The 72,089-nt window shown below is 31.0% G+C and overlaps 3 protein-coding genes across 3 annotated transcripts; all 3 read left to right on the forward strand.

Moving 5' to 3' along the window:
• The first annotated feature begins 14,928 nt into the window (after positions 1-14,928).
• Positions 14,929-23,388, forward strand: LOC117926993 (pinin). The gene is made up of 10 exons (XM_034846344.1): positions 14,929-15,038; positions 15,131-15,241; positions 15,336-15,401; positions 16,087-16,269; positions 16,430-16,543; positions 21,227-21,298; positions 21,724-21,807; positions 21,930-22,030; positions 22,366-22,450; positions 22,737-23,388. Exons 1-10 carry the CDS (start codon positions 14,961-14,963, stop codon positions 23,121-23,123), a joined length of 1,281 nt encoding a protein of 426 aa, XP_034702235.1. The 5' UTR covers positions 14,929-14,960; the 3' UTR covers positions 23,124-23,388.
• Positions 23,389-26,661: 3,273 nt separating this feature from the next.
• On the forward strand, positions 26,662-29,964 carry LOC117927300 (NDR1/HIN1-like protein 13). Its single transcript, XM_034846775.1, has 2 exons — positions 26,662-27,446; positions 29,384-29,964. The coding sequence occupies exons 1-2, from the start codon at positions 26,802-26,804 to the stop codon at positions 29,468-29,470; spliced, it is 732 nt and encodes a 243-aa protein (XP_034702666.1). The 5' UTR covers positions 26,662-26,801; the 3' UTR covers positions 29,471-29,964.
• Positions 29,965-37,894: 7,930 nt separating this feature from the next.
• Positions 37,895-38,665, forward strand: LOC117927111. Its single transcript, XM_034846519.1, has 3 exons — positions 37,895-38,041; positions 38,123-38,178; positions 38,265-38,665. The coding sequence occupies exons 1-3, from the start codon at positions 37,981-37,983 to the stop codon at positions 38,388-38,390; spliced, it is 243 nt and encodes an 80-aa protein (XP_034702410.1). The 5' UTR covers positions 37,895-37,980; the 3' UTR covers positions 38,391-38,665.
• The last annotated feature ends 33,424 nt before the right edge of the window (positions 38,666-72,089 follow it).

Genomic DNA, 72,089 nt, shown 5'->3' on the forward strand with positions numbered 1-72,089 from the left:
TTCTCACATCACCATATTTTGTCTCTCTACACCACCTGCTGTTTTCCAACCCCCTGGACCCGTTTCCTCCACCTTTGCATGGCTGCACATGGCCATGCATGGCCGCATTATATTCTTCATGCCATTCGTGAACCATACCCATATCAACACCCCCCTATACCCAACTTACCCATTATCTTTCCCATCACATTTTCTCTCTCTAACCACCACAACCATTTCCTACTCACATTCGTGGAACCTTGTATACCCGGCTGCCCACCATACCCAATACCCATGCACATCTCCACCCTCACATACCCAATCTCTACATTTCTCTCTCTACACCCTCTTATCCATATGCATGGGAACCATGCATACGTACCCTCCATCACCCATATCACCACATACCCATTTTCTCACCTCATGCCCACTATACTGAAGGCCAATCTCATGCACTGGCAGATATATATGCAAGGCATGGAGATGAAGTTGTTGGATGTTTTTATGAAATGCTCAATTGAGGGATAAAATCAAATGACGTTGTCTTCATGGGTTTATTTACAATATGTATTCATGCAAGGTTGGTTGGTAAGGAGTTGTTTCAATGCTATGGAAAAGAAGTTCATTCACTTGCACCTAAGGCCCCACGTGGATTGGGTCGATGGGAAAATGGGTTTGTATGAGTTTGTGGCCTTTTTTTATTATTTGTTTTTTTTTTTCTTAAGTACACGCCTGTTTGCCATGCTAAGACCATTCCTATTTTTATCATTTTCTTAGTTTTTCCAACTTTTGATGTTAAAGATTCATTTTCAAAATTTTATTTTTAATTTAATTTTTTAAAACTCCCACTAAAAAAAAAATAGTTTTCAAAACTTTGACCTCCCAAATTTTAATTATTTTATTTATTTATTTATTTTTAAAATTTCATCCTTAAAATAATTTTTCGAGTTTCCACTTTTCGAAATTTAATTTTCCGGCGTTCCATCCTTAAAATAATTTTTCGGGTTTCCAGTTTTCGAAATTTAATTTTCCAACATTCCATCTCTAAATAATTCTTCAATTTTCCAATTCCCAAGTTCACTTCCCAATTTTCACAATTATTTACCTAATCATTATTACTATTATTCCATTCGTTTATCTATTCATTTATTCATTTATTTAAAATCTCATTTCTAAATAACTCTTCAAATTTTCAATCTCCAAAAATTCCACTATTCACGTTCATTCATTTTAAACATTATTTATTTATTTATTATTATTATTATTATTATTTCATTTATTTATTTATTCATTTCTTTTAAAAATTCCAATTATTAAAGTTCAATTCTTCAAAAATCTGACTTCCGAATTTAATTTTCAATATAAAAAATTCCATTATTCACGTTCATTCATTTAAACATTATTTTTGTTATTATTATTATTATTATTATTATTATTATTATTATTCCATATTTATTTATTCCTTCTAAAAATTCAAATCATTAAGGTTCAATTCTTCAAAAATCTAACTTCCGAATTTAATTTTCGATCTCAAAAATTCCACTATTCACATCCATTCGTTTAAACATTATTTTTGTTATTATTATTATCATTCCATATTTATTTATTTCTTTCTTTTAAAAATTCAAATCATTAAAGTTCAATTCTTCAAAAATCTGACTTCCAAATATAATTTTCAATCTCAAAAATTCCACTATTCATGTTCATTCGTTTAAACATTATTTTTGTTAGTATTATTATTATTTCATATTTATTTATTTATTTATTTTAAAATTTTCAATCATTAAAGTTTAATTATTCAAAAATCTTACTTCCGAATTTAATTTTCAATCTCAAAAATTCCACTATTCACGTTCATTCATTTAAACATTATTTTTGTTATTTTCATTATTATTCCATATTTATTTATTTATTTATTTTAAAAATTCAAATCGTTAAAATTCAATTCTTGAAAAATCTGACTTCCGAATTTAATTTTCAATCTCAAATATTCCACTATTCACGTTCATTCGTTTAAATATTATTCTCATTATTATTATCATTATTCCATTCATTTGTTTTATAAATTCCAATAATTAAAGTTCAATTTTTCAAACTTCCGTTTTCCAAATTTAATTTTCAATCTCAGAAATTCCACTATTCACATTATGTTGTTTAATGATTATTTTCGTTATTATTATTATCCTGTTCATTTATTTATTCACTTATTCATATATTTAAAATCTCATCTCCAAATAATTTCTCAAAATTTCAATCTTTAAATTCAAATCTCCAATCTCTAAAATTCTATTTTTCACAATTATTTACCTAATCTTTATTATTTCATCATCACTATTATTTCATTCATTCATTTATTCACTTATTTGTTTATTAAAATTCCGTCTTTAAATAATTCTTCAAAATCCCGATTCCCAAATTTAGTTCTCTGAAATTCCAATTCATTTCAAATTTAATTTCTAAAATTCTCATTCTTATATTTAATTTCTAAAAATCCAATTTTCAAATAATCTCTAAAAGTCTAATTTTCCAATAATCTCTAAGACTTTAATTTTCAAATGAATTTCGAAAATCCAGCTTTGCCTCGAACAACTTTAATTTATATTTCGTGACGCATGCGATATGTTTACGCTCTTTATTGTACACTAACCCCATTTCTATGATAGAGCATTGCTTGTTCGTGGCCCAGGTACGCATCTACTCCCATTCTGGTCATTCTCTATGCATGTTTTGATTCTCATATGTGCATGATCGATTTGAGTATCCATTGATTTTCCTATTGATTGTCACGTCAGCTTCATTTTATTAGTAGAGACCCGACTTTAGGGACTTAGAAGGGTGTTATGGTCTTTACTATATCTTCCCGATAAGTAACCTGACCCTTGAGCCTGATCTAGTTTTTCACAGACCACCTTTTCCAAAATAAGGAGTCACACTTAGGGTTTTCTTTCTTATTTTGTTTATCCTTTTAAAACTAAAACAAAAATAAGTGGCGACTCCAAGTCATTTTTTTTAATAAATAAAATCATTTTCAAATAAAAAGATCGAGCTCGTCGTCGAGTGGAAAACGCATGAGCCAAAATGCGGGGTCCACACCTAGTTTTTTTTTTTTTTTTTGTGATTCATAGGCAGTAGTAACTTTGATGTAATTATTCAATAAAAACTAATACTCTTCACACAAATTATCAAGTATAGGTGCATTATCATATTAATTACTATTACAATCTCTACCAACATTCTTATTAGAATTAACTAAAGTAATGAAAGCAAGATAATCTTGTTGATCATACATGTGGTCTCTACGAGTTAAAGAATCTCTCATTTGAGTTTGTGTCACTCTAGGTTCCTTGCATGGACTTTTTAATATCTTTTGGACTAGGACAATTAGAACACACGTCCTAACCCATAAAAGTTAAAACACTCAATTGTTTTACCCTTAAAGGATCCCTTATATATATATTTGAAGGAATTTTAAGATCTTTTACCCTTCTTTGAAATCTCATGGTGTCTTTGATTCATTTTGACACTAAAGCAAGCTTTGCTATTCCTAAAATCTTAGAGTTTTCAATTTCTCTTTCCTTCATTCTTTGAAGGCTTAAACACAGTATCTTGAGGCTTTTGAGAATTAGGTAGGGACATCTCATAAGTCTGAAGAGGTTTAACAAGTTCATCCACTCTCATCGAATCAATGTCATTACTTTCCTCAATGGTCGTGACCTTGGGTCTTTTTTCCAAAATAAACTTGTTACTTTTCTAGTGAATAAGATTTGAATCTAAATATTATTTTGTAAACAAATTTGTAAAACTCAATTCTCTAAGTAAAAGCCTTTTTTTAATCAATAAAAGTCCATTTTCCATATAAAAGTTGTTAACATTTATTCTTAAATAAATTGAATTGGTTTAGTTTTGTAAATAAAATTATAAAAATCTATTGTTATTATTAGTAAATGAAAAAAATTCAATCGGTAAACTCATAATTTTATTCTATTATTATTATTGTTATTATCTTAGGCAAAGTTATCTCTTTAAATATTTTTTTTTTAAATATCCTTTTTAAAGGAAAATTTCCTTTTAAAAAATTTTCTTTAGTAAAGGTTTATAAAAATTCAATCTTTTAGATAAACTCATAATTTTTTTTAAGGTAAATCTATTTTTTTAAAATAAAATTCAAAAAATCTTTTTTTTTAGTTTTTTTTTTACTTTTTATTTATAAAGTTAAGCAAATATTTTTGTTAGACTAAATTCTTTTTAAAAAATCTTCATGAATCTTCTAAGCAATTTATAAGCATCTTTATTTATTTATTTACTTATTTTTACTTGCTTATCTTTAATGATAAGAAAAATCAAATTCTTTTCAAATAAAATTGTCAAAATGTAGATTTCTTTTTTTTTTTTTAAGCAAATAAATTCCTTTTAAAAGAAAACAAAAATCAAATGGAGGATGATCATTTACTTATTTGTAGCATTGTGGAAAACTTGTGGATGATCATCCATAATAATGTTTATCTCTTTGTGACTCCCTATAAAATGGAGGGACTCCTAATGAAGATCAATTCAATTTCTCTTTGTGCATTCTATTATCTCTTTCTTACTTTGTTCTTCTTCTCTCACTTTGTTTTACAACATGTTATCAACATGGATAGTCTCTACAAAATAAATAAAAATATTTTTCTCTCTTCAAAGAAATAGAAAGACATTTTTCTCTTCAGAGAAATAAAAAGACTATTTTCTCTTCTTTCTCACAAAAAAGACAAGCCATCAAATTATATCATGATTTTCTATTTTATTTATATGTATGACAAAATTACATTTTGATTTTCTCTTTTGCTTATTTTATTTGAATACATAAATATGTACAAGTATTACTTAGAGAATATGATTTCTTTCTACTAAAAAATCATGACAAAAAAAAAAAAAAAAATCATAACTAGAAGTTATGAAAAATATGTGCAATCCTTATAACCAGAAATTATGAGGTAAATTCATAACTAGAAGTTATGAAAAATATATGCAATTCTTATAACCAGAAGTTATAGGGTAAATTACAAAATTACAACTACATGACTAGAAGTTATGTATATGATCCCTAATTATTTATTTTTAATTTACGGTATAATTGGAAGTTATACCAAACAATATTATCTAGTGAGAAAATATAAAAATAAATAGTTCATACCCTGAAGCTATGTACAAATCTACATAATGAAAGTTCATAGCCTGAAGATATGCATAATATTATACAACCAAAAGCTATAAAAATAAATAGTTTATAGCTTGAAGCTATTAGAAATCTACATAATGAAAGTTCATAGCCTAAAGCTATATACAAATTTACATTAAAATAGTTCATAGCCTAAAGCTATATATTAATTTGCACATTTTTGTTATGATAAAATAATCATAGCCCAAAGCAATGAAAGATATTAGCTTTTAATTTCTTTTAATTATATTGTTTAACCGAAAGTTATATAAAACAAAATTTTATACCCAAAATCTATACAATGAATTTCATAACTTAAAGTTATGTATAAATTTATACATTTTTGTTATGATAAAATAGAATGTTTAGTACTATATAAAAAATGTTTTCATGGCCAAAAGCCATATAAGCCATACTTAAGGCATAAACTTGAAAATATTGATATTTGAATTTTGTATAGTCAAAAGCTATATAGAGATATTCTAACTATGGTATAACTAGAAGTTATACAAACTAAATTGTCAATTAATATTTTTATGAAATTTTATAGCTAGAAGCTATATAAAGAATATTTTATAGTTTGATGCTATGCAAAAAAAATTATTTTATCGTAATAAAATTATGGCTAGAAGTTTTGACAAATTTATTCTTTAGTTAATATTGCCTTGTTAGCTAGTTTCTTGAATTCATAGTAAGTATTTTACTTTATGATAATATGAAAAATATTGTTTATCATGATCAACCTATATAGATAAGAAAAGTATATATTCCTATATATTCTTATAATTAGAAGTTATATAATAATATGTATTTGGTAGCCTGAAACTACATGAAAAATAATTTGTATATTGTTATAGCCTAAAGCTATATGAATAATTAATTTGCATATTCTTATAGCCCGAAGCTATATGAAAAACTTTTATATATTCTTGTACCCCAAAGCCTGAAGCTATATAGAAATTTTTTGTATATATTTTATCTTGAAAAAAAAATTATGTAAAATATTTTCATAGCTTGAAGTTCTATGAAAGAAAATAGGTATTTCCTATAAATAAAAACTATAGAGATTATTATTTTGTATGTTATTATAGCTAAAAGCTATACAAAAAGGGTTAATATTATATAATTTCTCATAGCTAAGATCTATGTTGAATAATTAATTTTATAATCTTTCATGGCTAGAAGCGATATCGAAAATTTATAATTTGAAGTCATATATGTAAAAAAATATATATGTTATACATAAATAGAAATTATTATAAGTATTATGGCATAAACATTGTTGTTTCACTTACAGCCTAGAGTTGCAAGAATTTTATATATTTTTATAGTCTGAACTTATGAAATATGAATTTTTTTTTTTTTTAAGAATTCAATTATTGAAATCCTTAATTTTCTATGTTTTTATTTGAATGTATCATTAGTATTCTTTCTATTAGATATGAAGGTTTAAATATCTAGATCTATAATTTTCATACTTCATTTTTAAAATAGTTGTCTTGTTTCATGAAAAGGCATAGTTAAATGTTTCACATTTATAAATTTATTTAAATATTTTTAGTTTGTTATTGTAGGTAATTTCTATGCCGTTAAAATATGATAGCCCTTTAGTTCTTTAGAATAATATAAAAGAAAGTATACCCACTAAAAGACTATGATCCTCCTTTAAGTTCACTATAACTAGATGTAATTGAGAATAGTGAGTTTTTCATTCATAACCACCAATATTTTCTAATCGGATTGGAATTGTTTCCCGAAGTGAATGTAATCAATTAGGAATACGATCATAGAATAAGATATGATCTAAATCTAGTGTACAATAACTTCTTAATCCATGAGGGTCATTGTTTTCCCAAGAAGAAATTCAAACCCTACCACCAAAATTGGTGAAATGGAAAAAAAATAAAAATAAAAAAAGGTTAGGCTTGTAGAATAAACCTACCATAGTTGAACAAAAAATGATTGTTGATGCATACTAGTCATACGATCAAACATTTCATTGACTTTTACCAAAATTGGAAGAAAGAGATTAGTAAATAAAAGGTTAACATATCTAAGCTAGATTATTATAACTTTCTTTAGAAATCTTAATGATAAAATTTATTGATTGATTGGTGATGAAAATATGTTTATTCTTATGTAGGATCTTTACTTTCTTATGCTATGTCTTTTTATCTAATATAGTATATATCATATTTGCTAATACATGTTTATGTTTTATTTACACATAATATTGATTGCCTAACAAGTATATTCTAAGATGTTTGTCTCATTAATTGTACAAAATGTAATAATTGATGTCATTACCATATCAATTTATGGAAACTTGATTAAAAGCTCTTGAAGAGCTCATACTATGTCACTAGTTGATTGATGTCATTACTAAATATATCAATTTTTGAAAACATGATTGAAAGTTCCAGACAAGCTCATACTATGTCACTAGTGGCACACAAATCCATATGAATGATACTTGACATTCTATCAAATCTAGAAGAATTTGAAATTACCAACTTGGTCCCTTGGGGTGAACAATTATGTGTCAAGTCCTTTGATTACTACTCAAAAAGTGTTATTTGCTAGCTTCTAATTAATCCTTTTAAACACTTTTGAGTAGTAGTTAGTGCCTTTTAACCCAATTAGCATGTTAAGGCCCCTTTCAATCAATTCTAATCAAATTGTGTAAGTTTTGGTGTTTTTGTTAGTATTTTGATCACCAAAGCATTATGAGATTGAGGAGATTTATATGGAATCCTTGGCAAGCAAGAGGAAGCTCAGAGGCATGAAGAATCAAAGCTTTGAAGCTCTTTTGCCATAAGCAAAGTGGGAATGCAAAGGGGAAGCAAAGAGGATCCAGCCGTGGAGCTCTCTTGATGACAGTCACTACAGCCACTTTTGGAGCACTTCCTGGAGTCCAAATTATGCATACAATATGTCATTTGAAAGCTTGGGAAGTCAACAATCCAATGCCTCAAGTCGTGTGCAATTTGGAGCTGAAATGAGGAAGTTACAGCCTTTGCATGATAACTGCTCCAAGCTGAAGGAAGGAAGGCTTCAGAGTAGTGCTGCGGAATCAGCCTTATGTTGCAAGATATCTCGCAGCACTTTAGCACAGTGCTATGGACTCCCCCTGAAGCTTCTCGCCGCGATGGAAGCCAAGCACCACAAGATGGAAGTCAACTTTGTGAAGGTGATGAAGCAGCTGGCTGCTATGAAGAAATTTCGCAGCTCTTCTTATGCACCTGCGAAATTTCGCAGACCTCACTTTTCTCCTGCGAAGTGGTCCTGAGTGCTTCCCGATATTTGTAACCGACACTTGGAGATATTTTTCATTAGATTTTTGTTGCCTAAATGCCCAAATTCTCCTTGTAAGTCACCAATGATAGTTTTCCTTAGCTTTTAAGTTGGGAATTTGGCAAAATATCAGGGTAATAGCTATCATTGTGATTTTGGTATAAGGGGAGCCCGAGGAGCCTGTTCGGAGGGTGTTCTGTTGTTGAACCTTTTGTAAGTTTCAAAAGAAAGAAATACACAGAGCTTTAGCTCTTTTCTACCTTACCTTCTCTCTTTGATTGTGTTTTTACTTATTTTACTAAGTTATGCACTCATTGAGGAGTTTTCCCCAGAGAATGAGTAGCTAAGCTTTTTAGTTCCTTGGAGTTAAGGTTGCCGGGAAAGGTTCCAAGTGCATCAATCAGAAGCTTTGTGGTTTCAGCTATGAATGAAGAGTAAGTGTGTCCCGTGAATGGTTTCTAATGTTTTTAGTTAACTTAAAACACCTTGGAGTCACCTGGGCCAACACTTGGTAAGGCAAGTGATCTCTAACCATGGAGATGCACTAGTTTACCCCTTGCGAGCCTCTGGTAGGTGACTTGAAGGTAGGATTTTCTAGAATAGCCAACACTTGGTAAGCTTTTGGACTCTTAGGAGACATCCATTAGTTACCTCTTGCGAGCTTTTGACGGGTAATCCAAGGTTAAAGATCACCTTGAATGGTAAAGGCTAGTGAGAGGCTCAAACCATTGCAAGTTGCATCAGTGAGAGAATTAAAGCTGAAATCCAATTGAGGGATGCATTTGAGCAGCACCTGTTAGAGAATTGACTTTAAGTTAATTCTCTAATATGAGGAATTGAACCAACTGACCGGAGCTATGCTTTTGCATGAGGAACCTCCCCTGTATACCTGAATCTCCAAGGAATGCTTTTCTTCTTAAGTTATTTTCATCACTTGTTGTGTTGTTAATCTAAGTCCAAACCTTTTTCAACCAAAGTTTGTGTTTTATTTCTTAAGCTAATCTTGAAATGAAACAGCACCAATTCACTTTGAATTGGTATCATTTTCAATCTTGAGTACCCTTCCCAGTGGAACGATCCTAGAGCCACTATGCTATAGTAGCTTTGTATTTGCTACCCTAGTTCATGGTGTTATAGGTTAAAAATTTTGTTGATTACACCTGCCATCAAGGAGCACCAGCTGGACATACATCAGCTGAGACACCAATTAGGCATGAATCATCCTTGAAGTGTCAAATGGATATTCATTAAAGAACTAGAAGTTTCTTCAACTAGTGACTAGTATATTTGAACCTTTGAAGGATATTATTACAAGTTATGCAAATTTCTAGTTTAAAGAGACAATTTTCCCGCCATTAAGGGGAGGTAAGTTAATTCCAGAAGAATGGCAAGACATTACATGATATGTAACCTCCTTGTCTCATCTTTATCCCCATACAAGGCAGTGTGAACTAGAAGTTCAAAGGATTATTCATTTGTAAGAACTTGCAAATCAGTTACCTAATGTTTTCACAAATATAAAGAAAGTAACAAAGTCACACATGCCAATTGTGAATACCCTAACACATATTGATGTCCCTGGAGGACAATTGAAGAATGTCATAGCAAGTGAATCTAAGACACGCTTGAAGCGTGGTAGACCTATTGGCTCAAAGGATTCAGTTCCTAGGAAAAGAAAATGAATAACAAATGAAAAGCTTGGTACTCTTGAAAAGTTCACAAATATGAAATGGTCAAATGATGAAACCCAACTTAATAAATGGTTAGTCCCTGAAGAGACACAAATTGATCAAATACTAGTATCTAGAACTAAAGAGATCTCAATGAGTCACACGGGAGAAGCAAGGAACCATAGTGACATTATTATAGACAATATATTTGCATTGCAAGTGGCTATAGACATCATGAGAAACAATGAAGATCAAGAACCAAAAACTGTGGATGAATGTTAAAAAATAAATGATTGCCAAAATGGAAATAAGCAATCCAAATAGAGCTCCATTAGCAAAACGAGAGGTAGTTGGACCCATAGTTCAAACACCTGGAAACATAAAGTCTGTTGGATATAAAAGGGCCACTGTGAGAAAGCACAATGAGACTGATGAAATCGTAATATATAAAGCACGACTTGTTACTCAAGGTTTCTCTCAAAGACCTGGTATAGACTATGAGGAAACTTATTCCCCTATAATGGACACAATCACATTTTGATACTTGATAAGTTTAATAGTCTCTGAAGGACTAGATATGTGTCTCATGGATGTTGTTAAAGCCTATTTATATGGGTCTATAGATATTGACATATATGTGAAAATCTCTAAAGGATTCAAATTGCCTGAAGCAACCATATACAAACACTTCTCTCTTATATTTGATTATTGATATTTTTGCTCATATAATTTAATTTGTTTCTTGCATTTTTAATTGTTAAATTTGTAAATAAAATAAAATAAAATAAATAAAATAAAAACTCAACTTCCAATTCACCTCCTCTTTAAGTCTTAGGTGTTATGGTGATGACAATAAGACTAGTTTAGGAAGGGTCACTCTAATCCCAATGCCTCTTATTTATTTATATCTATTCCCATTTTCTGTAAAAAAAAAAACAATAATAATAAATTAAATGGGTTGGGGCGAGTCAAGTATGAGAATACTCACCCCGCCTCGCCTCGCCTCGCCCCGCCCCTTTTACTTTATTTTTTTAATTTTTAAAAATTTTAATTTTATTTAGAATAAATATAATTTATAAATAAAAATATTATAAATATTTATATTTATTTTTATGAAAAGTAATATTTTATTTATGTTAAAAAAAAAGTTTAAAATGAAAAAATAAATTAAAGTTATTTTTATTTAAAATTATATATAATTGGAGTGAGATAGAATAAAGTCATATCCGAACTTGCTTCAAATTCATCTCAGGTTTTTAAAAACTTCTTGAACCCATCTCAACTTTTTTAAAACTTTCCAAAGCCGCCCTTAACCTGTTTATATTCATCTCAAACCCTTCCCATTAGGGGTGGGGTGAAGCAGAGTGGATACTCGGAAAAACCATCCCATTGCCATCACTAGGTGATTACTTTAGATTAAATTAAAATATAAATCTAACAAATATATATATATATATATATATATATATATATATATATATATATATATATATATATATATATATATATATATATATATATATATAAAATAAAATGATAATTCTTCTAACATATAAATAACTTATTGTCTTAAAAATGATAATTTATCTCCTCGTATAAAATAAAATGTGTTAACTTTTTTAGCGGTGCAACTCTAAGGAGAGTGGCTTTTCCTTATTAGATTTTTATCTAAGAGATCTTGTATATCATTTTTTTAGTATTCCAACATTTCTTAATTCATTTGAATTGGTCTTTCCTTAATAGGGATTTGATTTGCATTAATTCTTTCTATATTTAGAAGGGAGACCTTATGTTCTTTTCTATCCCAAAAAGTAATGGGAATAGAGTAACACAATTTTTCTTCTTTTTGAATTTTGATTTTATTTATTCTATCTTGTATTTCTATTTGGAAAAGATTTTCTTCCATTCTTTGATATTGTCTTTCTTTCTCCAAGTATTTGATATGTTATTTCTTCTTTTAAATTAAATTTAACTGTTTAGTTTCTTCACTATTTTAGAGGACACTGAGTTCTTTTAATTGGACTAATAAATTCAAAACAAATTAATTGTCCATCATGTTTAGTTTTGATTCCTTCTTTGTCCACTTTAAAATTATAAAGTAGGGTAAAAAAATAGGGTTTGTAGCACAATTTCTTGTTGCATATTTTTTAGGAAGAATTGTGTTTTTGGCCCAACTTGGCCCAAAAATTGACAAAAGGTCCACATATCATGCATACTTAAGCCCAATACCCAAATTAAGTGTAAAAATTAAGTTGAATGATATTATCCTTCATTAATCCCTAAAATACTCTTAACCCTTACATAGGCACATAGTGAGTGTAAATTTCAATTTTTTTTTTTGTATTTTTTTCCCTTTTCTATCCCCAATTAAGTAGTACTCATTTCTAACTTTTTTTTTTCTTTTTAAAATATATTGAATCTTTTTACTCTTATTATAAGTAAGGATAAAAAAATTTTATATAAAATTAAATGGATAATCAATGAATGAAATTTAATTCTTTTTATTATTTTCATATAAAAAAAATAGTACTAAACAAGGTTTTCAATTTTTATTTTTAAAAATATTTTTCATTTTTTAATTAAAATTTTTTTCAAAAATAAAATATAAAAAATATAAATCATATTACCATTTTTTTAGAAAGTGTTTTTTAAAATATTTTTTGAACATAATTTTTCTTTATTTATAATTTAAAATAGAAAATAATGCTGATTTTCAATTGTTTATAAAAAAAAGTTTTGAAAAACAATGAAAAATCCAAATAGTTAAAATAGAATTATTATGGTTGTATGAATAGTGGTGCAATAAAGACCAAAAAAGCTTATGTGAAAGGTGAATGAGTATTTTATATCATTTTCATCAATTATGTAAGTTATATGGACCCAATCTTAATTTACTGGGCCCAAAACACAATTTTCCCTATTTTTTTACTAATAGGGAAAAAGTTTTGTAGCAAATATTTTGATTACATATATATGCATTTGAAATTTTGTAACTTATTTGAAGTCTTTGAAGATTTGCACCATACATTCTTTGAGTAATTTTTTCATGGTATACTATAGGAATTAATATTTATTGTATACAATTTAGATTTGCACTTGAATCTATTAATGCTACAATTTTGAGTTGAAAATCAAGTTTTATTTGAAGTGTTATTTTTACATACCATTTTTGAGTATTTATTCTAGAAATACTTTTTATAAATGAGTCGAAATTTTCTTCTTCTTTATCATTTTGACTAAGAAGTTTCTTCAATAAGAAGAATTTATTTATCTTTTATCGCTTGTTTGTTTTGATTTTGTTTCTTCAGATGAATTTGAGTTGATCAAATTCATCATCTATTTTTTGAAGAGTTTTTTCTATGTCTAAATCTTAATTATTTCTTTTATTTTACAATCAAGAGATAAATGCCCTTTTTTTTAACCACACTTGAAGCATTTTATCTCTCTCAGCGAATACTCAAAGAAGACCATATAAAAACCTCTCTTTCTAGTTAAGTTGATTAGTATATGTCCTAGTACCTTGGATAGGTATACGTCTTTGTGCCATCTAAAATCTCCTAATCTATTACATCTTAAATTTGCGAGGATTTCAAAGGTTTTTTCTTGGAGAATAGTTGGTTCTCCTCGAAGATGTTTGGTTATTGCATATGCAAGGGTGGGTATCATATTTTGATTTCCATTTTCAACAATAGTATGAAAGACTAATCTCTTTTCTTCCTCAAATAAGACATTGTCCTACCATCCTTTTAGTTGACTTGTGAAGCCAACTACTAGATGTTTTGCTATTAAATGATTGTAATTTCCTTTTGACTTGTAAGCTATAGAGGCCATGATCATCTCTTAGAGTATGTTTAGTTTTTGGTGTTCATTGTCTCCATCTGTGTTCCATTCACTATTATAATTTGATTGGATCATTTGATTTCCTTCTTCATATTGAAGATCAAGAAGAATTAGCCTAGAATAATAATTTTTAGTCTTTGGTCTTGGATTATTTTAACAAGTAATCTTATTACTTTCAAGATTATCATCATCTTTGAATATATTCTTAATTTCTTTGAGGCTAATTTTTTTTTCATCTTCTATTACATTAATAGTTTTGATATTTGAAGAAGAAGGTTGTAAATCTAATCTCTTGTATAAAAAAAATATATGTTAATATTTTTCAATTCAAAAAGTGAAATAAATGATTCTACAATATTAATTAAAAAAAATGAGACCCATCAATTTTTTTTTTTTTCCATTTTTCAAATGGTTAGCTCTTTAGTCAAATACCCTTTAGACTTCTTTTATTTTATTTTTTATTTTTTATCTTTTAATTGATTTATTGAATATATATATATATATATATATATATATATATATATATATATATATATATATATATATATATATATATATATATATATATTCAATTGTTTTTATTTTATTTTTATTTAATATTTTTTGCACCATCATATTTCTTGAAGGGTAGTGATATCATAATAATTGCTTTATTTGTTTGGAAATCTTTTTAGAAAAAAAAATAATTTTCATTTAATTAATGAGAAAATTGAAGAAAGTAAATCATGTTTTAAAAATATTATTTTATTTTTGATATTTTTATTTAATTTCATAATGTCTAATGTGTTTATATGAATTTTCAATTTCTCAAAGGGGTTTTGGGACATATCCAAAAGACTCAAAATCCACCGGTAAAACCTACCCGGAGTTTTCAAAAACGTCCATTTATTTCATCAAATTTCTGATTTGAGCCCAGGGAAGGGAAATACATAAATAAAAAGCCCCCAACCCCTTGCAAGGGTTTAGCGAGGGAAGAGCAGATGGGCAGCGCCGCAGTGGACAAGACTGAAGAAGAGCTTCGCAAGGAGATCGAAGAGCTCCATCGCCAACAATGGGAGGTCCACATCCTTGTCTCTTCCTCTTCTATTCTCTCTCATCAATAACTCTCTCTATTCATGCGTATATCTTTGTGTACATATACAATTTGTAGATTACGGAGAGGCTTAGAGACCCAAGAGGGCTACGCCGTGGAGGCTTGGCGGCCGGTAGTCCTCGCAATTTCGGCGCCAACGGAGCTCGCAATCGGGGCTTCGTTCGACCAGTAATTCTTATCTCCTCCCAAAGTTCAAATCTTATATGTGTTTTTGGTTCAAATTTGAGTTTCTCAGGTTGGGTTTTTCTTTTTTTGGTTTCAGGCGGATAGGACTGACCCTGAGGATCAGCCGCCTCCTAAAAGGCGGCTATCGTCCGCGATTGTTAAGGTAAATTCTTCTTCTTTTCTTTCTTTTTTTTTTCTTTCTTTTTTTGGGGTTTCTGTTGGGAGAATTTGTTTGTTTGATGAGGAAATCGAGAGAAGGATGAGAAAATTGAATTCCAGATCTTGTCTTTCTGTATTTTTCACCTTTTTTTTTTTGTGGGTTTTCCACAATCTGAAAGGTTTAGTATCCTTGGAGCTGAATGATGGGAGCTGTATGTTTTCTCGGGTTCCAAACCTTGAAACAAGCATTTACCATCACTTTTCTCTGCAAACATCAGACAAAGATGAGAAAAGAAATAAAATTGTTGATTTCTGGCTCCGTTTGTCGCAATGGAGCAAAAGAGATTTTTCCCTTATGACTTCAATTTGCAATCCACCCATCATTACTCCAGAAAAATCTCTTCGCAACCAAAGTTATGTTTTTCTTCGGTTGGAGCCTTTATAAGTTATGTTCTGTAGATTTCCAAAATAAACAAGACTTCACTGGGCTGAATCATCGCCACTAGGTTTGATTGAGGAAACTTTTCTTACAATCATGGAAACATGATATATCTAGGATAAGATTCAGATTTTCAATTCCTTTATGTTTTGTTCCTTCTTAGCAACCAAACACCATTGATTTATTTTCTTTTCCCACCTATTCATAGAAGCCAACTAGAACTTACACTTTTCTTGATTTGGAAATGAAGGTGGAGGATGGCGAGATCACTGAGGATGTTGAAGCAGCAAAAGACATTGAGAAAGATAATTCAATTATGGAAGACCCTGCTGGAGACATTCCAACTGCTGTTAATCAGAGTGATAGAAAACCATCCAATTTTCGGCAAACTGGTTGGTCGAGGAAAGAAGGCAATCAAAGAGCAGCCAAGATGGTAAAACTGGAAGACTTGCCATCTTATTTATGTTTATTTATTACATATTTAATGCAGATTTTGGTTTGGGAATAGAAACCTAGTTTTTTTATTGCTCCTATTCTTCATTATTGTCTTTAGTACTATTACTTAAATTATTATTATTTCATTATGTTTTTAGGATTTTGAAGCTCCAGTGACAGAGCATGTTCCAAGGGTTTTGCCAAAGAACGACGACCCGAGCTTGGTTAATAGGAACAAAAGAATGTTGGGTCAACTTATAGGGACATTAGAGGTATGTATCTATAATTACTTTATCTGCTTTTGGTTAGTTGTCAAGTTAGGGATATTAATTTCTTAGTTCACCTCATTGTGGAACTAATATCTACTACCCTCATTAAATAAATTATTTTAAATTTTATGTTTATGCATTTTCTTATGTCATCATCTAAATCATTCATATCTATGAGTGGAGTTTTTTGTCTAGAAATTGGCATCATTATACCTAGGTTTGGCAGGAAGAAAGGCAGTTAAGTGCTATTTGATAATACCTATCATGAACAAACTAAAAGACAGTTTTAGGCTGGCATGTCCTGGCATCCAGAAGCTAAGATGCAAATGAGAATAGAATGAGCATGGCTGTTTGTTTCTCCTTTTAATAGTAGTTCTCCCGTTTTCGGTTAGAGATACCCTTATTGGATGGCGGGGCTTTATCTTGGGCAAGAAGCATAGAAAGGTGTGGAAGGCAGCCCCTTTGTGCCTTTTTTGGGTGGAAAGAAATAGGATTGCCTTTGATAATGAGGATTTTTCGATTCATAGGTTGAAGAATTCTTTTGTTTGTAATCTTTGGTTGTGGACTAAGTCGGTTGTAAATGAAGGTCCTCTTACTTTACTTAGTTTTTTTGATTGGCTAGGCGCTAGATGAGGGATGGTTTTGTATCTTCTCTTCTTTTGTTTGTGCCTTAAGGTGCCTTTTGTATACTCCCTGTATGCTTTTGGGTTTACCTCAAGGTGCCATTTTCTAATATATTTCTGCTTTGCCTATCAAAAAAAAAAAAATCTTTCCAAACTACTTTAGTAATTATTACTTATCATATTAGAGAGCCTACTAGTGTGAATATCGTCCAACAATCTATGCTGTTTGAGATGTCTTGACACAAGGTTTACTCTTTCTTGTTGCTTGTAGCAACAGCCTAATTAGGTTGATGCTATTAAATGCATGTTTTACTTCAAATTTAATCAGGTATCTATTCAAGATTCCCTGTGCCAATGAATGCTCTAAGAAAACTGAGTCTTTTAGCATTCATAGAATAAAGAAACTTCATAAACCAAGTTTCATAAGCCATGTTTAAGAGCAATAGATGTATTGATACAGTGAATGTAAAGCAAACACCTCATTTTGTCATTCCCATTTCTCAAAATCTAAATCATACTACAATACCAATTATAGTCCTCTATTTCAATTCAGAATGACAAAGTTTAAAAATCAATGGTTAAAATTTCATTTCAAAATTTGAATTGAACCAGTATACTAAAATCTCTAGCTGAAAACTTTTTGTCTATTTCAATTCAGATTGAAAGAGATTTAAAAATAATGGTTGAATTTTTCATTTGAAAATTCAAAGATTTTTATTTCAAATTTTGAATAGATCAGTAGGCTAAAATCTCTAGTTAAAAACCTTTTACTTCTTTCACACTCTATGTCAATCTCTTGACTCCAAATTTCTTAACCAGTGTAACAGCCTCTCCAACTTATTTTTGGAGATTATATGATGTTGCTGTGGTGCCACATACACAAATACACACATATGTGCACATACATGCTTGTGTGTGTGTAGACTGTACAACCTTTTGCCTCACATAAAAGCATTTGGCTCAATTTGCCTAGAATTTCACTATTTTTATAAATTTCTCATCTATCCATGGACCTAAACTAGCCATGAGGTTTGCGATCATGTGTGTGTGCGTGTATGAAGAATGGGCAACCTTTGGCCTCCCACATAAACTTTGTTTTTCATTTTTCCTGGAATGTCACTATTGTTATAATTTCTTTTTTTGATTGGCAAATGGATGAGCAGGATAATATTAGAAGTTGTGTAACCAAAAAAAGGGGTTGCAACCCAAGTACACAACTATTGCTTTGAATTTCTCATCAAATAGTGACTTGAAATAATGATGAAGTTTGTAATCTCTTTTTGTAATCTCATTTATTTTTCTACAAATTTTTGCCTCAAATATGAGCATTGGTTCAATTTTGCATGGAATTCCACTATTGCTTTTAATTTCTCATCCATCAATGACCCAAACTAGCCATGAAGTTTGCAATTAAGTTTGCTTTTCTCTGCATATGTATATATTGCTACGAATTAAAGTCATCAGCTTATCCCAAAAATGAAAATTTTCTTTAAACTCCCCAATTCTCTGAGGAGCCTCACCTTCTTTGGAATATTGCTAGCACTTATAGAAACCATACCATGTATATTCTGCTTAAGCACTTCTATTTGTTACCTCCAATACATTCTTTATAGCCTTTAAGTTGTGTTGAAACAATATCAAGAGTAGCCAAGCATATATGCGCAACATAGCTTTTAGTCATTGATGGCACCCCCAAGCATCCGTAACTAATCCATCTTATTCATTGCCAAAAACCAGGTTATGGGGTGGGGGTTTCCAATTTATGTTGAATCTTCATTCTTTTCTTTAAATAGATTGGAATGTCCTCTATCCACTTCTCTGTGATAAACCAAAGTCTTATATCCCCTAAATTTATCCACCACTATTTCCAATGGGAGGACACAGTTTCAAAAGATCCCACTGTTCCAAGATCCTATTGTTCCTTTGATGATCAACCATTGCCACAAAAGCAGATTTTCTGACTTACATAATTTTTTTTTTCCGACTTAATTACATAATCACCCTTGATCAAATTGAATTAGGATCAGGAGGGGGAAAGGGCTCTTTCTCCAAAAGAGGTGGAGGTATGAACATTAGTTGTACACGCCTTTAACCATTGGGCTGATTTGGAGGAAATTTGTTGGAAAGAAAAGTGTAGGAGTTATGTCTCAATAAGCAGATAGAAATATGAAGTTCTTTCATAGGTTTCAAGATCCTGTTGTTCCTTTTATGATCAACCAATGCCACAAAAGCAGATTTTCTGACTTAATTACATAATCACCCTTGATCAAATTGAATTGGGATCAGGAGGAAGGGGGAAAGTGGCTCTTTCTCCAAAAGAGATGGAGGTATGAACATTAGTTGTAGATGCCTTTAACCATTGGGCTGATTCGGAGGAATTTCTTAGAAACAAAAGTCTAGGAGTTATGTCTTAATAAGCAAATAGAAATATGTTCTTTCATAGGTTCCAAGATCCTATTGTTCCTTTTATGATTGACCATTGCCACAAAAGCATATTTTCTGACTTAATTACATCATCACCCTTGATCAAATTGAATTGGGATCAGGAGGGGGGAAGTGGCTCTTTCTCCAAAAGAGATGAGGTATGAACATTAGTTGTAGGTGCCTTTAACTATTGGGCTGATTTGGAGGAAATTTATTGGAAACAAAAGTCTAGGAGTTATGTCTCAATGAGCAGATAGAAATATGAAGTTCTTTCATAGGATAGTGAATGTTCATTGGAGAAGAAACCTTATGGAAAGATTGAAGGTGATGGTGTTTGACTCACTAAAAATGCAGATATCAAGGATGGTGTATTGAATTTCTTGAAACTCCTCTTTGACTCTGGTGATTGGAAGCCTTTTCTGGAGCAAATTGATTGATTCTTTGGGTTTGGAGGTGCCTTTTCCTAAATGGGAGATTTATGGAGCACAGGTTAGTTTGGATGCGGATAAAGTTCCTAGTCCTAATGAGAATTATTGTGATGCAGCTCATAGTTTTTGGGACCTATTATTCTTGCTCTTTATTGTGTTATAGGTCTTACCTTATATGTTGAAAGATGCCTTGCTCAGATGGCATGGGGTTTTTTAGGGGAAAAGCGCAAAAAAATTGGAGGTTGGCCCCATTATGTTTGTTCTAGATTATTTGGCAAAATAGAAACTGGAGACCTTTTGGAGGTGTAGAGAAGTCAATTCAGTTGTTAAAGGATTCTTTTATTTAAACCTTCTTTCATTGGTCTGGATTTTTTTGGGAGTGGAATGCTCATTCGTGTATGATTTGTTGGATTGGGTGGGGTCACAGTAGTGTGTTTCCTTTTTTTCATCCTTGCCCCTTTCTGACTTATGTATACTTCTTTTGTACTTGGGTTCTGGCCCCTTTTTATTGGCATTTTTAACGAATTGTTCTTTTTCCTATCCAAAAAAGGAAAAAATAAATAAATAAAATCACCCTTGTAGTTGTGAACCATCCCATCAATCTCAAAAGTCCATGGGAGAGCATGTCTATTAATTCTGCATCCCTTAAGATGCCCATAGATGTAATGAATAAACGGTTAAGCAAAAATTCTCAGTGGAGTTTTATCAAAGAATAAATTTTGAATGGTGGAAGAGATCTTCCACAACCAATGTATCATGTGTATCCAACCTTTATTCAGTAGCAACCATTGTACAAAAGAGTGCCTAGGCACTCTATATTTTTCCAGAACCAAATCATTCGACAGCATCTTACGCATGTGACATGGATAACTTCCCAAGCACTCTAAGTAGAAAAATCTCCTCCAGTGTGAGGATTCTAAGCAATATCTACTTTTAAATGTAACTAACATGTCACTAGAAAATTTTATATACAAGTAATAATGGCTTTAGCCCACAATTTTTGTATTTATTATTTCCTACATTTTAGAGGAATAATTGTTGAAAGTCAAAACTTTTCTGAAGTTCCATTCAAGAATATGTCCCAATTTTATTTCATTAACCGAAGTGTGTTTTTCATAAGCAAATTTTTCTTCAGATTCTTATTAATACGATATTTGTGTTCTTAACTCTATTGTTGCTTGTTCTTTGTACTTCATGTGAAACTTCTCCAGAAATTCAGAAAGGAAGACATGAAACTTTCAGGAACTGAGGCATTCATGCGTCGGTCAAATTCTTTACAGAGAGTAAGTACTTGTTGGACTTACCATGAAGCTTGTATCATTGTCTAACCACAAAGCTTGTATCATTGCATCTGATCTTTTCTAATTAAATTCAAGGAATCAGGATTTACAAGAATTGTTATAATCCATGTTGCCAAGCAAAGGGTAATAATATCATTTGCCAGTTAATTCAATATGCCTATGGTTTTAATTTTTGAAACTTAAAACATTAAAATGTTGGACTTGAAATTGGAAAGATTAGACATTAAATTTCATGAGTTTTAGACATTGAAAGCGAATTTATTTAGGGAGATTTGATCATAGCTCTTGTATTTCATGCCACAGATGTGGTAATAAAAAAGCATCTTCATGTGACATTTAAAGACCTTGATGTAATATTTTGAGTTTCATGATGAATTTATTTGGCAACTAATGTCTGACTTTTTTAGGCTGAGCAAAGAGCACGTGAAGAAAGTGAAAAGCTGAGGCAACAAGAGCGTGAACAAATTGCAGAAAATCGGAGACGAGATCTGGTTTGTGTTTATTTAATTATAGTGTGCAACTCTATGGTGAAGCTTTAAATTGAATCCCTTTTTTGTGTAGAAAATAGACAATGGCTTCTTAACTTGTTTCATCACTGCCTTTTTTCTATCAGACTCTCAGAGCTCGTGTTGCTGCCAAGGCAGAAGAAAAGAAGTTGGAATTGCTGTTTCTTCGGTGGAGTGAGCACCAAAAAAGGCTTTGCAATTATCTAAGGCACATTCTTTGACTATTTATTTCCTTGTTCTGGCATTTCATTTCTCCCATCAACCTTTTTGTCTTGTACCCTCTTTGATGGTTAAGCTGTGTTTATTTCTGCAATGGCTCTTAACATGTGCTTCTTTGCCTGTGTAGGTTATTTTTAATTTTGGTCCAAAAGTGTCCATATTCACAATTTTATTGAGACGAAGATAAGTTTCTGTTCATGTGCATAGTGTTGAAGCAACTGTGACCATTTCCTGCTTCTTTGCAGGATCTTAGGTAGAACAACAAAGTTTTTTCTTGATACTTCTTTACTTATCATTGATTGGTTGTGGATGTGTTTCTTCCAGGACCAAAGCAGAGCCTCCAATATATTACTCATTCAGCAAACCATTGGAAGAAGATGCAACTGTGGTTGAGCAGCAGAGGGAACAGGTGAGTTTGAGCCTCTTTTCCCACTAATTTGGGTCTTATTGTGAGGCACTTCTAGAAAGATGGGTAGACATTAAGGCTGGATTCCTCTCCTAATTCTGCTCAAGAGGCTGAATCCTGAGAAATTCCCGACTTACTAATGTATTAATAACATAAGTCATAATAAGAAAGGAAATTGGAGCAGAGAAATGACTGGTGCAGGAGTTGGTATTTCTGAAGTTGTATTATCACTTATAGATGGACTTGAATTTTATCTTTGTCAATTTATACTCACAAATTTGCATATCAGGTATTTCTAGAATGGAAGACTGCTCGGAGAGAGGAACTGTCTGAATATCAGAAACATATTGAGGAGCAATATATTGCCAATGTTGAAAAGGAGTTAGAGAGGTGGCAAAATATGAGGAAAGCAAGGAAAGCAAACAATGATATGCAGAATTTACAGGAAACAATGGACCAAGAATTGGAAACCCATAGGCTTGAGCATGGCCCAAAAACAAGAAAAATCCCTGGCGGAAACAACGAAGATGAGGAAGATGTGGAAGACATTAATGTTGGGGAGGACGACATGATGGACGATGTGCTTGATGTTGATGAAAACAACAGGAGGGTGGAAGAAACAACAAAACTCGAAGCAGGTAATGCCAGCCCACATCATGATACAGGTGATGAGTAGTGCTGGAAACCATCCCATTCAGCATTCTACCATGTTTCTTACTAGGTCTAGAATTGCCTCTTAACAGGCAATTTTTTCTTGTTCTATTTGGTTCATCTTTTATTGTTCTTTAGATGTTACATATGTTCATGGGTTTTTCTTTATGAACCTTTTTTCTTATTTGTATTGCTGATTTTACTATATTGCTGATGTTCTGTGGAGTATGTAGGAATGCTAAATTATGATCATCTTTTGCATATAAATTATGATCATCTTTTTACAGTAAGTTTTAGATTGTTGTCATGCCTTATGTTTTTGTAGCTGCTATTGAAAATCTGAATGCATTAGAAACATTGTGCAGTTCCTGGAATTTAAAGCTAAGAGAAATTAGAAGACAAAATAAACTGGTAGATGATAAAATTAGAACTTGTGCAATTCTCTCTTGTGTGGGAATCAATGGGTTCAGCTACCTTTTTATTTGTTTTGGTTGTGGAAGGGTCTTAGGGTTGTTTGGTAATTGTTTTTTCAAAAACAATTTTTGAGAAGAGTTTTTAAAAACTGTTTTCCAATGTTTGTAAAACAAAAACCTTTTTAACCTATTTTTAATATTTTTAAATATGTTTTAATTTTTTTTATATTTAGTATTTTATTTTTAATCATTTTATATATTTGTATAATTATTTTTTAAAATAAAAAATAAAAAAAATAATTAAAAGATGTTATTGAAAATACCTTATTTTTTTATCTTAAGAATAAAAAACAGTTTTTTTTTATTGTCAAACTGTTCTTGAGAATAGAAAACTATTTTCGAAAATAATTCTTAAATAAACATTGAGACTTTGTTTAGAAATTATTTTTTAAAATAGTTTTTAATAACAATTTTTAAAAATTATTTTATGATGTTTTATAGAACAAAAGTTTATTTGAAACCTAAAATGTTTTTAATTTGTTTTTAATATTTTTAAATATGTTTTAAAAATAATTTTTATATTCACAATTTTATTTTAAAGTATTATATATATGTTTTTATAATTATTTTTTAAAATAACTCATAAAAAACAAATAAAAATAACTAAAAAAATATTATCTAAAAACACTATGTTTTCTGTTTTCTAATAATAAAAAAATAATTTTTTGGTTACGAAACATGTTTTCTAATTTTTTTTTCTTGTTTTAGAAAACATAAATTTGTTCTTAAAAACAGTTCTCAAATATGGCTTGATTGGTTTGACAGAAAACTGTTTTTAAAAATAGTTCCCAAAGGGCTTGAAAACTGTTTTGGGTTTGGTTTCTTATAGATTTGTTAAAGTTGAAAGAAGAATTATTTTCCTCACTCTAAAGGCTGTTTCTTTCTCCTCCCTTGTCTGATGTTGTTCATGGGTTTTTGATTCGATTTGTTGTTTATTGTTTGGCTGCTAAGAAAATTGAAGAAACTAGGGGTAAAAAAAAAAAAAAAAGGATAGATGAAGTTTTGCATTTAAGATAAGAAATAAGTGAAACTTAGTTGAAGACAATGGTGAATGGGTAAGTTGCTCAATCTATCAAACTTCAATTGAGTTACAAAACTAAAAATTTAATAGGCTGAATGCTTGTATTATTTAGGGGGCACAATGGATTTGATTAGAAATAATAAAGCCAAAAAGATGTTTGTGTGAAAATCTTAGATGATTGATTGGTTGATATGAATGCCAATCTAAAATTTTCAATTTTTGTAAGACCACATGGAGCAAAAGTACACATCATAATTGATTCACATGCTATGACTTAAACTCACATCAAAATTGGTCAATGATAATTTTATATCTTTTCTCATATAATTTATTACATTTTTATGAATTTTCTAGCAAGGAAAACAAATTCCAAATTAAGGATGGCTTGATTCATTCAATATGTTAATGAATTTAGGTTTGTTTTTATATTTATATATATATTTATTATTTATTAAAATGGTGTAACTTTTTAATAACAAAATATAATTTTATTTTTTTAAATATTTGTATTTATATAAAAAAACTATTGATTTTTAATTTTAAACCTGCTTTTTTTTTTTTAATAAGACTTGAATTGAATTGAATTGATATGAATATGAATAGAATTCACTGATTCTTATACAAAATTAAAATAAAAAATTAATTTTAAAATAATTGAAATTTATTTATTCAAATGAATTTTTTATTTTGTAAAAAAGATGCTTTTAAAAACAATTTACAAAACATCATTATTTTTAGAAAATAATGGAAACAATTATTTTTTATTTTTAAATTTAAAAAAAAAAATTAAAACAAGTTTGCAAAAACATGATGAAACAATCTTATTTATTTTAAAGAATTTTTTACACATGCATTTAATTTTATAAAACATGGAAGAAATGACAAGAATAATGAGCACTTCTTTAAAATGGTATATGGGAAGTAATTAAGAGCTGTATATTGGTGGTTGCTTCTAAAATTTACAAATTTGGTGGAAGGACCATCTACACAATGAGACATTTATAAGTTTAGATGAAGATCCTTTATACAACAAACTAACACTCAACTACAATATCAACACATTTCTAGGTTACCATTTCCATCAATATATATATATATATATATAAAGAAATAATAAGAGTTTGTTTAATTGTGATTTTAGAAAGCGTTTTTAATTTAAAAAGTGTTTTTGAAAAAAATTATGTGTTTGGTGCGGGTCCTTGCATTCGTTTAGATGTGAGCTTCTCTCTCATCCATATATTAGACATGCAAAGTGTTGTTTGGGCATCGCCTATATTCATTATGCAAGTGATAAATATACTGAATCGTTATGTCAGAAGTAATCATGAGTATAAATGCTTGATTTCAAGCGCAAAAGTCGTTATTCTTAAAACCAATTATTGACATTTAAAGTATTAAAAAACACATTAAACTTTACAACTCTATAGTAATAAAAACTATCAAACATCACATTCAAGTATGGAAAAAACTCTATAAAAAAGTTATTGTCTGTCTCTTCTAAAAACTAATTTAAGTTTCAAAGGGGTGTGTCTAGAAAAACGATTTGAACATACCTTATCGTAGGTACATTAGTCGTTTGTTTAGAGGAAATTAGCTAGAAAAAGCATTGTTGGTTGTGTATCAATATTTGACAAATTTTAGAAAACATTTTTAAAATTTTAAAAAATGTGTTGAAAAATCATTTATAGTGCTTTTTAAAGAAATATTTAATAAATAATTCTCTTAAAAATATTTTTAAAGAAAATACTTTTATTAAAAATACTTATCGTAAAAATGGTGTACAACGTGTTATAAGAAGAATGAGAAAAAGGAAGAAAAATCATTATAGTCATTTCATAATATATTCCTCTCTTATTAGTGTTGTTTCAAATGTGTGTAAGATCAATGCCTTTAGGGATTGTTTGGCCGTAGTTGGAAGAAGTTCCCTATGTGTATGGAATCCCAATTATTAAAAATAATGGAGGAAAAGAATGAACGTTAAAAAGGTAAACACACAACATTTTTTCTACTTTTACTTTTCATTTTGCTTTTTCCCTTGTAAATATCCACATATTTTATGTATTTGTCAAGCAAACGCACACTCTCTCTTACTTCACTCTCTCAGCTTCCCTTGAAAAGCAAGAAAACAGAAGACACCAAGGAGAGAGGGGAAGAGAGAGAAGGAGAGGAGAAGATAGGAAGGCCAAGGAAGGAGCACGTTAGATAAAATATGACGTCCAGGGCTAACGTGAACGGAGAACACAACCTACGCCCTCCCCCAAACCACCACCACCACCCTCACAGTCACCACCAAAGCCACTACCAATCGCCGTCCTATTCGCCCTCCTCGGCATCCTTCAAAGGCTGTTGCTGTTGCCTCTTCCTCCTCTTCTCCTTCCTCGCTCTCCTCGTCCTGGCCGTCGTCCTCATCATCGTCCTCGCTGTTAAGCCCAAGAAGCCCCAATTTGATCTCCAGCAGGTGGGCGTGCAGTACATGGGCATCACCGCCAACCCCTCCTCCACCGTCGCCGGTAGCCCCCCCACCCCCACTTCCGCCTCCCTCTCCCTCAACATCAAGATGCTCTTCACTGCCGTCAATCCCAACAAGGTGGGAATTAAGTACGGCGAGTCCAGGTTTACGGTGATGTATCGAGGGATCCCACTCGGAAAAGGGGTGGTCCCGGGGTTCTACCAGCCGGCGCACAGCGTCCGTCAGGTGGAGACCACCGTGGCCGTCGACCGCGCCAACCTCCTCCAGGCCGACGCCGCAGACCTCATCAAAGACGCCTCCCTCAACGACCGCGTCGAGCTCAGGATTCTGGGCGAGGTCGGTGCCAAGATCCGAGTCTTAGACTTCACTTCTCCCGGTGTCCAGGTCAGCCATTTTCTCTGCTAGATTCTTCTTTTACAAGATTTTCTGTCTTAACTTTTCAGAATTTTGGCTTTTCCCCCCCGGCATTTTGTCACACGGAGAATTTCGGCTGTTTATCCGAAAAAGGCCGAAATTCTCTCACGCCGGCGGGGGTGGGAGAGGTGGCCGATGTGGACCGCTCCGCCTCTGAGAAACCCACTACCGTCTGTCCTTTTGTTTTTCCCCGCTCCTTTTCTGCTAAAATGCACCTCATAATTGCTGACTGTGCTAACGTGCACTGTCCGGATTAGGGTCATTTGAATGGGGGTAGTGGTCCCTTGTTAGTTGTTATTCTTGTTTTGTTTGTTTTTTCTCTCTTTTAATTTTAATTTACTGTGTGTGATATTCCTGAGTGAGTGTTGCTGACCCAAAATAATAATATTAATAAAAATAAATAAATAAATAAATAAATAAATAATTGGCTTTGGTAAGTAAATTTAGTGATAAGAACTTGGGGGTGTGCAACAAAGGTGGGAATAATTTGGCTTGGTCAAATTGGGAATCCACACAATGGAATGGCATTTATTTTCATAAATATGAGTGGAATTTTTTTGAGTGGTGTAGCTTTGGGTTTTTGTTTGGATATGCTTTGGTAGGATTACCCACTTTACAGATTTAAAGTGGAGGATAAAAGTCGGAAAATTCATACTTTATTTCACCATGTTCTTCCTTAAGGGCTAAGGATCTTCTCCCATTCACTCTTTTTCTATTCTTTGCACACACTTCCTTCTCTTCTTTTCTCTTGTCCTACATTTATTTATTTATTTTTTATTATTTATAAAATATTGCTATTCTTTTCTGGTAGAAAAAGTTGTTACTTTTATATTTGAGAGAAAGACCATACTACCCTCTTTTATAATTTTTGTATTTTATTTTATTTTAAAAAATGTGCTTACATCTATGTAATAATCATTAGCCACTTCCCACCATGTGTTGATTAGATTTTTAAGAGTAATATTTCATAAGAATATTCAAGGATTCTTTTATGACCAAACCTATCAAGTCTTTAGGACTCTCATGGGACTCAAACCTCGAGCCTTTCATAGCCAAACCTTTAAAACTTTTCATGGGGATTTAAATCTCGAGGTGCCGATCATCCTACAACAATTAAGACTCGAACCTAAGATTTTGTCACTTATTGGGATTACACTTTGTAGTGTTTGTCCTTACCAATCGAGCTACTTGGTGGGTTTCCATTTCTCATAAATATTCTTGATGTTTTAGTAAAAAGATTTAAATGAAGGTTTTTTTGCTTAAAAAAATTATATTTTATATTAAAAAAATGAGGTTTATTTTGACCTTTTGATCAAAATATACTAATTTTTAATTTAAAAAGAATTGGAGGGCTTTTTCTTCAAAGAATCCACTTAATTGGGGATTGGGTTTGATCACTTTTTTCTCGTGGGCTTTTGAATTCCAATACCCAGTGGGGGAAGTGTGAATTTCAATGGGGTGTGGCCCAGTGAACTGTGTGTGAAATTAGGACCAAATATCAAAGGAATTGGACTTTTCTCATTGTTATTGCTGGCAATGGCAGCAATGGCCATGGCTGAGGCCCCCCTCTTTTCAATTTCTTTATGGCTCATCTTTTCATGTCTAGAAAACCATAAAAGGTATAATTACAAAATCATCTTCTCCTTTTTTCTGTACCTCACTATGACTTCAAATTTTTGGTATAGTCATGTACTTCTCTGCACTTAAGTACACAGAAAAATGGTTTTCTTTTCTGCTTGCTTCAAAGCAATTTAGGGTTTTTTCTTTCTGGGTACTCAAAATTGGAATTATTTTTTCAAAAAAAATAAAAAATTAGAGTTTGCTATAAATGGGTCTGTATTTATATTTATTCATGGAGAAGTGTAGTTGAAATGAGTGATTTTGAGAATGTATGGTGGTGGTGGCAGGTGTCTGTAGACTGTGCAATAGTGATAAGTCCAAGGAAGCAGTCTCTAACATACAAGCAGTGCGGATTTGATGGACTGAGCGTTTGAGCACAGCATGAAGCTGAAGTTTCTGCCTTCCAATCATTTTTCTCTCTATCCAAACAGACAGATGAGAGAAGAAAAAATGGGCAAAGAGGATCTGATGTGAGCTACCATATTAAGGAAAGGAAAGGAAAGGAAAGGAAAGGATAGGAAAAAGCCGGTAGGTGGGGGAAAAAGCCCTCTTGAGTAGCATTTGTGAAAAGTAAAAGAGAAAATTGGAAAGGGGAGAAATGGGGGTCTATATATAGGAATTTGACTTTCCACGATTTTGGAAATTTTCTATTGGTTGTAAGTTCTAACCAGCTGTAAAGTGTGAGAGCCATGTATGTTATTATTATCATAAGCCCCATTAACTAATCTCTTTGGGAAGATAAAAAGATTAGGATGTGGTGTACATGTTCGTCTCACCATTATTTCTTCTTCCTTAATGTCATGCTCATGCTTCAAACAATACATTGTGCCATCTTTAGAATCAATGATCTTCCTGGCATTTTTTTTAATTTTTTTTTTAATTTTTATTTTTGTTGAAGCAACTAACCACTGATTTCTTTTTGGGATTTTGTATTATTCACCTAATTTAATAGCTTCTTATATCATTTAAAGCTATATTTGGTTCCCATAAAATTTTTGGGAAAATGCAAGGGAAAAAAATACAAAGGAAAAATAGAAGGAAAATAAAAAATAGATTAAAAGTTGATAAATTATTTTTTTGTTACTTCAAACTCATTTTATTTATTTTAACTCATCAATATAAAGATTAAATAATTTAAAAATATATAAATTTTTAATTAGTTTTAATTATATTTGATTTTTTTTTTTTATGTTTTTCATAGGACAACTAAATATGAAAAAATTATTTTCTTTTGTATTTTTTTTTCCTTAATATTTTTCGGGAACTAAACATAACCTTAAGGATTATTGGAATATAGTAGTTGGAATATGGAGAGGAGAAGCATGGACAAAATCTTGGACATACCCTCTACAACAAACACATGGTTCATCTCATCTAAGGAGTAGGTTTCATGAAGGTATTGCTTGGATGGACCTATTGATACCATCATATCAAATAGATTCTTCGATACCCTGAAATTATAAGTTTATAATAAAATTAACTAGATGTTTGATAAATTAACTTAATAACTTAAAGTGACTTAATAATTTAATTTAAGTCACTAAATAAATTAAATATGTTTGACAAAATAATTGAATGGTATGATTTAAAGTAAAACACAATTTTAAGTAATAAGTAAAAACAATTAACTTATTCTTAAATTCACATCTTTATTTTACATTTGTTATTCTTGTTTGACTTAATTGCATTCATAATTTCTTTTGCTACTGTACAACCTCTATTGTTACTCAACCCCCTTTACCTTAATTATAATTTATGAAGATAAATATGTTAATTTGATGATTTGAAATATAATTTAAGTTAATTTTATCAAACAATCTTAATATTTAAATAATAAGTTTTAAGTTCGTAATTTAAGTATAATTTAACTTAAAATTAACTTAATTTATTAAATAATAAGTATTAAATTTTATTAAATACCTCTTAAGAATGTTACATAAAACTTAATACTTATATTATTCATATTATTTTTTTAAAAAAGGTTTTCTAAAAATTTCATTAAAAAGGTTATGTCCCCCAATTTTATCCAAGGGGTAAAATTTTTTTATTAAAAATCTTCAAAAATACCCCAAGGCCTAATAATAGAATTTTTGATAATAACTAAAGTATCCAAATCTCTTTTTGTTTGAAGCTACAAGAATATGCATATAAGAATGTTGTAAAATAGTTGATATTAAAATTAGATAAATAAACTATGCAATGAAACATCTTATAATTTTTTAAAATAATATCCATTAAATAAGAGCAGAATTCCAACAAAACCATAATCTTCTTGAAAATCCTATTGGATTAATGAAGTTATGACAATCAAATTGAAGTTTATGCAAAATATCTAATGTTTTATTGGCATTAACTTTAGTTTAAGATAAAAACAAAATATTACGAGGTAGATTTTTTGATAGCTTCTTAACTTGAGATACAAAACTAGGGCAACCAACCTCTCTAACATTCCATGTCACGACCTTCATGCGTAAGATTGGATGGTTGAAGGGGTTTTTATTGCCTTTTTTCTTTCTTGTTCTTGCTCTTTGTTTCTTTTTGTTATTTTTTATTTGTTATTTTTTATTTTATTTTAATTATTTTAATTTTTTAATTTTTTATTCTTTCCATCTCTTTTTTGGGAAGAGTTTAAGCCATCAACTTATCTTGTTTTTCCTAAAATAGGGTCCACTACCATCAATTTCCATCTTGATTACATTATTAGTAGCTTGAAAGCCTTCTACATACGTCTTTTTTTCCTTTTTGGTAGCTTCCTTACCCTCCCCACCATGCAAATATAAAGCCATAGGAGAATCATAAGGTAAAGATCTATATATGAAAATAAGGCTGGAAATAAGCACTACTTCTTCATTGGTTGGACTAAGTTTGCTAGGAATTTTCTCACCTTGTTTTTCCCACTATTGAACCTCATTATTCAAATTGTTATCATTTACCACACCATCTTTGGGGTTGCCACTAGAAATGATGGTCACTAATACCTCAACATATGAAGCATTACTTGCACCTAAGTGATCACCTTTATTTCCCTTGGCAAGAGTTTTGTCTCAATTTGGAATGACCTTTACCAAGGTTAAAACTAGTCTTTGAACTCAATTTTAGGACTTTCATCAAGCTTGTCACCAACAAGACTCTAACTAAAGCATTTCTTTAGGACTCCCTCATAATCAATTCTAGTTGATTTAATCTTGCCTTTCCTATGGCACTTAAATTCATATTTAAGTGGCTAACTCAAATCCATCTTTAGCACACCCTTAGAAACAAGTCTTTGACAATCTCATCTTTCCTTTAATCAACTTTTAAAACCACTCCAATTTGAGATATGATTTTTATTTTTACTATATTGACCCCCGTAATTCAATAGGAAGACTAATCACCAGGATCCAATGAGTGGTTGACTTAAGGTCTCACTAAATTAAATTCCTCCATTTTTGAAGAATAATAACTTGATTTTTGGAAAAAAAAAGTCTTTTTTTGCACACCTTAAAGCAATCCTTAAAAATAGAAAATTCATTGAAGAAGAAACCATTTCCTAGATCCATGAAAAAAAAGACTCGTGTGAAGTTTCCACTCTATTTTCATTTTGGAAGAAATGGATTTCAAAGGGGCTAACTCTTCCAAGACTTTCCCTATGAGGTAAAGCTTGGAGAGGCTCTCATAATAGGTCAAGTCTTCTTCATCCATTAAAAATAAGTTCTCTAGACTAGAGTATGAGGTAGGTCTAAGAATAGAAACACAAGGCATAGAATGGGCTCTAAGTTATGGGTAAGAGTAGCTTTGTAATCTATTTTATGGAAGCAGAAACCACTAGAATAAGGAGAGACCAACAAGGAAAAGCCCCAAAGTTTGGAATGAGTAAAGAACATAAGAGAGAGTTTGCCTTTTATAACCACCAAACAAAAGGATAGCCAACTGTGGAGGTTTAAGTAGCTTTTTGTTATCTTAATCCACTACTTCACTTGACAAAGAAAGAAAGAACATGCATAGTAAAAAATAAAAGCTAAAGTGTATTAAATTCTGTAGGGGAAATTACCTATTTCTTGTAAAAGTGGATCCAATCCCAAACCCACTAAAAAAGGAATAGATCTACTAAGCTTATAAAAGTAAGGTCCACCCATATGATACCCCATCTTCAAAAAAGACCCAAAGCCAAAGGTCCAAATCATCATTAAAGCCACAAATCCAACCCAAAAGGAAGCACACAAGCAAACAATCCCACCTCAAAGTCAACATTCTTAACCTAATTCCCATACCCTCCCAATCTCTTAGTCTTAACCCTCGAACTCATTATGCAAAACATGCACATGAAATTTTTTTGAATTAGATTTCTAGGAGACTTACTTGGAATTATGAAATATCCATTCCAATCTCAGATTTGAATATTTCAAAGACCCAAACTTCTAATCGTCCAAGTGGTTGAAGGTTGAATATCACTCCGACTTCTTCTCTTTTCATTCCATCTCCATAAGAATAAAACTAGCATCTATAGCCAAATATGCACACATAGAAGAAAGTATGAGAAATTAATCCTAATTTTTTTTAGAATCTACGGGTCTTAGTTCCACATGGGCACTAAAAACCTCAAACATGAAACAAATAGCCTAATGATTGTCCAATTGCAAATAAAAAAAAATAAAAATCTTTATGTAAAATAGGTAAGGAACCTAATTTTCAATGGAAACCCCATTTTCAATATAAACCTCCTTTTCAATAGATCCAACCGTAGATAAAGTGAGCCAAAACAATAAACTTGAGGATCTCGTTTCCTTTGAAACTATCGAGATGACCAAGTATTTATTGAGAAATCATGAACATCACCCTTTGAATCAACGTGGATAGTACTACTATTGGTATCAAAGTCACCATTGTAGTCGAGCTTGTCATCCTCCCTCCCTCCCTCCCTCCCTCCCCCATTCATTTTCCCTCTCTAAGTTTAGTGATTAGGATAACTTTTTAAATTGGCTAAAGGCTTGTTCAATTCTTTACCATCTTAGCCTAATCATACATGCATACAGGTTTGCCATAAATGAAGACTTTTGTTTAAAATTTATATTTCTTATAATCATAGAAAGTTCTACAGAAAGGAAAATAAAATTGAGGAATTTCAATTTTTTTTTTATATTTAATATAGGGCAGACATATATATATATAAAGAAACCCGAGTGACTTTGTCTCTATTTGGTTTGACTTTTGAGCAGTTAAAAAGCTATTTTTTAAGTTTAATAAGAGTTTTTATAATTATTTAACTAATTTTATTCGAAGAGTTTGTGATTTAAAAAAAAATTAATATGAAAATTAAGAAAATATTGCTTTTTATAGAAACTTTATTTTGACCATATAAAAAGTTTTTTCATATTTAATGAAAATTTTATAATACATATTGTAGTTTAAAAATGGTGGATTTGACTTTATTTTCGATTAAAACAGAAAATAAGAGGTTATCCAAACAAGGCCTTCGTGTTCTTCTAAATTAAGCAGCTTTAAGTAATTTGATACACTAGCCTAGTGAATTGCGCCAGTGGGCCAGCACCCAACACAGATACTGGGTAAGATGACTCAAGAGGCATAGCTCAAAATTTGTCAGGACACTGGACTTGGCCCTTAAATGGAGAAGCCCAAATGGCCCAGACCATCTTTGAGAACTCTGATACAGCCACTACTTGTACTCCAGATGGGCCAAATGGGCCCAAAGCTGTTACCAAAGACCCAAAATTGAACCCTAGCCCATATAAGAAGGGCCGTGTATGGTATTTACAGGCATGGATTCAAATGAAATGATTCTGTTTTCCAAATGCTAACAGGAAGCATCTGGACACTTAATTGCAAAAGAAACCAGTAAAACTACTCATTTTCAAATCCATGTGCTTAAAATGAAATGGAATGCTTTCATTTTCATGGAATGTGTGGACTAAAGTTAGGTTTGGTTGACAGAATATGATATATCAGGATTTGTATATCTTAAGATATCATATTATATTGAATAGGATATATTTTATAGATATAATATTTTAAAATAATATATTTGATATGTTATATTATATTTTATTTATATTTAGTTTATGAAATTAATAAAAAATAATATAAAATATATATTAACTTTTTTTTTTTTTTACGTTTAAAATTAAAATTATGTCACATTTAAATATTTCTATTTTAAAAAATGGAATTTCATTTATGTTTAACAATATTTATGATTAAAATATTTAAACTTTACAAATATTTTTTTATATTTTATATTATTTAATATATAAAAATAATTTATATATATATATATATATATATATATATATATCATATATTAATATTATTTTATAAATATATTTTTTATTTTCTTTTTTAATCAAAAATTTATTTTATATTAATTTTTTTATTTTATAAAATGAATATGTTAAAAATAAAAAATTAATAAAAAAAATAAAATTTTGATGTATGAATATATCTCATATCTTTCCATGGGATTAACATATCCCATATGAAAGGGATAAAAAATAAAGGGTGGATAATATATCCCATCACTTATCATATCTTATGCTTGGTTAAACATATAATAAAATAAGTGATATGATAACTTATCCTACCCAGTCACTAACTAAACATAGGATGGATAAGATATAATATATCTTATCCCATGTCCAATCAAACTTAGGTGGTGTTTATTTTTTTGGTTTTTTGCTGAAAATAATTTATTTTCAGAATTTAGGTTGTTTGTTTTTCTACTTTTTTATGACTTATTATAAACTTTTTATTAAATAGAAAAAATCAAAATATGTAACTTTTTTTAAATAGAAAAAATAACATATTAGTTTTTCTATACTTTTTAATACTTAATAGAAATAAAATATTACAAAAACAAACAACCTAATATTTAACACTATTAAGAATTAAGATTCTATTTAGAATTAAGTAAAAACACAAACACCACCTTGACCTAAAAACTATTATACTTGGTCAAAATTGATTGTATTTATGCTATCAACTGCAATTTAGTTCAACACACAACCTAGATATTTAGTAAAGTCATGTTCTTTCAGGGATGAGAATGTGCTCAAACCTGCAAATCCCACTGTGGGATACCTTAATGTAGGAAATATTCTTTCTATTAACTCCTTGCTAAGGATGAATCTATCTCAATTCTTCATCCTGATATTTGATAGTGCAGATGGATATCATGTGTCAAGCTCTCACCCCAGTACAGAATGAAACGCTATGGTATCGACATTTGGAATGATCCATTATACAGACAGTTCAACTTAATGTAGGCATATGGTGTCACATTCTTGGCCTCAAATAATGAAGTTATGTTAGCTAGGAAGAATAAACCCTACTTCCTGGAAGTGGGCATTCGGGGATCACCCTAAAGTTCAATACTGAAGATATGGTAGCTAGGTTCTAGTTTTGAGCACATATAGTTGAGGGAAGGTGCTGTATGAGTTCTGGTGATATGACTGCCACCTTCATATGTAACAAGTGGAGGTGGGTGAGGATGAGCTCTCACTTGCTTTCTTCTTCCGGAAGTCTTCATCAGGGATGAGTTTATTCCATCACCATGTAGTAAGCATCCAAAGTGAATAGCATGCGCCACTTTTTGAGTAGTCATTGAGTGGCCTTAAGTACCGCTGTTCTATACGGCATTAATCATCTCATTCACATGCTCTCATCACCAAATGATCATCAACTAAGTCTCTTGCCGACAGTCTTACTCAATTTTGTTTTATTCTATAAGCAAGTACTTATTCAAATGTTGTTTCCTTTGAATGGGTCATGATACTAATGTAATTTTTATTCGTTAAAAATAAGGATATTTTGTTACACGGATAGGATCTTTAGGGTTCACAAACATGGGAGATCCTAGTGGTCTTAATTTGTGTTTGAAGATTAATCAGTCTTTTCCATAAGCATATATAGCACATTGTTTTCTTTTTCTGGACACCCTTCAAACCATTAATGCAGAGGACACAGTTTTGGTAGATTCATAATTTGTTCAAACCTCTTCTTTCCCTCAAGAACACCATCATTACCGACATCCTATACCTCCCTGAGGATGATTAATTTAACCTTTTGTTTTAATAAATGATTAAAAATGGATCTGGTGTTGGGAAAGTGTAGTGTAGTCCTCCTTTTGCTAGTGCTCCACTACAGGCTCACCAAAATTCCACACACCAAATGCATTTTTTCCACCGATTTCATCTGTAGTCCACTTTCATGGTCTGTCTCCCTTTTTTGAATTTGGAAAGTTGGTGAAAGCCGATGTCTGAGGATCAAAGGCACCATGTCATAAAGGTAGTGTAAGGCACCACACAAAGAAAAAAAAAATCAGGAAATGGTTACAGCCACACCCATTATATTCAATCGTGGTTGGGATCACAAGAATTTGAGACTCAAGTTTCATAATTCTATGGTCAGTCATTTTCCAATAGACCGATTAAAGCGCCCAATAATGCGTTCCCTCAATGAACCATCCAAACAACACCAATAGAGTCCTTTTCATGGTTCTACTTTCCATTGAATCTGCCAATGGCGCATGTTAGTATTGGGGGAAGAAGAATATTATTTGAGTTGTGATGTAAAGGAAAGAAAGTCTAAAAGGCCAAGCTGAAATGAGAAGAGTTTGAGCCATGCAAGTATTGATTTGTGGCCAAATGCATACAATTGTTTTGCTTTCTTCCATAATATAATACAGTGCAGTTGACTTCCGTTTGTGGCGTTAGGCCTTCCATCATCATTCTCTATAGCTATCGTGTGGGTGGGGTGCACCATAAAAGCAGGTCTCATGGCATACATTCCCTTCAAGTGTAAGAATAAAAGCAGACATCCCCCAACCCCTCCACGCCCAAAACCACAGCTCACAATATTCCAAAAACAGTGATAATAAAGGAGATAAATTATCATGGCTCTTCAGATCAAGGCTTCTCTTCTTCTAGTCCTTCTCTTGATTCCCTTATCTTCAGGTGAGTAAGATTTTGATTTCACCTAAACCGAAAAGGGTTCGATTAGCTTACAAAGTTAATGACAACTACTCCCATTTTCAGGTGTTGTCACAGAAGGTTTCAAGGATGGGATGAACATTATCAACTCACTTGTCAAGGTATAGACTTCATTAACTATGTTGACTATGGATATTTTCGTCTTTCCTTTTGCATTAATAACCATTATCGTATGTGTTTTTTACAGAATGGAATTGCCATGAATTCAAGGAAGCTTTTGAGGCATGATCTTTCGGACTATGACTATGCAGGAGCCAACCCCAAGCATGATCCCTGCAAGAAGGGGAGATCAAACTGCCCGAGGAACCCTTGACTCTATTTATCCTGCCTCAAGGCCCAAATTAATTAAATAATATAGGCTACTCTTTCTCTATATATCGAAAGATTTTGATCATGTATGATGAATCATGTTATAGCATTATATACGTGTTTCTGTGATGTTAATATTGTAGAAGCATACCCTTATGAAGTTGGCGGGTAGGGAAAGGCCAAGAGAGATCATTCTGCATTGTTGTATTTGGGTTCATGTAGAACACCTATGGCTATTGCTATGAGAATGAATATATAGTTTTTCTATCTTATGAGAAATGTAGCTCAATGTGAAACTAGAATAACAGCAAAAATAAATGGATCTAATGCTTAAACATAGAATCTCACGATGTAATATTCCACATTGGATAAAAGAAAATTTATAATTTTATATGTATATGCTCCTCTTAATCACACACACGCACACACACACACGCACACACACACACATAATGCTTAAACATAGAATCTCACGATGTAATATTCCACATTGAATAAAAGAAAATTCCTCTTGCGCACGTGCGCGCGCGCGCGCGCACACACACACACATATATATATATATATATATATATATATATATATATGTTTTAAAACAGTGAAAGTTCATTAAAATAAGGAACAATATTTACATAGTTGAGTGTGGGTCTTTATAAAATGATATTAGAGTCAATTTTTGATCTTGATATCGAAGTTTGTTTGGCTTTAGAAAAGATGTTTGTTTATTTAACCCCACAGTTATTTGGGATACAATTAGGGATGATAATGAGGTGGGTTTTTTTGGATACCCGCCTTGCCCCGCTCCTAATGGGACGGATTTCAATTTTAATAAATGGGTTTGGGTCGGGTTTGAGATTTTTTTAAAACCCGGGGCAGGTTCGAGTATTGCCTTGTCCCATCTTGTCCCGCTCCGATTATATGTAAAGTTAATTTTTAAATTAAATTAATTTAATTTTTATTTTACTGTTTTTAAATATAGATACTAATAAAATATTTTTAATAAAATAAGTTATAAAAATATAAAAATTTAATTATTTATAAAATATATTTATTTTAATGTAATTAAAAATTTTAAAAGTATTTTTTTAAAATTTAAAATAAAAAAAAGTTAAACAGGACGGGGTGGACGGGTATGAGAATTTATCATACCTGCCTCGTCTCACCTCGTCCCGTTTACTTTTTTAAATGAGATGAGGATGAGAATTATTTTGAATAAATGGGACAAGGTTGGGATGGGGGCGGCCCATCCCGAAGCTGCCCCATTGCCATCCTTAGATACAATGAGGGTATTATACTTATATGAGGTTAGTGTAATATTTCACATGGGATAAAAAAAAAAACCAATTTTTGGCATAATACATATGTGTATACTCTTCTTAATCATGTGGAAGCACTCATCACTGTTTTAATTATTAATCTAATTGTTTGTTTTGTAGAACAGCTAGCATGCCAGAGCCCAAAAGCCATGCTGATCAGGCAATTGTAACCATCTGAGAAACAGTAAATTTAGGCATTCCTGTGATGGAACTTTAGTTGATAGAAAATCTTCAAAATTTTATCGTATGTGAGAACTAATTTATTAAGTTTCCTTGGCATCCATTGGGCCACTGCTCCATAGTTACATGTACGTATGCCAAAAGAACTAGGCATCCACATATTCCACTTCCTTCTCTAATCAAGTGCATTTCAGTCAATTGCCACACTGGTAAATCTGAGATGTATTCAAATTGGTTTTGACATTTTGTTGGACTTTTCCCCCTCCTTTCAAAACTTCTTTTTCCCAATCATCACATATTATGACCCGCGTTCTGCGGTACTACTATGTATCTGGTTTGACATGCATTTTCCAAGTCCTTTCTCACCTCCTTCCCCCAACTTCTTTCTCCTCATGATCATGCCTTGACCCGCTTGTTTTCCTTCAAAAATGGGGCACCAGAACATGAAGCTGTAAAACTTCCTTTTCTGTGCACCTTCAAAGATGCTTCGAGATATTTCTTAAATTCAATGTCTACACTGTTAGTGCATTGATGACAATGAAGATGAATGATATAAATCTATATCCATATATATAGATATAGATATAGTTATGACTTTTATCCTACCCATCAGAATTCAAAGACCAAACCACCCTTCTTCTGCATCAAACATCTTGTAAAACTAGCAGCGGTTAAACCACCGATTTTTCTAAAAGCTTTCCACATCAAGGCAGCCTTTGGAGGTCTAGTCAATTGGTTGGTTTTTGAGTAAGGTCATGCTGCATGCCCACAATCTGCAAAACCCAGTATTAATTTCTTTGAGAAGGATAAGAAGCAAGGAAGACTATACTAAATAGAAATCATGCCCTTAATAGTATGTTATCTCAACGCAGGGCAGGTGAATTAAAGGTTTCTACTGCATATTTAGGATTGATCTGAATCCATTGATGCTCCTGCAGAATAGTAAAAAAATCAGTTTCCACTTCTCTCAACTGATGCAGCTGGACTGATCGAACAGACCTAAAGATATGCTGGAGCAATAGTTTCAACGAAGCAATCCCTTTTGCCCCATTTGGTGACCTTCATGAATCTTGGTTTCTTAGAAAACATGGATTCATGTTTGATCTTTTGTATTCAACTAAGGAGTCAGTTTGTCAACCGGCTAAAAACTCTTACTACATGTTCAAAAGAGATTAGGACGTTCCTACATATTCAAAACAGTTAAAATAAAGAAAATGAGGTCTAACTATTTTGATAAAATAATTTATTGAAACCGAACGGAGCATTAGGAAGGCGTCCCTGTAGGCCGGATGCCGTCAAAGTCCAGCTTAAATTAACCGCTGTTGATTGCCTACGCTTAAGGTAGGTGAGTGTGACCTCAAGTTGCTTTCAAAGTTAAGATATTTTGTTTTTTTTGCTTTTATGTTAACTTATTACTTATTTGTTAAATGTTTGACTAAATAGAAAATGTTGAATATTTGATTTTTTTTAAATACTAAAAGTAACCCATTATTTTTTTTCATTACTTCTTCGTACTTAATAAAAATATAATATTAAAAAAATAAACAACTTAATACTTAATACTATTAAGTATTATTTAGTTTTAAGTTTTATTTAGAATCAAGACAAAAATAAAAAATAAAAAAAATAAAATAAACACTACCTAAAGTCATTAAATAAATTATATATATTTTGGTATTAAGTTAAAATAGTTAATTTATTCTTAATTTTAAAACTTTTTTTTAAAACCTATTTTACCCATGTTTGTTGAAGTTATGTTTTATAATTACAACTCTACATTCACAAGTCATCTTTTATAGTAAATATTCTTTTAATTATCTCATATTTGAACAATACTTCAAATTATGGGTGTTTAATAAATAAATGTATTAATTAAAATTGGTAAAAATATAAATAATAGTTAAAATCAATAAAGGTAAAAATGTCAATAACATTAAGACTTAAAGTAAAAAATAAATAAGTTTTAAGTCGACAAATTTAGAGCAATTTAACTTAAAGTTGACTTAATTCATTAAACTTTACCAAACAACATTAAATAAAATAAAAGACACTTGAATCTCACTTCGATTTTAAAACAAAAAAATTCTTAAACTGATAACCTGGTTATCCATTTTCCAAATTTATTGTATTAGAGATGAGTAAATTAAAAAACCAACCCATTACTATCCCAAACCTCCCTAAGCTTAATTACAAAATTATTATTGGAATATGAATCTTAAGACTATGTTTCTTCTATGATTTTAAATAGAATATTCTTCCTTTCTTTTTCCTTCTTTGACATACCCTATTATGTCCAAACTTGAGCTAGTTTTCGTCTTACACATGCTTCATCAAAATATTTCCACTATTCTCGTCCATTTTAGTAGTCTACTTGACATTCAATTGCCTAGCTTAGTAGTCATTCATCATTCCTACAATATAAGGTAATACCTTTTTCCTATGATTTTGATAGAAATATCTTCTCATATCCCTTTTCATCTAATTTTCTTGATTTTTTTTCCTTCCTTTAACCCAAAAACAGCTCGTCATTTTAGCCCATTTCTTCTGTGATTACTCTTACGATTGGTGAAGATTTCATTTTTCTTATCAAACTTTCAATCAATTGCTTCTTTCCCCATCAATGGCCATCATTATATGGGACCCTAGTTGACTTCTATCATTTTTTTCTTCTCTCTTTTAGCTATCAATCAACATCAGTGGTTGTCAATTTTAAACCGAATATAGTAATTTTTTTATTTTCATTTTTATATAATTAATTAATCAATATATGGTAAATATCATATTTATATAAGATTTGAAAATATTTCATATTAATTATTTTCCTAAAAAATTACATTGTATTTGACTATTAAAAATCCAATTAAGAAATAAAAAGTAAATTTTAGAATAATAATAACTCTACTACTAAAATAAATAGGCTTCATCATGCTTGATCCAAAAACTTGATAGCATTGAGGTTGTTCTTGAGAACTTAAGCTAGTAAAAGTCTAAGCTATTCTTGTTTACAAATAAAATGATAATGGAATAGCCAATTTACAAACCATATATTTACAATAGAGATTAGATTTCCACTGCCCAAGGAGGTCCCCCATGATGCTAGTGCATCCAAGATTTAATGAAATTTCTTAACTCAGGGGCGATTCCAAGCTAGCCTATCCCATCTCTCCTAACCATAGTTTGAGAGTGAATTCATTTGTAAATGTGTGTGTTTGTTATTGTTATTGAAGGAACTTGATTCCATTCCTTATGAACCAAACGTAGTATGTATGTAATGTGAGTCCTCTTGTGCATCATCGTGGGGCATGAGCTTACCCTTATTTCCATTGATTCAACACCAATCTACAAGGCAATTGAGGCAAGATCACCGCTCATCCCTGCTTGGGATGGATAGAAACCTTGACAATCAGCTTTTCTTCATCCTCATGTGAGCTAGACAAACACTTTGTCTATGCCTCATTTCATAAAAGCGTGTGTGAACGGTAAGATGCCACCGACATTCAAAGACCATAAGTTGATATCAATTACCAATAATAGTTTCAATTGTTATCCAAATCACTGAAAATATGTGTATAACAAATATACAAATAAAATAAAGTAGGTAGAAAATTGAAACTCACAAATAAGGTTGATTGAGGTTAGAGTTTGACTCGATGTCCTTAAGATGAATTTGTCTCGCTTAGGTGTTTACAGTTTATTGACAATCGTCTCCTAGGATACAATCATGACTTTCTTGTGACAGTAACACTTCAAATCATAAGAAATAATAAATCACTTGGTGATTTGTACTCTTTTGAATGCCAAATATTTGGTAGAAAAAAGAAATGACTAGACTTGAATCTAAAAAGGACTTGAATGTTTTAAATGAGAAGAAATGAAAAAGAATGGAGAGAAAGGATGAATAAATGAAAATGCCACAGGAAGGGGGGCTATTTATAGATTTGATGGTGACCTTTAGAAGAAATGGGTCTTTAAACTACTAAACACATCCTTTGAAAGGTTATGTCTTAAGACACCAAACATATCCTTTGGAAGAGGATGTGTCTTTTAAATACAAGACACATCCTTTCAAACAAGTTGTGTCTATTAAGAAACATGTCTTCCAAGAAAAAAAAAAAAAATCTTAATTTCCATTCACTTATATAAATTCCAACAATCCCCCACTTGAATGGATGTTGTCTTAAAAAAAAAAAAAAAAAAAATACAAATGACAAGCTAAACAATCAAGAGAGTACAACTTGGAAAATAATTGGGTTAGGATAGGTAGCTTGTGACTTTGAACCTTAGTGAAATATTATCGAATTTACTAGCTAATCAGTGAATGTGATGTTTTGAACTGTTTAGCTATTGATGTAAATCAAGGCAATAATATCCAAACAATTCCCTTTTGAATCATCATTGATTCTCATGGTTGTGTTCATTTTGGCCTTGAACAGATCTAGGTTTCATGAGTGTTATAGAGAATTTCAGCCTTAAAAATTCCCATAGACATGACCCCATTTCACACTCACATAGGTGATTCCTATTAAGAGTATCTTGCAATACCCCATTTGTTTTCCAAGCTATAGGATTCATTAAAAGTAAAGTTTAACCTAGTTCACATTGTAGAAAACACTATTTCATCATAGGAATAGTTAAGAGAGATTATCTCTTTAGTGCTTCTCTTAGTTATTCATAACTTAGTTGTCTCTTTGAACTTAGATCTTGGGATCTCCAGTCAACTAGGTTTGGTTACCATTATGAAGACTTTTTGGTCATAGGCTTTAATCCCATTCCCTTTCATAAGTAGTTAACTTGATTTCTTGGCAAACTTTCAGTAAGCATATCCGCAAGGTTGTCCTTTGATTGGATGTAATCAATGGAAATCACTCCATTTGAAAATAATTGTCTTATTGTATTGTGTCTTCGACGTATATGTCGAGACTTACCATATACATGCTATTATGTGCTCTTCCAATAGTTGATTGATTATCACAATGTATGCTTATTGTATGCACAAGTTTTTTCCAACATGGTATGTCCTTTAGAAAATTGTAAAACCATTCTTCTTCTTCTTCTTCTTTTGCTTTATTTAGAGCTATAACTTCAGATTTCATTGTAGACTAGCAATACATGTTTGTTTTGAGGACTTCCTCGATATAACTCCTCTTACTATTATGAATACATATCCACTAGTGGATTTTATATCCATTGTATCAGATATCCAGTTTGCATCATTAAACCCTTCAAGTACAATTGGATATCTTGTGTAATGCAATCCATAATTTAGAGTGTATCTTAGGTATCTAAGAACCCTGACTATCACCTTCCAATGATCTTTCCTTGGATTGTTCGTAAATCTACTCAATTTGTTAACTGCATATGCTATGTCTGGCAGTGTATAATTCATGTTATACATTAAACTACCAATTACATGAGAATACTCTAATTGAGATATGGTTTGATTGGTATTTTTAGCTAAGTGTAGGTTTACATTTATCGAAAGTCTTTACTGGACTATCTTCACATTATTAAACCTTCTAAGTATTGTCTCAATGTAGTGTGATGTAGATAATACTAGTCCATTAGATGTCTTGGAGATTTTATTTCCTAAAATGATGTTTGCTATACCCATATCTTTCATATCAAAATGCTTGGTCAACATTTTCTTGATAGCTTTAATGATATCATTATTACTTTTGAAAATTAGCATATCATCCATATACAAGCATACTATTACATAACCATTTGGTGTGCTCTTAGCATAAATGCATTTATCACATTTATTGATCTTAAAGTCATTTGACATCATAATATTGTCAAATTTCTCATGCCATATTTTGGTGCTTGCTTTAATCCATACAAAGATTTAACAAGCTTGCACACCTTTTTCTCTTATCTAGGAGCAATAAACTCTTCAGGTTGCTTCATATAAATCTCTTTTTGCAATTCACCGTTTAAAAATGTTGTCTTAACATCCATTTGATGAATTTCAAGATTATGCAATGTAGCAATTGCAATCAATCCTCTAATGGAAGTTATTTGGTGACTCGTGAATATGTATAAAAAAAGTCAAGGCCTTTTTTTTGTGTTTAAAACCTTTAGCTACCAGTCTAGTTTTATATTTCTCAATTGATCAATCGGCCTTTAATTTAATTTCCTTTTAATGATCCATTTACAAGCTAAAGGTTTATTACATGGCGGAAGATCCATTAGTTCCCATGTGTGATTTTTCATGATAGATTCTTTCCAAAACCTTTAGCTACCATGTGTGATTTCACCATTAATAGTTTCTTTCAAAAACATAGCTTCTAGAGTAAACATTGCTTCCTTAAATGTATGAGGTTCATTTTCTAACATATAAGTTAGATAATCAGGACCAAATGACTTAGATACTTTGACCCTTTTATTGTGTCTAGGTTCTTCAATATATTGATGACTACTATTAGCAGCCTCACATGTTCTTTTTTGAGAACTTTTCTCTGGTATACTCTTACAAGGACAGGTGTTCTAAAAAAATGAGGCATTTCTTGGCTCAATGATTGTATTTTTATGAATATAAGGAATGTTTGATTTATATACAAGGAACCGATATGCACTACTATTATTGGCGTAACCAATAAAAACACAGTCAACTATTTTAGAGTCTATCTTAACCTTTTTAAGATTAGGAATAACTACTTTAGCTAAACACCCCCACACTTTCAAATATTTATAAGATGGTTTATTTCTTTCCATAATTCATATGGAGTCACATCCTTTTTCTTGTGTGGTAATTTGTTCAAAATGTGGTTAGAGGAAAGAATTGCTTCCCCCCATAAATTATGAGGTAAACTAGAACTTATCAACATAGCATTCATCATATCCTTTAATGTTTGATTCTTGAGTTTAGCAATATTATTTGATTGAGGCGAATAAGGAGTAGTGGTTTGATGAATAATACTATGTTCTAAACAAAACTCATCAAAAGGTGCTTCATATTCTCCACATTTTTCACTTCTTATCATCTTTATCTTTTTGCTAAGTTGATTTTCAACCTGATTCTTATAGTGTTTAAACACTTCCAAGGCCTTGTCTTTGCTTCATAACAAATATACATAACTGTATCTTGTGCAATCATCAATGAAAGTTATGAAATATTTTCCCCTCCTTTAGTTTGTACAAACTTTAGATCATAGATATCATTATAAATTAATTATAAAGGCTCAGTGTTCCTCTCAATAGAATGAAAGGGTGCTTTAGCTAGCTTAGCTTCTACACATGTCTCGCACTTGTGATTATGATTAACATGAAAGTTTGGTAATAAATTTAAATTTCTTAATTTGTGCAAAGAATTAAAATTCACATGTCTTAATTTGTCATGCCACAAATTAAAAGACTTGAGCAAATAAACAAAAAAACTAACTGTACTATCATTGAAATCTTGTAGGCGAGTCATTACATTCATCTTAAAAAGCCCATTTGCAAGATACCTTTTGCCCACGTACACCCTATTCTTGGTGAGTACAAACTTATTGGATTCAAAAGCCATTTTGAACCCATTTTTACTTAATAATGAGCCAGACACTAGATTCTTACGGATATCGGGCACATGTAGCACATCATTGAGAGTGAGTTCTTTTCTTGAAGTCATTTTCAGTATCTCATTCCTATGCTTTCAATTATGGAAGTAATTGAATTACCCATGTATAGCTATCCCTTCCATTTATTTGTACATAAGAAGAGAACATCTTTCTATCCGAACATACATGACGAGTAGCTCCTATGTCTATCCACCATTCTTTGGGGTTATCCACCATAGTGGCTTCAAATACCACATCAGAAAGCATTAGATTTGACACATCATTTACTAGTTTTTCTTCTTCAGTCATATGTACTTGATTTTTCTTGTCATGTCCTTTAGAGCAACAACCCTTAGCTTGGTAGCTTTGTTTGTTGCACTTGTAACATTTTTCATTGAATTTTTTGAACTTGCTTTTCCCTTGATTAGGACCTTCACCAAAGTACTTTCTTTTTTTGCTAGTTTTCTGCTCTACCAAGTTTTCCTTGGATTCTATAGGAAGTTTCCCTCATTTCTTATCAAAAATTCGATTGTCTTATTCAATCCTTAATCTCACAAGTAAGTCCTCAAGTCCCATTTCCTTGTGCTTATGCTTCAAGTAATTTTTAAACTCTTTCTAAGAAGGTGGTAAATTTTCAATCATAGCTGTAACTTGGAAAGACTCGTTCAACACCATCTTTTCTACATGTATTTCGTGCAGAATGATTTGTAGTTCTTGGACTTGAATTATAACTACCTTGAAGTCTATCATTTTAAATTCTAAAAATATGCCGACTACAAATTTCTTCAAGCCAACATCCTCTATCTTGTATTTTTTCTCTAAGGACTCCTAAAGTTCCTTAGTAGTTCTCATTGGAATTTACTCACTGTATAATGTGTTGCCAAACTATTGAGAATGTAATTCTTGCATAGGAAGTCAAAATGATTCCAAGCTTCCACAACTGCTTGCACTTGTTTATCAATTTCAACCTCCTTTAACATAGGGGCATCCTCATATAGGACTCGAGTAAGACTTAAAGTTGTAAGGTAGAACAACATTTTTTGTTGCCACCTCTTGAAGTTCGTCCCAATGAACTTCTCAGGTTTTTCACCATGTGCAGCAGTAGAAGGTATGATAGAAGATGCAGAAGCCATCTCCACTAAAAATAAATAAATAAATAAATTGTAATAAAATTAGAAATAAAAGCAAAATTCATCTTAAGATTGTTATCCAAATCACTGAAAATATATGGATAATAAGTGTGTATAATAAATATACAAATAAAATAAAGTAAGTTGAAGATTGAAACTCACAAATAAAATTGATTGAGGCTAGAGTTTGACTTTATGTTCTTAAGACGAATTTTTCCCGCTCAAGTACTCACAGTTTATTGACAATCGTCTCCTAGGATATAACGATCACTTTCTTGTGACAATAGTATTTCAAATCATAAGAAACAGTGAATCACTTGGTGATTTGTACTCTCTTGAATACCAAACATTTGGTAGAAAAAAAAAACAGGACTCGAAGCTAAGGAGGAATTAAATGTTTTAAATAATAAGAAATGAGAAAGAGTGGAGAGAAAATATTAATGAATGAAAAGTTGGGAGAGGTCCTTATTTATAGATTTGATGGTGACCTTTGGAATAGATGTGTTTTTAAAATACTAGACACATCGGGAGGGGGGGAGGGGGTTCCTATTTGTGACCTTTAGAAGAGATGTGTTTTTAAAATATTAGACACATCCTTTGAAGAGTTGTGTCTTAAGATACCAAACTCATCCTTTAAAACAAGTTGTGTATATTAAGAAACAATATGTCTTCCAAGAAAAAAAATAAATCCTAATTTTCATTCACCTATATAAATTCCAATATCTATATCCAAAGGGGAATAAACCCATGTGTTAATAACTCAATGGTTACTTTATAACTCTATATAGATAATTAGCCTAAGTTTAAATTATGAGAAATCAATTACTAAGAATATTCTCTCTTCTTCTTATTCTTTTTTCCTCTACATCTTTCAGTGATAGAGTGCTAACTTTAACTTTTGAGGAGATTTTGCTAGACCAATCTAATAAGACATGAAGTCTGGCGATGCATAGAACTACTATACTTGCTAGTAGAAGTCGTATAGGAGTTATCAAGAGAACATTGTTGCAAAGATTGTTACTTCAACAAATGATGTCGTCTCTAGGAAATGACTAATAAAAAAACTATTTTTTGATGAAAATGGTTCTTGATAGAGAAGATGGAACCCAACCTTGGTAATGAGCACTACAAGGAAAAAGGGCTTTGTTGACACTATTTCACTATCAACATTGGCTTATGTTGATGATGAGGGTTAGTGTCATTGATCGAGGTGTCAACATAGGTATAAAATATGTTCATAGCATCCTGCTAACACCATAGACATATGTTGATGTTCAAAAGTTTTCTATGTAAGCTAATGTTGTTATTTCATTGTCAATGTAGATCTTCTTGTTACCATCAATATATTTATATATTGACCGATTTTATGAGTCAATATAAAATTATGTTGACTACTATTTTCTCGTCAAGGTAAGTCTTTATTGATATATTTTTTTTTTCAAAAATGCTAGCATCAAGAAATAATTTAAGCTAAAATAATATATTTATTATTTTATTTTGTTTAAAAAGTTAATTCTTTGACATAAGTGTATCTACTTAACCATTTATAAAAAAATTCTCATATCCAATAAATTATCTACATAAAATATTGCAACCTAAACTAAACTATGTATAAATAAATATGTTCAAAGAAATTATAGGTCAAACAAATTCCCATTAAATTCTTAGTAATTTGTTTTAAACATGTCAAAATAGTTTAAATACAAATATCTAACCAAACTTCCATTTGAATTTCAATCCATCAAATGAAAAAATTATCAAACTTCATATAATAAACATTGCTTTCCAACCAAAAGAATAGATTCTGAAATTAGCTCCATCACCAAGACCTATTTCAAAAATTACACAAAAGCTTGAATTTTAGTAATACAAATTAAGTTGTCAAGATCAAGTACTAATTTTAAAGAATTATCTTGCTAAACTAATACCTATCTCTATCATAAAATTAATCAAATGAAAAAAATAATCAAACTTTCATATAAGAAAACATTGCTTTCCACCAAAAAGAATCGATTATGAAATTAGCACCATCACCAAGACCTATTTCAAAAATTACACAAAACTTTGAAGTTCAGTAATACAAATTAAGTTGTCAAGATCAAGTACTAATTTTAAAGAATTTTCTTGCTACTATAAACTAGCACCTATCTCTATCATAAAATTGATCTAAGTGGGGATCTAATTAAACTTCAATTATTTTCAACATAAGATAGCGTCAAATTAACCTCAAATAATTGAGGATAATAGTATTAAGAATTCAATCAACTTCATTTTATTTTAACTATTTTAAGAAAACCAATATATGTTTCATCATAGATAGTACTACTTACCATTATCCTAATAATACTAAACTTAAGGTTATGCAATAACATAAAATATCTAAAGATATTTTTTAAAATTCTATATATGGTAGAAACTAGTATTAAATTAAGAAAATAAAATAGAAAAAAAGATATCCATGCATGTTTTCAGCTAGATAGTGTAAAGATTGAGTGTTATTTTGATAAAAAGGCTACAAAGACATGAAATTACCTTATTAGTAGGATCTAATTCTATCAATGTATTCCAACCAATAAAAGAACTTGCTTGAAGAAAAAACTACTCAAACGCTAAAAATCATGATGCATTAATGTAAAAAATCATTATAATAAATATGTATTCGATTAGAAGTTGTACACCTAAACCGGAAAGGGTTCCATTAGCTTGCAAAGTTGAATGACAACTACTCCCATTTTCAGTTGTTGTCACAGAAGGTTTCAAGGATGGGATGAACATTATTAACTTACTTGTCAAGGTACTTCATTAGCTATGTAGATTATGGATATTTTTCGTCTTTCCTTTTGCATTAATAACCATTATTGTATGTGTTTTTTACAGGATGGCATTGCAATAAATTCAAGGAAGCTTTTGGGGCATGATCTTTCGGACTATGACTATGCAGGAGCCAAACCCAGGCATGATCCCTGCAAGAAGGGGAAATCAAAAAGATTTTGATCATGTATAATGAATCATGATATAGCATTTAATAGGGGTTTCTTTGATGTTAATATTGTAGAAGCATACCCTTATGAAGTTGGGGGGTTGGGAAAGGCCATGAGAGATCATTCTGCATTGTTGTATTTGGGGTTCATGTAGAACACCTATGGCTATTGCTTATAATCTTATGAGAATAAATATATAGTTTTTCTATCTTATGGGAAATGTAGTTCCATGAGAAACTAGAATAGCAGAAAAAATAATTGGATTTGAGACTTAAACTTGGAATCTGATTGTGTGAAATCCACATCTGATAGGAAAAATTTTCGGTAGTGCTCCTCTTAAATATGTATGTGTTTTAAAGCCATATGAGTCCATTAAACTCAGTAAATAATATGCACATAATTGAGAGTGGATCTTTACAAAATAGTATTAGAGTTGATTTTCGACCCTGATGTTGAAATTTGTTTGGCTCTATACGAGAGATGCACTTCTCTTAATTATGTACAAGTGTACGTGTTCATTAGGTTTAGAACGATATATCGATCTATACGATTGAAAGCGGGCCATTACACACCATACACATGCTGATCATTGTTTTATTAATGTAACTGTTTGTCTTATAGAACAGCTAGCATGCCAAAGACCAAAAGCCATGCTGATCAGGCTATTGTAACCATCTGAAAAACAGTAAATTTAGGCGTTCCTATCATGGAACTTGAGTTGGTAGGAAATCTTCAAAATTTTATCATATGTGAGAACTAATCCATACATATATAGTTACATACTTATGCCAAAAGAACTAGACACCCACATATTCCTCTTCCTTCTCAAATCAAGTGCATTTGAGTCAATTGCCACACTGGTAAATCTGACTATTGAATAGATGTAGTAAAAGTTGGTTTTGACATTTTGGTGAGACTTTTCCCTCTCCTTTCAAAACTTCTTTCTCCCAATCATCACAATTATGACCCGCGTTCTGCGGTACTAGTATATATTTGGTTTGACAGGCGTTTTCCAAGTCTTTTCTCACCTCCTTCCCCCAACTTCTTTTTCCTAATGATCATTCCTTGACCCGCTTGTTTGCCTTCAAAAATAGGGCGCCAGAACATGAAGCTGTGAAAATTTCTTTTCTATGCACCTTCAAAGATGCTTCCAGATATGTCTTAAATTCAAAGCCTACATTGTTAGTGCATCAATGACAATGAACATGAAGGATAAATATATATAGATATAGATATGACTTTTATCCTACCCATCAGAATTCAAAGATGTAAAATATATATGACATTGGCGACCTTATACCCGTAGCCAAACAGAACTCTTAAGCTTGAAAAATTTTGGTTCATAATGTATATCCTGCTCTTAACAGTAGCAAGAAAGTTTATTTCCTGCAGAATCCGCATCAATGCCGCCTTTGCAGGTTAGTCAATTGGTTGGTTTTTAAGTAAGGTCATGCTGCATGCCCACAAGTATTAATTTCTTTGAGAAGGATAAGAGGCAAGGAAGGACTATACTAAATAGAAATCATGTCGTTCATAGTGTATTATTTCAACGTCAGGACAGATGAATTAAAGGCTCTACTGCATATTTGTGAATGATATGAATCACTTGATGCTCCTGCAGAATAGCAAAAACATCAGTTTCCACTTCTCTCAACTGATACAGCTGGACTGAACAAACCTAAAGATATGCTGGAGCAATAGTTTTAACGAAGCAATCCTTTTTGCCCCATTTGGTGGCCTTCATGAATCTTGGTTTCTTAGAAAACATGGATTCATGTTTGATATGTTGTATTCAATTAAGGAGTCAGTTTGTCAATCTATTACTTATTTCTTAATTTTTTAATAGAATAGAAAAAACCAAAATATTTGGTTTTTTCTAAATACTAAAAATAACCTATTTATTTTTGTACTTCTTAACATTTAATAGAAATAAAATATTAAAAAAACAAACTACTTAATACTTAATACTATTGAGTACTATTTAGTTTTAAGTTATATTTATAATTAAGGCAAAAAAACAAGCACCACTTAAGTCATTAAATAAATTAAACATATTTGGTAAAATAACTTAGTATTATAATTTTAAATTTAAAATAATTTTAAGTATTAAATCAAAATTGTTAATTTATTCTTAATTTAAAAACCTTTTTACCTCTTTTACCCATGTTTCGTGAAAATATGTTTTATAATTATGAGTTTACATTCACAAGTCATCTTTTATAGTAAATATTCTTATAGTTATCTCATGTTTTAATAGTACTTCAAAATATGAGTGTTTAATAAATAAATTTATTACTTAAAATTAGTAAAAATATAAATAATAGTTAAAACTAATAAAGGTAAAAATATCAATTTCGATGATTTAAAATAAAATTTAATTTAATTTTACTTAACAACCTTAATACTTAAAGTAAAAAATATATGATAAGTTTTAAGTCGACAACGTAAAAGTAATTTAATTTAAAGTTAACTTAAGTTATTAAATTTTACCAAACAACTATAAACAAGATAAAGAAATGCTAGAATCTCACTCTGATTTTGAATAAAAAAAATTCTTAAACTGATAACCTGGTTATCATTTTTCCAAATTTATTCTATTAGAGATAAGTACATGAAAAAAACCAACCCATTACTATCCCAAACCTTCTAAAGCTTAATTATAAATTTTTTCCTGCTCAAATACTTATGGTTTATTGATAATAGTCTCTTAGGATATAATGATCACTTTCTTGTAATAATAGTATTTCAAATCATAAAAAATAGTAAATCACTTGGTGATTTGTACTCTCTTGAATACAAAAAATTTAATAGAAAAGAGAAATAACTAGACTTGAAGCTAAGGACTTGAATGTTTTAAATGATAAGAAAGGAGAAAGAGTGGAGAGAAAGGATTAATGAATGAAAATGCCATTTTTTTTTTTTTTTTGGGGGGGGGGGGGGGGGGGGGGGGGTTTCTCTATCTATAAATTTGATGGTAACCTTTAGAAGAGATGTGTTTTTAAAATACTAGACACATCCTTTGAAGGGTTGTGTCTTAAGATACCAAACACATCATTTGGAAGAGGATGTGTCTTTTAAATACAAGACACATCCTTTAAAATAAGTTGTGTCCATTAAGAAATAGTGTCTTTCAAGAAAAGAAAAAAAAAATCTTAATTTCCATTCACCTATATAAATTCCAACATTTATATCCAAAGGGGAATAAACCCACGTATTAATAGCTCAATGGTTGCTTTATAACTATACATAGATAATTAGCCTAAGGTTAACTTATGAGAAATCAATTACTAAGAATATTCTCTCTTCTTCTTTGATCTCCTTCTTTCCTCTTCATCTTTCGGTGATAGAGTGCTAACTTTACCTTCAGAGGAGGTTTTGCTAGATCTATCTAATTTGACATTTCATTTTGTTTGCAGAAAGCATGAAGTCTAACAATGGATAGAACTACTATACTTGCTAGTAGAAGTTGTAAAGAATGAGTTATCAATTGAAGAAGATTGTTGCAAAAATTGTTACTTCAACAATTGGTGTTGTCTCTAGGAAATGACTAATAAAAAAAACTATTTCCCAATGAAGATGGTTCTTGATAGAGAAGACGCAACCCAACCTTGGTAATAAGCACTACAAGGAAAAATGGCTTTGTTGATGCTATTTCAATATCAACATTGGCTTATGTTGACAGTGAGTGTTAGTGTTATTGATCCGAGGTGTCAAAATAAGTATAAAATGTGTTGATAGCATCTTGCTATCACCATAAACATATGTTGATGTTCAAAAGTTATCTATGTAGGTTAATGTTGATATTTCATTGTCAATGTAGGTCTTCTTGTTACCGTCAATATATTTATACATTGACCCAATTTTATGAGTCAATATAAAATTATGTTGACTACTATTTTCTCATCAAGGTAAGTCTTTATTGATATTTTTTTCTCAAAAATGCTACCATCAAGAAACAATTTAAGCTAAAATAATATATTATTATTTTATTTTGTTTAAAAAGTTAACTTTATGGCAGAAGTGTTAAATCATCTCTTAATGAATAATTTTCATTTTCAATAAATTCATATATAAAATTGAATCTACTTAACCATTCATAAAAAAATTCTTATACCCAATTAATTATTTACATAAAATATTGCAACCTAAACTAAATTATGGATAAAAAAATATGTTCAAAGAAAGTACAGGTCAAACAAATTCCCATTAAATTCTTAGTAATTTGTTTCAAACATGTCAAAATAGTTGAAATACAAGGGACTAACCAAATTTCCATTTGAATTTCAATCTATCAAATGAGAAAATTATCAAACTTCATATAAGAAAACATTGATTTCTACCAAAAAGAATCGACTCCAAAATTTGCACCATCACCAAGACCTGTTTCAAAAATCACACAAAAACTTGAAGTCGAGTAATGCAAATTAAGTAGTCAAGATCAAGTACTAATTTTAAAGAATCATCTTGCCACTATAAACTAGTGCTTGTCCTTATCATAAAATTAATTAAAGTAGAGATCTAAATCAACTTCAATCATTTTCAACATATATAAGATACAGGAGGATGAGTCAGACCTCAAATAATTGAGGATAATAGTATTAAGAATTCAATAAAATTCATTTTATTTTAACTATTTTAAAAAAACCGATATATGTTTCATCATAGATAGTACTATTTATCATTATCCTAATAATACTAAACTCAAGGTTATGCAATAACATGAAATATCTAAAGATATTTTTTTGAATTCTATATGTACTAGAAACAAGTATTAAATTAAGAAAATAAAATAGAAAAAAAAAAGTATCCATGCATGTTTTCAACTAGATAGTGCAAAGATTGAGTGTTAATTTGATAAAAAGGACACAAAGACATGAAACTACCTTATTAGTAGGATTTGATTCTATTAATGTATTCCAACCAATAAAAGAATTTACTTAAAGAAAAAACTACTCAAACGCTAAATATAATGATGCATTAATGTAAAAAATCATTATAATAAATGCATCTTTGATTAGAAGTTGTACACCTAGACCGAAAAGAGTTCGATTAGTTTACAAAGTTAAATGACAACTACTCCCACTTTCAGATGTTGTCATAGAAGGTTTCAAGGATGGGATGAACATTATTAACTCACTTGTCAAGGTACTTCATTAACTATGTAGATTACGGTTATTTTTCACCTTTCCTTTTGCATTAATAACCATTATCTTATGTGTGTTTTTATAGGATGACATTGCAATGAATTCAAGGAAGCTTTTGGGACATGATCTTTCAGACTATGACTATGTAGCATGATCCTTGCAAGAAGGGGAAACCAAATTGCGTAAAGAACCCTTAACTCTACTTATCTTGCCTGAAGGCCCAAATTAATTAAATAATATATGCTACTCTTTCTCTATATATAGAAAGATTTTGATCATGTATGATGAATCATGATATAACATTTAATACAGGTTTCTTTGATGTTAATATTGTGGAAGCATACCCTTATGAAGTTAAGGGGTGGGGAAAGTCCATGAGAGATCATTCTGCATCGTTGTATTTAGGTTTCATGTAGAACACTTATGGCTATTGCTTATAATCTTATGAGAATAAATATATATTTTTTCTATCTTATGAGAAGTGTAGCTCAATGTGAAACTAGAATAACAACAAAAATAAATGGTTCGAAGACTTAAACGTAGAATATGAGAATGTAATATCTCACATCAGAAAAAACAAAAAATTTCTAACACTACTTATGTATGTACTCCTTTTAATTATGTACACTTTGTAGATATTGGTTGCTGAAGGAAAATGTAGACATGTATAAATAGAAGCTACAATTGGCTTTCTGGTATATCACTTCCTATACTTATGTTTTGGGCAGAAGGTATGGTTATGAGAAAAGTGGTTCTAACCATGTTTTGACTGGTTATGGCTAGGGTGAGAGTTGAATTTTTCCAGTCAATTCAGATTGTTGTTTTGGTCACCATTTCCCATTTTGTTAGCATAGTTTGTAGTGACTGGTAGATTATTTTTCTTTTCTTCTTCATGCTGAAGGTGGGCTTCAAAATTGAGGAGTTTCTCATGCAATTCTTCAAATGAGATTGGAGTTTCACGGCCTCGGACTGCTGAGGCGATGTCTTTGTATTTTGCAGTATGTCCTTTTTAGGATTTTGATGGTCAAGTCTTCACTTCTGATTGGAGCATCCATCATGACGAGTTCATCAACTTGACTTTTAATCTACTGCATGTATTCAAAGACACTTTGAGATCATTTAGAAAGATTAGCAATCTATCCTTTGATTTGCATAATGCGCCTTCTTGATGGTTTAGCATAGGTCGTAGCCAAGGTTGTCTAGGCATCCTTGGATGTTTTTGAAGAGGCAATGAACGGGATAAATTGTGTGAGACAATGATTCAACAATAGCATTAAGGATCAATTAGTCTTGGTGAATCCAAAGAGAGTATTTAATTTGGGTTGATCGTCTCAACACCATTTGCTTAGAGAATAGGGGGTGGGCAAGGTTGGGTTCCATCAATAAAACCCATGAGTTCATAACCAATAAGAAGAGTATGGAATTGAATTTTTCATGATGACTAATTGGTTGTGTTGAGTTTGAGGGGAGCTTGAGCAGAGACATCAATGGAGATTAAGGAGTGTGTGTTCTCAAACAGGTTGCTGATGGATGGAGGAGAAGAGGCAGACAATGCAGGAGTATTTGGTTTTGGTTCAGCCATGATCTCATTAGAGTGATGCTTTGATACCATGTAGAGATTGGGTTGTTGAAGGAAAGGTTTGAAAATGGTTTCTTTCTCTTAATTTTCAATGATACGAAGACATGTATATATACAAGATACAATTGACTTTCTGGTTTATCATTTCTTATAATTACGGTGGCTACTTTACAAGAATAATAAATTGATTCCTAAACAAGTGAAATCAAATATTCACACAATATTTAAAATATTTACAGAATATTCAAAATAATAAACTATCCTAAAGTGTCTCCAACACAATTGTTTTATAGCCATGAGAGCCTATTAGAATCAAAGGGAACAATATTTTACGATTGGGAGAAGATTTTTATAAAATGATGTTAGAGTTGATTTTTGACCCTAATGTCGTTTGACTCTACAAGGGATGCTAATTTGTTTATTTGATCTCACAATTTTGTGGACTACGAGGAGGGCATTGTATTTGCATAGAGGTAATTATAGTATCCCACATAAGATAGAAGAAACAATTCTTGGCATACTATATATGTATGTACTCTTCTTCATCATATAGAAATGTTGATCATTGTTTTATCAATCTAATTGTTCGTTCTGTAGAACAGCTAGCATGCCAGAGGCCAAAAGCCATGCTGATCATCAGGCAATTGTAACCATTTGAGAAACAGTAAATTTAGGCATTCCTGTGATGGAACTTTAGTCGATAGAAAATCTTCAAAATTTTGTCTTATGTGAGAACTAATTTATTAAGTTTCCTTAGCATCCTTTGGGCCACTGCTCTATAGTTACATGTACGTATGCCAAAAGAACTAGACATCCACATATTCCTCTTTCTTCTCTGATCAAGAGCATTTGAGTCCATTGCCACACTGTTTCAGGTAAATCCGATTAATTGATTAGTTGGTTTTGACATTTTGCTGAGACTTTTCCACCTCCTTCCAGAACTTCTTTTCTCCAATCATCACATATTGTGACCCGCGTTTTGCAGAGCTATCATGTATATGGTTTGACATGCATTTTCCAAGTCCTTTCTCACCTCCTTCCCCCAAAACTTCTTTTTCCTAATGATTATGCCTTGACCCGCTTGTCTGCCTTCAAAAATGGGGAACCAGAACATGAAACTGTAAAAATTTCTTTTCTATGCACCTTCAAAGATGCTTCGAGATATGTCTTGAATTCAATGTCTACTTTGTCAGTGCATCAATGACAATGGACATGAAGGATAAATATATATAGATATAGATATGACTTTTGTCCTACCCATCAGAATTCAAAGACCTTGTATCTAAATTTCATGAGCTATATTAGCTTGAAACCATGCTTCTTCTGCATCAAACATCTTGTACAAATAGTAGTGGTTAAACTATCGGTTTTTCTAAAAGCTTAACTTTGTAGGGTTTGGGTTATATTCTCCCTCACATGCGACCTCATACCTGCAGCCACACAAAACTCTTAAAGCTCGTAAAATTTGGGTTCATAATGTATATCATGCTCTTAAACAGTAGCAACAATGTTTATTTCCTGCAGAATCCACATCAATGCAGTCTAGTCAATTGGTTGGTTTGAGTAAGGTCATGCTGCATGCCCACAATCTGCAAAACCCAGTATTAATTTCTTTGAGAAGGATAAGAAGCAAGGAAGGACTATACTAAATAGAAATCATGCCGTTCATAGTGTATTATTTCAACGTCAGGACAGATGAATTAAAGGCTCTACTGCATATTTGTGAATGATCTGAATCACTTGATGCTCCTGCAGAATAGCAAAAACATCAGTTTCCACTTCTCTCAACTGATACAGCTGGACTGAACAAACCTAAAGATATGCTGGAGCAATAGTTTCAACGAAGCAATCCTTTTTGCCCCATTTGGTGGCCTTCATGAATCTTGGTTTCTTAGAAAACATGGATTCATGTTTGATCTGTTGTATTCAATTAAGGAGTCAGTTTGTCAACCGGCTAAAAACTCTTCCTAGATATTCAAAAGAGATTAGCAGGTTCCTACATATTCAAAATAGTTAAAATAAAGAAAATGAGGTTTAAGTATTTTTATAAAATAATTTATTGAAACCAAACGGAGCATTAGGAAAGTGTCCCCGCGGACCGGATGCGCTTATCCTTTTTCCAAACTTATCCTACTAGAAACACGACATAATGAGAACATGAAAAATCAGCCCATTACTATCCCTAACCTCCCAAACCTTAATTACAAAATTATATTCGAATATGCATGTTAAGGCTATTTTTCTTGTGATTCTCTTGCCTTAGAATATTAGTAGGACTTACCTTTATGGTATTATGTCCACAGTTGAGATAGTTTTCGTCTTACATGTGCTTAATCAAAATATTTCTACTATTCTCGTCCGTTTTAGTCGACTACTTGACATTCAATTACCTTAGCTTATAAGTAGTCATTCATCATTCCCACTACATAAGATATACCTTTTTCATATGATTTTGATAGAAATAAGTACTCATATCCCTTTTCATCTGATTTTCTTGACTTTTTCCCTTACTTTAACCCAATTACACCTCGTTACTTTAGTTCATTTCTTCTGAAATTGCTCTATGGTTGGTGGAGATTTCTTTTTTCTTATCAAACTTTCAATCAAGTGCTTCTTTCCCATCAATGGCCATCATCATATGGAATCCTAGCTAACTCCCACCATTTTTACTTATCTCTTTTATCTCTTTGATCATTTATACGATTAACCATTGTCCTCCACTTGGAGCTATCTATCAACGTCATGGTTGTCAATTTGAACCCAAATAAACTTTTTATTTTCATTTTTTTAGTGGGACAAACATGCATACCAAATGAGCCTAAAGTAGAAAAGAAACCCCAAATCTACATGTGTTGATAGGTAAGGCACATTATCAAGGAATTTTTATAAAACTATGGTACTTTTAAAAATAAATTTTGAAGTACAATATATTGGAGAATAATATTAAATTTATTTCACTTCCTTCTTTTAGAATGTTCTCTTGTATTTATTCTGCACCCAGGATCCACATGTTATCTTCTAATTGCCTGAACTGATAATTGCCCATAACAGAAAAATATTCTTTGGGTTTGTATGGCTATGTTAGCGATAACATGACTATTATGAGCATGAAGGTGGTTCGTGTAGGCGCTAACATGGGGATGATGAAGGCTTATAAACACGGTTGGTTCATGCTGACACCTAAACGACCTACGAGTGGTTCGTTTAGGTATGATATTCGTGTCTTCAAGATGGGGGTTATTTCATTATGCCCACTTCATAACAATTTGTGTCATGTTGGATTCTCACATGGAGAAATCTCAAAAATCTCAAAATTGTGGGAAGTGTTGCATTAAAAGACATCTTTATTATAAATTCAATTTTATAAAATTATGAAAGATGTCTCTTGAAAAAATATCTTTAATGTAAATTCAATTTTGTAAAATTATTAAATATGTTTCTTACACCTTTAATATAAATTTAATTTTTTTTTCAATGTGTGATTAATATGAAAATTGTGAAAGATGTTTCATCAAGAGACACTTATAATATATATTCAATTTGTGGAAATATAGAAGTCTTTTAAGATACGCTTTTAATATAAATTTAATTTTGAAAAATTATGAAAGATATATTTTGAAAAGACACTTTTAGTATAAATTCCTTGATAGTTTCATAAATACATTTTTTAAGTTTTTTTTTGTAATTAGCTATAAAAGTGTTTTTTTAAAAAAAAAAAAAAGAAAAAAAAACCCTACCATCAAAGCAAAGATTCGAAGCAACTGTTGCTTTGCTAGAAATGTGGATCAAGCTAAAAGGATCAATGAGCATGCCATAAATTTAAACAAATAAATTTTAGAATATATCTAAACAAAAGTAGGAATATTTAATATTGAATGTACATTTAGTGTATGGGAATGCCTTCGCTTTTCATTGATCACGCGTGGGGAGTTCTTAACAACAAAAAATGCTGACTCTCATTTGTGGAATAAAAATGACTCTTATATATTTCCTATAATTCAATGTATACATCTTCCTTATAATTAATTAATTAATGAAAATATTTCATATTAATTCTTTTTCTTAAAAAATTATATAGTATTTGACTATTAAAAATCCAATTAAGGAATAAAACCTTATTTTTAGAATAATAATAACTCTACTATTATAATAAATAAGCTTCATCATGCTTGATCCAAAAAACTAAATAGCGTTACATTGAGGTTATTCTTGAGAACTCAAGATAGTATAAAAGTCTAAGCTATTATTGTTTACAAATGAAATGATAATGGAGTAGCCAATTTACAAACCATATATTTACAATAGAGATTAGATTTTCACTGCCCAAGGAGGTCCCCCATGATGCTAGTGCATCCAAGATTTAATGAAATTTCTTAACTCAGGGGCAATTCCAAGCTAGCCTCTCCTAACCATACTTTGAGAGTGATCAGTTCATTTGTAAATGTGTGTGTGTGTGTGTTTTTTCTTATTGTTTATTGTTATTGAAGGAACTTGATTCCATCCCTTATGAACCAAACGTAGTATGCAATGTGAGTCCTAGTATGCAATGTGAGTCCTCTTATGCATCATCGAGGGGCAAGACCTTACCCTTATTTTCGTTCATTCAACACCAATCTACAAGTGATTGAGGCAAGGTCACAAATACCCGCTTGGGGTGGATAGAAACCTTGACAATCACTTTTGTTCATCCTCATGAGATAGACAAACACTTTGTGAAAGGTAGAATGCTATCAACATGCAGAGGCCATAAGTTGATACCAAATAATAGTTTCTATATCCCAAGGGGAATAAACCCACGTATTAATAACTCAATGATTGGTTTATAAGTTATAACTATATATATATATATAATTAGCATGAGGTTAACTTACGAGAAATCAGTTGCTAAGAATATTCTCTCTTCTTCTTCTTCCTCTTTCCTCTACATCTCTGTATCTATGATAGAGTGCTAACTTTATCTTCTAAGGAGGTTTTGAAATCTAAGACTTGATTGCTTTATAAGAATCAATGGCTTCATCATACTATGTCAACATATACAACCCTTCACTTATGTTTGTGTTATTTGGTCATGAGTTGTTTTACTATAAAAAAGGATAAGATGGTAATTATTTTATTTAATAAAAAAATTAATTCATCTTTTTAATATTTAAAATAACTTCCAATGATATTTTTCAAATTCAAACAATTTTCTTTTAATATATTTCACTAATCAATTTTCATCAAACCCTAAACTTAATATCACGTACAAAATAATTTTCACATTTATAGGTTATTCAATGTAGCATAATGTAGGTATTAGATACTGTTTTTACTTGGCATGCCCAAGAGCTTCAATCAATCAAAGCTCAAGTTCATAAATCGGTCTGAATTTGCTTCATTGACTCCCTCATCTTAATAATATTTCCAAAAATTATAACTAATTGTAACTAATCAATTCCTTCCGGGTGTTTTAGGGTTTCGATTCTTGGCTAGTCAAAAGTTGTGATGTAAATACAGAAAAGAAAATTCAAGATTGTAGTGATTTCTTATTTGAAGTGAAGTCGCAAGCACTGTAGCTGTTTTTTATAAGCGGAAAAGAAAATCGAAGTGATCTTGTATGATACATCTACGTGAAGTTACCAACTCAATCTGACTTTTTGTTTTGTTTGCAGGAAGCATGTAGTGTAGCGATGGATAGAATTGCTATGCTTGCTAGTAGAAGTCATAGAGAGAGTTCTCAAGAAGAAGATTATTGCAAAGATTGCTACAACAATTGATGCAATTTGTAGTAAATGACTAACAAAAGAACTATTTCCCTATGAAGATGGATCTTGATAGAGAAGATGCAACATAGCCTTAGTAATGAGGGAACTCCCATTGTCGAGCAGCAAGTGGGAGTCATTATTGGCCTAGTTGGAGGCACAACATGTAAGGGATCACCACCAATATCATTCACTATTGCACCGATCTATCAAGCAACTGCGCACAAAAGATTTTCACTCACTATTTTTAGTGTAGATCAGTGAAATCTAACAATCCTCCGATACTTAAAGACAACCCACCATATTGTCGGGCGTAACACCAATGCAGAGCCACTGGTGGAGTTAGTCCCCACCATTTCGTGCTTAGAGACAAATTCTTCCCCTCCAAAGAAGAATCTCACTAGAGATACTCGGGAGATATAGCCAACATACTCCAACCTCATAGATGGGCACACTGGTCGACCGGTATCACATGCTTGCACCCGGATTTTGTGTGGTGTTCAACTTAAGCATAAAGTTGTCATTTACAAGTAATAATTTAGTCCGATGAGCTAGCAGTTTAATAATAGGGGCTCACTTTAAGGAATGGTGATGATATAATGGAAGGAGTTTAGAAAATAAAATTTGAAAATGCAACAATAATGGAGAAATCTATCTCCAGCTAAAAGACCTTTTAGTAGCAGTCACTTACCACCCTCAACTATTGAACCCTTTTAGTTGTGGAATAGATTTGGCTGCGATTATAGCCTTTAGTACTAACAGTCACATTTTCTCTTACGGCCGCAACTATAGAATTTATTTGCACCATCTATAGCCACACTTTGTTGCTGTCTCTTATATCCGTTCTCACATCTTACAGTCAGTCTATTTGGTTTTTAGCATTGTCTTGTTGTGTATATTACATTCCCAATTCCAATCATAAAACCAATTTTTAGTCTATATTCACTAGGTTGTGAACTTCCTCATGTCCCTCTGCTAAGAATTCCAGCTTTGGCTCTTCTTGCAACAAGCTGGCAAGCTTCCCTTCAATGTCAATGACTTGCTCAACTCATGGGGTCATCAGGTTACTTACAGTAGGGGACAGGTTAGGAGAATCAACTGAAATAGGAGGCAATGTCCATTAGCCAATTGGGGTAGGGGAGAGACCGATCATAGCATTCATAGGTATTACATAAGCTTGCTGAATAGGCCAGATAATGTATGGTAACTCTTAAATCATAGGAGGTGAAGCGGACCAGACAAAGGAAGCTTCAAATAGTTCGTTTCTCGCTCTATTGTATCCATTTTCTCATCCTATACAGGAGATCTCATCCACCTGCTTTTTTTTTTTCTACTACTAGAAGTTGTATTTTTTATTTTACAAGAGCCTCATGACACTCGACTGCAACAATGGCAAGCTTGGTCTTGCCTCACGCAGCTTTTTCTTCAGCTTCTTAATTTCTCTTTGTGCCAAATTGAGGGACTTGCTAACCTTGGTGTTCTCAAAAGTAAGATGTTGGATGTTTTGCGGCACATCTCTTCCTCCTACCCTCTCTCCTCACTAGCCGTGCAACCTCCTTGGCCTTACAAGAGCCTTAACTTTTGGGTTATTCTCTTGTTAGCTATAATTTATTACGTAGCAATGAAATCTCTTCTTTGGAGTAGCACGACTAGAAATCAATTATATTACAAGCATGACCTAAGATAGTGAAATCAATTGAATTAGAAACAACATAAAAATATGTTAACTGGGTAACCAATTCTGCTCCACTTATGCTAGAGGATAGACCATGCCCACTTCCTCTTTCGAATAGAGTAGAGGACAGAGAGTGATGGGGCATAGAGCAGTGCTCAATCCTGAGCGAGCCTCACTCCTAGAAGGGTGGAGAGGCTTGGGAAATTAATCAACTATGGTCATCCTCTGCTGTTATGACCTAGAAGATGACGGAGATGTTCCAACATAGACCTTCCTCTTTTTTCTTGTTTCTAAAGAGGCCTTATTTACATTGCTTTCTGCCAAGTCTTGAACATAATTTCTCTGGCAGACCATCCTTTATGGCTAGCTACTCTTGGTGGGGTCTGAATTTTTTTGGTTCCTCTAAGGAAGGTTTGGATTCTTTTAGTTTCTTGAAGTTAGACTCGAACCTTTTTTACTTCTTGCTTGTTTTTAGGCACCTTTCAAAGTTTGCTTGATTTCTTTTCTTCTCGCTCCCTTAAAGGGCTCCTTTTTCCATTTTTCCCTCCTCCTTAACCTCCTTATATCTTAGGAGTCCAACAAAGAAATTTCAATCTCCTTTGCAAACTTTTTAGGTCATCTCGAAGGAACAACATAGGATCATCCATTACTTTCCAAATACTATCAACAGTAATCAGATTTTAAAACTTTTTTCTACTGACAGGAATACCAAAAATCTTAATTAGCTTGTCAAAGTCAACATTATTTGTCATGCCCCAAAACCCACTCCAAGGGTATGACAGTCATTTCACATCTCAAGCACAAAGGCTCAAAGTGAAAACAACACAAACATTATATTGTAACTCGAAATTTATCAATTACCAAATTCATGTTCAGAATAGTAGGACAAAATTCTAAAATCTCCAAGTATCAACTTTAAAAAAAAAAACTAATACATCAACCAAAGTGTTATTGTCTAAATAACTCCAAACTCAAAATAATTCAAACGAGAATTAAGTTTTAACATCTAAACAATATTCAAAATAAAGGGAGTTTAAACAAATGTCCTAATAAAGCTAAATTTCCCTTCTAACGGTCACTCCTCACCCGAACTGAAGTTACCTGAAAGATTATCAATAAAGGAGGATGAACTCAAAACCCAATAAGGAACATTAATACAGTTTCATGGATCAAACATTTTCAATCATGCTTACAAATAGGAGATATAACATATACTTATTTTCATACAAACTTTTGAGTTCAAAATACTAATACATTCAAACTTTTCAACAAAACTTTTTCATATCCATTTCTAAACAATTTCTCATCAAAATCAAATCGAATACATTCAAAATATCTTTACTCTGGTTATTGTAAGATAAATGGTGCCCAATTAGGTGAGACTTCATAATTGAGTAACTAGTTTCAAATTTGTTCCATTTAAGGTGAACAAAACCAAATGTCAACAATTATAACCTGTTGACTAGGCCATAAGGTCAACTATTATAACCTATTGACTAAGGTCATATAATATCAACTATTATACCGTTGACTAGGGTCGAAAATGTCAACAATTATAACCCGTTGACTAGGGTCATATAATCTAGAGTCAAAAACTTTATTTCATTAATTCAAACTTACAAAACAAAATATCATATCTCCTCGATTTTTCATTTTTCATAAACAAAGAAAATTCTCAAATATACTTTCCTTACAAAACACATATTTGATCCATGCGTAAAGATAAAAATAATATTTTTACACATTTCAAAATACAATATAAAAAGAAAATTATTTTCTTTTATAAAAATCTACATTAATTTTCATTACCTTGAAGAAGTGCTCAAAAACTTGAAGTATTTAGCTTGACAGATTTGTTCCTCACCTAACATAATATCATACACAATTATCTAAAGGTAAAAATTTGACAATTCTAAAAATATTTTATTTAGTATTAGAGATCCTAATTAATTTCTCATGCTAATATTATTACTACACAATATTATTTTCAACTTCTTAAACAATAATAATATAATTTAATGAATTTCCAAATTTTTTTATTAACTCATATTTCTTCCAAATCTTATTCTAACAATTTATTTCTTTTGTATATTTAAACTAAATTAAAACTTTTATTAAAAAAATTACTATTATTATTACTATATTTTTCAATACCCCGCAACATCCAAATAACCCTACAATATGTCACTCACAAGCATCCAAATCACACAATTCTTACTATTATTATTATTATTATTATTATTATTATTATTATTATTAATATCATTATTATCATTATTTTTATTAATCCTAACTATTATTATTATTCTTACGTCACTTACAAGCATCCAAATCACACAATTCTTAGTATTATTATTATTATTAATGTCATTATTATCATTATTCTTATTAATCCCAATATCCTCTTTTACTTGAAAAAATACCTCATATACTTTTAACAACTCCAACAACCCCACCAACTCTACTCATTATTATTATTTTAATTTATTCCACTATCACCCATTGCCTCTCACAGTAACATATTAATCTTTTAATGAAACAACCTATATTCATAATTTCAATTTTTTGATCTTAAAATAAATTAACTAAACTAACCCTAATCAAAATTAAAATTTTCTAAAGAATATCTAATATGTTCAAAATTAACTAACAAATATAATATATTAATCTAGAGTTAGAATCTTACCTGAAAAAATGTGAACTTCAAACTCCAGACTTTCAAACCTTTAGCCCTACGTTCTCCAATTCTCTAATTTTTTGTTAATAGAGTTTTCTGAATAAAAAATATAAGAGGAAAATCTAATTTATAGCAAGGATTATTAATTATAAAAGGACTCTTTTACCTTTAATAAGTTTAATTAATTAATTAATTTATAATTTAATATTTTGCCCCTAAAGTTTATTTTGGGGTGTTACACTATCTATACAATAAACTATATATGTCAACTCGTTTCTTGATTGCTAGCTTAGCAAGGTGGCAAGGCACAATTTCTCTTAGCATCAGTCATTCTCCAGGTACTCCTAGCAACCTAAAACCAGCAATAATTCCAGACTCTATTCCTTGTTATGATTTGGCAACCCCTCAATGATCCTAAAGGCATCACATTCTGATTCTAAATAGAAGTATCTATATCAAGGCCACTTAAATTTATAAATAAATAGAATATGCAAAAACCCAAGATCGAATTTGTACTTGAGGTTTGGGATGGGTAAACATTTAGGTGGCAATAAATTGGGTAGACTCTAACAAAGTTGAAAAAGTCTTTGCATGATAACATGCAAGGAAGCTGCAAAGCTAGCATGAAGCTATTGAGAAGTAAAAAATATCTAAATTATGGTCGACCCATGAGTACTTTTCAACTAAATTGATGGAGACAGAAAACTAAGATCAACATTAGATCACATAGAAAAAGTGGTTCTAAACCATTGAAGGTTAAATAGGTTATCCCCTCGTCTCTGAAGGTGATGTGGATGAAGATTCCCTATCTAAAGCCCTTGATTCACGAATTTTTTATAAGAGTACAACAGTTTTAAAAAATAATTCCAAATCTATAGTAATTTTTGTCATATAGGAGAGAGGGAAAATTTTCTTTTTTTTTTTTTGGAAAATCTCTCTTCAAAAGACGATTTATGAACTTTAAAAAAAAATTATATATAAAAAAAAAATCGTTTTTCCAAGACACGATTTCTAAAATTCCACTTTTTACATGAGAGAAATCATATCTTGAAGATACGATTTTGGTGAATTTTTTTTTTTTTTGAGAAAATATAAATCATCTCTTCAAGCGACAATTTTCAAAAAAATTTAAGAAGTGAGAAATTGTCTCTTCAAGAGACAATTTCAAATTGTTAGCCCAAGGGTTCTCCTAATCGGGTTTTGATGATAACAAACCATGGTTAGGTAACTAATTGATTTAATGTTTAAGAATCTCAGGTATAAACTCGAAAATTCATCAAATGACCAAATGGATACAAGATCGAGACGCTTGGAAGACTTGAGATCATAGGAAATGAATATAAGATGATAGCATGAGTGCACTTAGGATGTTCATACCTTTTCATGCATCTTAGAAAACTCGGTTTATTCTTTAAAACTTGATTTTCTTTAAAACCCGAGTTTTATCAAATATACCTTAGGCAAATTGATTCAAAATTGGCATATTAACTCACTTAAAGACCTTGCCTAAGTATTGGAAAAGAAAGAAATAAAAAAGGATAAGTTTTTGGGGCCAAAAGGCTCAACCGGTCGAGGCTATGGCCAACCGGTTCAACCGGTTTGGGAACCGGTCGACCGGTTTCCCTTGTCCGGTCGAGGTCAGGTCGAGGGAGGCACAAAAACCTTCTCTCTCTCCCAGTAGCTTTCTCTTCCCGGTCGAGCCTCACCCTTGTCTGGTCGAGGTCCAATCGAGGCAACAGTAACCTGTCATGCATTAAATGCTCCAACGACTAGTGATCCGGTCGACCCTTTGCTCGTCCGGTCGAGGCTACTTTCTGCTGCTTTTGTCTCCCGAGCTTAGAAACCTATAAATTGAGAGCTCCACTTCATTTATGACTAAGAGAACCTTTACAATCAATTGTCTACCTACCTGTTCTTGATCAAAAAGCTCTCATTTCTTTCTTAGTGCATAAAACCATCACTTGCATATTCTTAGTGCACTCTTGTAAATCATCCTAGCTTTCTCTTGTACTTGAGCCATCCTTAAGCTAGGTTGAGAGTTTCATCTTTGTGTAAACTAAGTGTGAAAGCCTTCAAGTGGTTCAAATCTTGAAGAGATTGTGTAAGAGCCCATTGGAGCCGGAATCCAAGTGTAAGAAGATTGAAAGCTTGATTGAAGCTTCAAGTTAGTGGAACCCTCACTCGGTTAGGAGATTGAGGAGAGTGGACGTAGGCAAGGAAGTGTCGAACCACTATAAACCCGAGTTTGAATTCTCTAATTTTATCTCTTTCCTTTATTTATTTTGTGCATATATTATTGTGTGGAAAAAGATTTTGAAAAACCCAATTCACACCCCCCCCCCCCCCCCCCCCCCCCCTCCCCCTTTTGGGTATTTTCCTTAATTATTCATAGTCTTTGTTTTATCACAAATAAATAAATTAATTAACTAATTAAAAAAATTAAAAAATGAGAAAATGTCTCTTCGTTCCACAAAAATAAATAAATAAATACAAAATACAAAATTAAGAAGTGAGAAATTTAATACAATTATTTATCTATATATTATAAAAATAATAATACAATTTAATATAAATATAAATATATATTATAAATCCAGTTTGGAATTAAAAAATTAATTCTACTCATACAATCATTTTCAATAATACAATTATTATAAATATATATTATAAAATTAATTAATTTTATTTACTAAATTTAATATAAGATAAATAATATTTATCTATTTTTTTTCTTTCACTTTGGAATTATAAAAAAATAAAAATGTTATCAATTTTATGTGGAAACCGAGTTTTAAAAAAAATGTTAGTAATTTATTTATTTATTTTTTTAAAAGTGAGAAATTGTCTCTTCAATAATCTATTTTTCCATTCCCTATTATACTTATACAATGATACAATTATTATAAATATATATTATAAACTTAATTAATTTTATTTACTCAATTTAATATAAGATAAATAATATTTATCTATTATTTTTTTCTTTCACTTTGCAATAAAAAAAAAAACTATTATCAATTTTTGTGAAAAAATGAGTTTAAAAAAACAAATTTGTTATTAATTTATTAAATAAATATTTATAAAATAAATAATTTTGTTTTGTTTTAAGTTTTAAATTAATTTTAAGATTAAAAATATTAATCTTTAAGTTAAAATTTCACTGTAAAAGGAATAAAATATAAAAAAAAATAAATTAAATAATTTTAATTGTTCTTAATCTTCAAGTTTTTCTTCAAATTAATTCAATTAATTAAAACTAATAAAATTAATTTAGATTGATATTGTTTTCTACTTATAAGATAAATAATATTTATCTATTACTTTTTGTTGTGAAAAATGATTTTTTTTTAATTGTTATTAATTTATTAAATAATTATTTACAAAATAAATAATTGCTTTTGTTTTAATTTTTAAATTAATTTTATTATTAAATTTTAAAATTAAAAATATTAATCTTTAACTTCAAATTTCACTATAAAAGGAATAAAATATAAAAAAATAAATTAAATTTCAATAAAAATTTCAGCATTAAGAGATATAATTTTTTTTAAGTATTAATTAATTTAAAAAGAAGTAGTAACCATTTGTATATTAAAATATTTTATTTAGTAATTATAAATGATAAACAACTAAAGTGATTTGAAAAAATAATAAAATATTTCTTTAAAAATAATTTAATACACTTAAAATTAGAAATGATTAACTATTTTTTATTAAGAAAATTTTGAGAAAAATAAAATATTT

The sequence above is a fragment of the Vitis riparia genome, chromosome 12, assembly GCF_004353265.1.
Source record: "Vitis riparia cultivar Riparia Gloire de Montpellier isolate 1030 chromosome 12, EGFV_Vit.rip_1.0, whole genome shotgun sequence".
Classification (NCBI taxonomy): domain Eukaryota; kingdom Viridiplantae; phylum Streptophyta; class Magnoliopsida; order Vitales; family Vitaceae; genus Vitis; species Vitis riparia.

Bases quoted from the DNA above. Each gene is read 5' to 3' on its own strand.
- LOC117926993 (XM_034846344.1), top strand. From the start codon at position 14,961: ATGGGCAGCGCCGCAGTGGACAAGACTGAAGAAGAGCTTCGCAAGGAG. The intron at 15,402-16,086 runs GTAAATTCTTCT...TTGGAAATGAAG, and splicing joins TATCGTCCGCGATTGTTAAG to GTGGAGGATGGCGAGATCAC. The intron at 21,299-21,723 runs GTAAGTACTTGT...TGACTTTTTTAG, and splicing joins GGTCAAATTCTTTACAGAGA to GCTGAGCAAAGAGCACGTGA.
- LOC117927300 (XM_034846775.1), top strand. From the start codon at position 26,802: ATGACGTCCAGGGCTAACGTGAACGGAGAACACAACCTACGCCCTCCC. The intron at 27,447-29,383 runs GTCAGCCATTTT...TGGTGGTGGCAG, and splicing joins TCACTTCTCCCGGTGTCCAG to GTGTCTGTAGACTGTGCAAT.
- LOC117927111 (XM_034846519.1), top strand. From the start codon at position 37,981: ATGGCTCTTCAGATCAAGGCTTCTCTTCTTCTAGTCCTTCTCTTGATT. The intron at 38,042-38,122 runs GTGAGTAAGATT...TCCCATTTTCAG, and splicing joins CTTGATTCCCTTATCTTCAG to GTGTTGTCACAGAAGGTTTC. The intron at 38,179-38,264 runs GTATAGACTTCA...TGTTTTTTACAG, and splicing joins TTATCAACTCACTTGTCAAG to AATGGAATTGCCATGAATTC.